The sequence below is a fragment of the Geotrypetes seraphini genome, chromosome 5 (genome assembly GCF_902459505.1).
Source record: "Geotrypetes seraphini chromosome 5, aGeoSer1.1, whole genome shotgun sequence".
NCBI classification, from domain to species: domain Eukaryota; kingdom Metazoa; phylum Chordata; class Amphibia; order Gymnophiona; family Dermophiidae; genus Geotrypetes; species Geotrypetes seraphini.
Window position 1 is genome coordinate 243337341 of NC_047088.1, and position 72089 is coordinate 243409429.

The 72089-nt window shown below is 43.4% G+C and overlaps 1 protein-coding gene across 1 annotated transcript; it reads right to left on the minus strand.

The window, feature by feature from the left end:
• Positions 1–31982: 31982 nt before the first annotated feature.
• On the minus strand, positions 31983–38096 carry EN1 (engrailed homeobox 1). Its single transcript, XM_033946423.1, has 2 exons — positions 37149–38096; positions 31983–32813 (listed from the first exon to the last, which is right to left on the minus strand). Exons 1-2 carry the CDS (start codon positions 37627–37629, stop codon positions 32497–32499), a joined length of 798 nt encoding a protein of 265 aa, XP_033802314.1. The 5' UTR covers positions 37630–38096; the 3' UTR covers positions 31983–32496.
• Between the last annotated feature and the right edge of the window lie 33993 nt (positions 38097–72089).

Sequence of the window (72089 nt, forward strand, 5' to 3'; positions counted from 1 at the left end):
GTTGTGTAACTAGAAAAAGACAGTATACAAGTCCCAGTCCCTTTCCCTGATGTCATAATGCCTCATTCCACCAATAAAAGCCAACCTCATCAGTGATGTCACAATGGCTTCATTTCTCTATACTTGTCTCACTTCTGACTTTGTATTGGAGGAGAGGGTGATGCAGTGGTTAGAGCTACAGCCTCAGTACCCTGAAGTTGTGGGTTCAAACCCTGCGCTGCTTCTTAATCCACCATTGCCCCAGGAACATTAGATAGATTGTAAGCCCATAGGGACAGACAGGGAAAATGCTTGAAGTACCAGTATGTAAACCACTTGGAGTGTGATTGTAAAACTACAAAAAGGTGGTATACAAATCCCTTTCCCCTTCCCCTAAACATTTTCTCCATAGATACAAAATGGATCCCAGCTATAATAGACCCTAAAAAAGAGGAGCTTTGCTAGAATAAAAAAGCCCAAGAGCTAGTCTCGACGGGCGACTTTAACGCGGAGCTGGGTGGCCTGCGGAGTCGCTCGGGGACTAGACAAGTTAAGGGGTGGGGTTAGGTTGGGCGAGGGCAGTGGGACTCTCATCGGGGGAGGTCTTTCCTGCCGAGGGATCGACCTCCTATTGGTCTGTTGTGGCCGGAGTGGATTGTGGGTGGGAGGAATTAAAAGAGGGGCTCTCGGAGGACCCTAACGGTTTTCGGTCCTCCGAGGCAGCCTTCCCGCCCGCCCACCCGTTAGGTTAGGGGGAGATGTGGTTGATAGAGTGGCGGTATCCCGAGCTACTGGCTACTGGGCTCATCAAGGGATGAGCGGTGGGCCGGCTGGGAGCTGTGCCTGGTGGGTCGGATGACCCTGGATAATGGGGCATGTGTGGGACATGCCACCCCTCGGACCCTTGCTTGGACGGCGGGGTCGGGGGCCAGTTACATCTGTTAAGATAGCTCGGGATCAAGGTCACAATGGTGATACCGTTGTTCTGGGTAATCAGATAATATGTTATTTATGGCTGTTAGTTAATATGTATTTAATATGTTAAATGTTATATAAATATGTTTACTGTTCAATAAACAGGGCTGCGGCCAAGTTTTACCAACTCAAGAGTATGTGTCTCCTTGGAAGGGTTAGCGGTATGGCGGGTGTGAGGTAGATTGTTATGGGGACGGGAGTCATTCCAAGTTCCGCTGTTAAGAGCCCTTGCACTGACTTCAGTCGTAAAATTTTCAAATGATGAGAAAATACAAGTTAATTTAAAACATATTACATTACATTAATGACTTCTATTCCGCCTGTACCTTGCAGTTCTAAGCAGATTACATCAAAAAGATAACTGGACATTTCCAGGAAGAGGAATATAATTAAAGACGTTGGGTCTAAATCAATTTTGAAGGGAGGATACTAAGAGGGGGAGAGAGGGGGAAAAAAATGGGGGTTAGGAAATTAGGATGAATTTCTTGAATAGTATGGTTTTGATTTCTTTTCGGAAAGCTTTGAGGTCAGTTGAAGGTTGGTGATGGAGGGGTCCAATTTAGCTCCATGTGTTGCTAGTACTCTGGTACTAAGACTTTAGCATCAGCAGTAACATAGGCAGGCTGCACCCCCTACGTACGCCCAGCAGGGGGTATTACGAATAAATCATAGAGAGATTTCTGGGAACAAACGACCACAACTTTATTAATGAAATAATACCCTAGGAAGCACCAGAGCCTTAAGCCCTCTCCAAGGACTTGCTCCCCCGCCTTGAACTCCAGCGATGGAGCATGTCCTTCAGTCCCTTCCGTGACCTGCCACCTTCCTTTCTGGCAAGGCCACCGCATCAATCCATTCCAGACATGCCCACACTTCATTAGTCTGCCCGCCATGCAAGCCAGCGAGGCGGACAATGTCTTGGCACTGGTCAGATGCTGGGAACAGTGATCCGGTTGTCTGGGAGGCAGCAGTTGACCTGGGAGGGGCCTCCTATACTGCTGCGTTGTATTGTAACACCAGGAAGCATCATGGGAGAACGGTCATGGCTTGAACCGCCTTGATTTGCTCTAGTTGCATCAGACTGATTATCCGCTCCTCGGACTCCCCCCCCCCCCTTTTGACTTGTTCAAATGTGAAACCGTCAGCCACAGTGGGATGCTCCATTGATCTGGGTGGGATCGAGATCTTTGTCGCGTGTCCCGCGATCTGGAAGTGTGGTTCTTTGAGGGACCTTTGTGTTTTCGCCATCTGTTCCATGATCTGGACCTGCTGCGCATAGATCCACAGCTGGATTCACTCCGTCTGCTGCATGATGCATGAATATGGTGGTTTGTGGAGCTAAGGTTCTGATTGATGGGGACAAGCGACATCTGGGTATCGTTGATTCTCTGATCTGGAGGAGAACTGACAATGGGATGTTCTGTATCAGGTTGTGCTCTTTGCAGAGGAGTATTAGAACCAAGATCTGGCTGGGGGTCAGCTCTGAGCACAGTTGTGATGTGCAGTTCCACTGAGGACACACTGCTTCCCACCTCCCATACTGGGCTAGTTTGCACACTGTCATTTGGTCACTCTTCTGCTGTAGTAAAGGGTGCATTAGATGGCAAATATGCATGTGGGGGGGGGGGGACTCTTGTGTGGGCATGCAAGAAGGACCTTGGCAATGGGAGATCCGCAAATTCTATTTACCTTTCAGGCTGTTGTCTGGGTCATAGAAACATAGAAATAGACGGCAGATAAGGGCCACGGCCCATCTAGTCTGCCCACCCCAATGACCCTCTCCTACCTTTCTCTGTGAATAGATCCCACTTGTCTATCCCATTTGGCCTTAAAATCAGGCACGCTGCTGGCCTCAATAACCTGAAGTGGAAGACTATTCCAGCGATCAGCCACCCTCTCAGTGAAAAAGAATTTCCTGGTGTCCCCGTGCAGTTTCCCGCCCCTGATTTTCCACGGATGCCCCCTTGTTGCTGCGGGACCCTTGAAAAAGAAGATATCTTTTTCCACCTCGATGCGGCCCGTGAGATACTTGAATGTCTCGATCATGTCACCCCTCTCTCTGCGTTCTCGAGTGAGTACAGCTGCAACTTATCCAGCCGTTCCTCGTACAGGAGATCCTTGAGTCCCGAGACCATCCGGGTGGCATTCTCTGGACCGACTCCAGTCTCAGCACATCCTTACAGTAATGCGGCCTCCAGAATTGCACACAGTATTCCAGGTGGGGCCTCACCATGGATCTATACAATGGCATAATGACTTCAAGCTTACGGCTGATGAAACTCCTGCGTATGTATGCAACCTATGATTTGCCTTGCCTTAGATGAAGCTTGCTCCACTTGATTGGCAGTCTTCATGTTCTCACTGACGATCACCCCTAAGTCTTGTTCTGCTTCAGTTCTTGTTAGGATCTCGCCATTAAGGGTGTAAGTCTTGCATGGATTTTGGCTGCCCAGGTGCATGACTTTGCATTTTTTGGCATTGAAGCTGAGTTGCCAGGACCTAGACCAGCATTCCAGTAGGAGTAGGTCGTGCATCATGTTGTCAGACATTAAATTTATGTCTGTTGTGCTTTTGCCCACTACATTGCTTAGTTTGGCGTCATCTGCGAATAATGTTATTTTACCTCGCAGCCCTTCTGCCAAATCTCTTATAAAGATGTTGAATAGGATCGGGCCCAGGACCGAGCCATGCGGCACTCCACTGATTACCTCCGTCATTTCGGAGGGGGTGCCGTTCACCACTACCCTCTGAAGCCTACCTCCAAGCCAGTTCCCAACCCATTTCGTCAATGTGTCGCCCAATCCTATAGAACTCATCTTGCTCAGCAACCTGCGGTGTGGTACGCAGATAATCGCTGAGCAGCATTTTGGTGCAAGGCTGAAGAACCTTGCATTGTACCCTGATGTTGACCAGTCACCTTGCTTCTTCTAGGCATGGTACTCCTGTGTGCATGTGGAATGTTACAAGTTGCTCCTGATGCAGCAATGGGACTTCAACTGGTCTGCACTGGTTCTCAGCCTGCTGCTCTAAACCTTAGGCTACTCTTCTGTTGCAAACCTGCAAGGCAAGGGGAAAAACTGGAAGCACCTTGCTGGAGTCAGGAGGACCTCATCAGAGAAAGCAGCCACTTAACTGGAGGCCTTTGAGGCCGATCTGCTGGCCCGCGATCCAGCAGCACTCCACTCCGCTGATGGATGGAGGGAGCACAGGAACGGTGGTACAGGGCATAAGGTTGAACCGTTTGGTTTGTTGGTTTGTTTGGAGATCTTCTTTGCGGAAGGAAGAAGGTAGAGAGACCTGCGGGGCCAACTCAAACTGTGCCAAAAGCTGATAGAGATGCCACGAGTAGCATGAGCAGGTTTTTCCATGTGGCAGTCTGGACACCGGGAGCAGAAGAGAAAGCGTTTGAATTTTGCTGGCTAGAGAGTTGCACCGCCCCCCTCTCCTGTCACACCCAATGAGAGGCGGACAACCCCACCAACGTCAGAGGATGACGTCGGAGGGAGCAGGGGAGAGTCGGGAGGTGGGGCGGGGCGGGCTCCCTCCAGGCAGCCGCCATGTTACCTGTGGCATGTTTGGAGGGCTTTCACTGCCGGTACTAACCTGAAATGGGGGTAAGTTGTGAGATGGAAATTTAGGTCAGGCACCTTGTTACTAAATTTTGCACCTGACCTTCTTACAGAGCAGAGAGTGAGTAATTATGCAGTATCATGAAGGTGCTAATTCTGATTGATTAAGTACAATTCTCTTTTTTTAATGTTCCTGGGGATTTAACAATCCTCTTTCCTAGGATACCTTCATTATATACTACCTTAACATATAGGCCAATCTTGGTTATGTTTTGTCATCATAGGCAACAGAAAAGCCAATGCTATTCATTCCCAACCACCGCCACTTCCTCCATTGTGAGGGACATTTTTTAAAATCTTTACGACTATCGGGCTCATAATAAAAAAAACATAGAAGTCCAAAAAGCATCCTAAATCGACACTTGGACATCCTAATCGCCAGGATGTCCAACTGCCGATAATTGAAACCATCTTTCTGGACGTTTAGCAAGGTGTCCTAAAACCTCTGCATCCAGAGCACGAGATGGGCTTGGTGGAGGCTTGCTTAAAAAAAAAAAAAAGAGAGGGTTCTTGTTGAGGAAGGGTTCTTGGAGTGGGTTCGCTCTGGGAAATTCTTAGAGGGAGGGTTCTTGTTGAGGGAGGGTTCTTCGAGTGGGCAGACTTGTTGGGACGACAGCCCTTTTCTGCCGTCATCTCTATGTTTCTCTATGTTACTATGGGCGGGCTTTGGGTTTTCCCAAGGGCGGGTTAGGCATGGACGTCATGCAGTGATAATCAAACATTTTACAAGACATCCAGGATGGAACTTAGACATTTGGAACCAGACTTGTTTTAGAAGCTTCTAATTGCCACAAAGGTGCCTAAACTGGCCATCAAGGTAAGACACCCCCACACTCCCCCAGTGCTCACTGACCCCCTTCTACCACACAAAAATGAGAACAAAAAGGTACATACCTGTCTCTACAACAGCAGCATTTGGTATGGGGAAACCTAGTAGGCACATAGGTGTCTTAAGTAGCCTAGTGAACCATAGAGAGGAGGGCCCAGGCACATAAGCCACTCTAACCACAACATTTATGGTGGAAAATGTACACCCACCAACCCCCCCCAACCCTACTGTACTGACGTCTAGTTGCCACCTGCAGCCATAAGGGCTATTGGGGTTGTAGACAGGTGGGTTTTGGGGGGCTCGCCATAACCTATAAGGGAGTTCTGGTAAGATGTTTATCTGGCACCCTTTATCTGGAGTTCACAGCAGTGTCCCACTGCTTTGTCGGGATGTCTATGTGGCCAGTACATAACTATGTTGGCCTCACCCATGTCCAAATGGTCAGGATTAAGACGTTTTCAACATGGATGGTTTTCTGATCAGAAATGGGGTATAAAGTTAGAGGTCCCAGTGGCCAAGACATCTAAGTAGATGATTTTCAAAAATATCTCTCTCTATATTTGGATGTCCAGCAAAATTTGTCATTCGAAAATGGCCATGTTTGTGCCTCCAACTCTGGACGGTCAGCTGGAAATATCCAGGTTGGACTTAGATGGGGGTTTTTTGAAAATGCCCTTCCACATGTGTCCTTCTGTTCAGCGCAAGTAAGTTGAGAAGGGAAAGAAAGCTGGAAAAGAAGAATTTGTATCAGAGGAGATAGAATTGTGTAGACTGCCTACTTGGTCCAACTGATTTTACCATTTTAAGCTTTTCAAGTGAGCCAGGCATACTGAGTAGGGATTCCACCACCAGAGCATCCTCCCTCGACTCTGCTCCCCTGCAGACAGAGGAGGAAACATCCGTCTGGCTGCATCCCTGCCCCTCCCCCTCCACCCACACATACACATGCAAGGGATGAAGTTGGATTTGTCAAGTCAGTTGGCATTCTAGGATTGTGTGTGTTCAAGATAAGGGGTGAGTTGTGTGTGTGTGTTCAGAGATCACAGTGGCACCCCTTGTTGCCCTGCTCAGCCTCTTGTAAATAATTCTGATACTGTAAAACCTTGGTTTGCGAGCATAATTCGTTCTGAAAACATGCTTATAATCCAAAACACTCATATATCAAAGCGAATTTCCCCATAAAAAATAATGGAAACTCAGATGATTCGTTCCACAGCCCAAAAACTTTAATACAAAATACTGTATGTACTTGTATTTCAAGATCTCGCTCGTATAGAACAGTCACTATACTCCTGCAGCGTCAGAGAGAGAAGAACCATTGGCTCAGTTGTGATGATGTGACGCGTGTATACTGCATGTACTCGCATTGCAAGACCTCACTCGTTTAGAACAGTCACTAAACTCCTGCAGCGTCAGAGAGAGAAGAACCATCGGCTCAGTTGTGATGATGTGATGCGTGTATACTGTATGTACTTGTATTTCAAGATCTCGCTCGTATAGAACAGTCACTACACTCCTGCAGCGTCAGAGAGAGAAGAACCATCGGCTCAGTTGTGATGATGTGATACGTGTATACTGTATGTACTTGTATTTCAAGATCTCGCTCGTATAGAACAGTCACTACACTCCTGCAGCGTCAGAGAGAGAAGAACCATCGGCTCAGCTGTGATGATGTGACGTGTGTATACTGTATGTACTCGTATTGCAAGACCTCGCTCATTTAGAACAGTCACTAAACTCTTGCAGCGTCAGAGAGAGAAGAACCATCGGCTCAGTTGTGATGATGTGACACGTGTATACTGTATGTACTTGTATTTCAAGATCTCGCTCGTATAGAACAATCACTACACTCCTGCAGCGTCAGAGAGCGAAGAACCATCGGCTCAGTTGTGATGATGTGACGCGTGTATACTGTATGTACTTGTATTTCAAGATCTCGCTCGTATAGAACAGTCACTACATTCCTGCAGCATCAGAGAGAGAGAACCATCGGCTCAGTTGTGATGTGACGCGTGTATACTGTATGTATACGTATTGCAAGACCTCGCTCGTTTAGAACAGTCACTACACTCCTGCAGCGTCAGAGAGAGAAGAACCATCGGCTCAGTTGTGATGATGTGACACATGTATACTGTATGTACTTGTATTTCAAGATCTCGCTCGTATAGAACAGTCACTACATTCCTGCAGCATCAGAGAGAGAGAACCATCGGCTCAGTTGTGATGTGACGCGTGTATACTGTATGTACTCGTATTGCAAGACCTCGCTCGTTTAGAACAGTCACTACACTCCTGCAGCGTCAGAGAGAGAAGAACCATCGGCTCAGTTGTGATGATGTGACGCGTGTATACTGTATGTACTCGTATTGCAAGACCTCGCTCGTTTAGAACAGTCACTACACTCCCGCAGCATCAGAGAGAAAAGAACCATCGGCTCAGTTGTGATGATGTGACGCGTGTATACCGTATGTACTCATATTGCAAGACTTTGCTTATTTAGAACAATCACTACACTCCTGCAGCGTCAGAGAGAGAGAACCATCGGCTCAGTTGTGATGTGACGCGTGTACACCGTATGTACTCATATTGCAAGACTTTGCTTATTTAGAACAATCACTACACTCCTGCAGCGTCAGAGAGAGAAGAACCATCGGCTCAGTTGTGATGATGTGACGCGTGTATACTGTATGTACTTGTATTGCAAGACCTTGCTTGTTTATCAAGTTAAAATTTAATAAAAATGTTTTGCTTGTCTAACAAAACACTTGCATACCAAGTTACTTGCAAACCAAGGTTTCACTGAGGGGCAGCAGAATGAACACACTTGTAGATTAGAAATAGGAGTTTGAACCAGTTTAAACATCCTGAACACGCACTGCCCTTACAAGTACAGAAGTTCCCCCCACCCCCAGTTCCACGATTCAAAAAGTCATGCAACTATTGGGGAGGTAGTAAAAGCTTCATTCTTAGGTGGATTTCCCAATGTAACTCTATGCTAAAATTGTTAGCATCCCATTTGACACTGAGGCCTTGGTTTATCGCTGCACCCTTCCTTTTAAACCATCACATTGCCAAAGAAATGTGGAGGACTGCTTTATTGATTGAATTCCGTTTGTTATTATTTCCTTTTTTTTTTTTTTAGTTCAATAATTTTATTGAATATTATAAGAATTATAAACAGAAAGCAGTTCAAACACATAGAATCATAATAAAAATCATGTATCAAATATTCGTATCTACAATCGTTTGAATAGAACTAGATTAATGAAAAGGATCGAGTATCTGGAACTGCTTAGAAAAGGAACAGAAAAAGACAGAGAAGCAGGAGGGATAAGAGAAAGAGAGAGAAAGATAAAGGAAGAGAGAGAGAAAGAGAAATAGAGAGAGATAGAGAGAGAGGCAGAAGTGTCTATAAAGCAGAACGAACATATGAATCTAAGAATGACCAAGGTGATTTGTTTCGTGTCAAGTTTGTAGAGGATCGAGAAAACAATTTCTTCTCATATGCATAAGATTCAAATTTGTGGTACATACTTAAAGAGTTCCACCAGAAGGTGTAGTCTAGTAATGAGGATGATTTCCAGTTTTTCAGAATATGCATTAGAGCTATCACAAACATGGTGTCAATGAGTTTAGGGGGGCAATTTGATTGTGCAAAACATGGGTGTTGAGAACTTGTTATTATTTCCATATACAAAAAAAAGGGGGGGTTTATAATATGGAAATGAATAGCAAGGGGTGGTGAAATGAGATACCAAAAAAAAAAAAAAAGTACCAGTTTGCCTTGTTTGTACTCCAGATTTGCCAGCCCTGATAAACAGAAGCAACTCTGCTTGCGTTGGCTTGAAATGCTCCTCCACTTTGAAGAATTATTTCAATGCTTGAGGGCTGCCGTACGAAGCTGTCCATATTAGGGCTTCCAGCCAGCTCCAGGTTCGCCTGACAAGGTTGATCCAATCTTGTGTTTACCCTACAGTAGCACTGATTTCCCAACTGCATTCCCAAAGAAAATCAATACTTCAGATCCATGCCTACTGTGGGGGGAAAAACTCAGGACTGAATCAGCCTTGTTAGGTTAATCTGGAGTCAGCTGGCAAATCTGGACTGTCCTGGGAGAGTTTGCTACGGCAGTGGTTCTCAACCCAGTCCTCGCCACATCCCCCAGCCAGTCAATTTTTCAGGCTACCCACAATGAATACGCATGAGATAGATTTGCTTGCACTGCCTCCTTGGTATGCAAATGTATCTCGTGTATATTCATTGTGAATAGCATGAAAACCTAACTGACTTGTGCCGTAAGAACTAGGGGCTAGATTCACTAAGCTTACCGAGCGTGTGCCGACCAGTTTGCGACCCCGACCCAATTCACTAACCTTCTGCCCGATCCGCACCCGATCCGATCCGCATATGCAAATGAGGGGAAATGGCATTCAAAGTAGGAAGGCAGCGATTCACTAAACACACCGATTGGCCTGGCCGATCCAAACGTGAGCGACTGTTGAGGCCCAGTCGCTCACATCTTTGCCGACTGTCCTGCTCTCTGCCGCCCTGAAATCCCATCTCCCTTGTGCAAAAAGCACAAGAAGGCAAGCTCTTTGGGAAAAGAGGAGAGGAAAATTCTGGCTCAGAGGATCGTAGGGCTACTGCAGAAGATGCCGAGGGTTGTGTACGTGTGCATGTGCTTTAAAAAGGCTCGGGGAAAGCAAAACACACATGGATTTTTTAAAATCCAGATTGCACAAGGAATCACGAGCAGTGGCGGTCCAATGATTCTTAACCAAACCAATGCAGAGACTCTCCTGCTCTCTGCCGCCCTTCCCTGCAGTGTGAGCCCGTGCTTTTAACGAGTCGTACTTAAGTCAGGTGTCTGTAACTCAGGGGCTGCCTGTAGTCTCCAAATTTGTCTGTGAGTTGGTATGAGATGATTATGCTGCAATGAAGAAAGGGATCTGGCTGGTGCTTATTCTATTAAATAGCAAGAGGCATAAAGAGGTTGTACAGATTGGTACATTTTATAAGTCGGTAATAATACTTTATAATTGATGCAGTGTGAAAGTGGAAGCCAGTGTTCAGATTGTAGTGACAGTGTAACACTATCAATTTTATGGGAGTGAGGAGGAGTTCAGCTGAATTCTGAACTAGCTGTAGTCTGCGAAGATCGTCAGATCTGGAACCATAAAGAGAATTACAATAATCCAGATGTGTAATAGCTGAGGAGTGGGTGAGAATTCTAAGCGCGGAAATTGTAAATAAATGTCGCACTGGGTCTAGCAGCCTGTGTTTGAAAAAACACATTTTTAATCATAATTTATTTATTTATTTGGTTTTATATCCCATCCTCCCAGGGAAGCTCTGAATGGGTTATAAGTTTACATTCATATTAAAGGGCTCCTTTTATCAAGCTGCGCTTGCGGGGTTAGCGCGCATGACTTTTCATCATGCGCTATCCCCCCGCGCTTGCCAAAAAACTACCGCCTGCTCAAGGGAGGCGGTAGCGGCGAGTGCAGCCGGCGGTTTAATGCGCACTATTACGCGCGTTAAACCCACTAGCGCGGCTTGATAGAAGGAGCCCAAAGTGTTTCTATACAAAAACATGGCAAAACACAATACAACATAACATGGTATGGTGAGACATAGCGTGACGAGCATTGTATGACAAAACATAGCATGATAAACATTGTATTACAAGTGTGGTTAACATTTTACTTAGGCGTGCTAGCCGATTTAGCGTGTGCTAAATGCTAATACGTCCATAGAATATAATGGGCGCGTTAGCATTTAGCGCTTGTAAAATCGCCTAGCTCGCCTTAGTAAAGCATGTGCTAAATTGATTAGCGTGCTCTAAATCAGCATGTGCTAAATCGGTTAGCGCACCTTAGTAAAAGAGGGGGATAGTATTATACATACACTTATAACATGGCATACATAGTATGGCAAACCTAGTATTATATACAGTATAGTTGTATGAGAGCAAAAAGACATTGAGCTCCTTTTACTAAAGTGCGCTAGGATTGAATATTTTTAGTCAGTTAAAAGATAACCAGTTTGCAATTCGTACACGTTTGGCTTTCAAGTTACTCATTTCTGTAGAGTCATCTTTTGTACGAGTGGTGAGAACCATCTGCATTGGATTAATGTTATCAAAGGGTTTTGAAACATGTTAAACAGGGTAGGGGCCAGAACAGATCCCTGTGGATGAACTTGGCCAAGGGGAATGACAAATGCCTGTATCTTGGCTTAGTATACAGACTTCCAAGACAACAGGAAGACATGGCTATAGAATTAATCGAAGACACAGAGAACATCACTTTGCGTGGAGACACAGTATTGTTAGGGGACTTCAATATGCCTGATGCAGATTGGAACAAACTTTCCGCTACGACCAGTGGCAGCAGAAGGCTTTTAACCTCCATAAAGGGAGCACGACTCAAACAAATGGTATTAGAGCCCACTAGGGATCAGGCGATACTGGACCTGATACTCACCAACGGAGAAAGTGTCACAGAGGTTTCGGTAGGCGATACGTTGGCCTCCAGTGATAACAACATGGTATAGTTCAACCTCAGGAAAAGTTTCACTAGATCAAACACATCAACAAAGGTCCTCAACTTTAAGGGCACTAGCTTCAAAAGCATGGGAGATTTCGTCCATCGGGCGCTGCAAAACCAAGTCGAAACAGATAATGTAGAGGTAATGTGGACAACTCTGAAATCAACCCTATGCGAAGCAACCAACCGCTATATAAAATCAGTAAGTAAATGGCGAAGAAACAATAAACCTCAGTGGTTCTCTGTGGAGATCTCAGTCCTCAAAAAAAAAGAAGAAAAGAGCATTTATCTCCTGCAAACAATCTGGAAAATGGGAGACTAAGGAAGACTATCTGGCCAAGTCTAAGGCTGTCAAAACAACAGTCAAAGAGGCCAAACTCCGAATGGAAGAGAATCTAGCAAAGAACATTAAGAAAGGTGATAAATCCTTCTTCAGGTATATTAGTGACAGAAAAAAAACACAGATGGGATAGTACGCCTTAGGAAACCAGACAGGAATTATGTAGAATGAGACTCCGATAAAGCCAAACTATTAAATGAATACTTCTGCTCAGTCTTCACCTGCGAGGCGCCGGGATCCGGCCCACAGTTGCACACAAGGGTAAGCTCGGAAGACCCGTTTCGAAATTTCGAGTTTATGCCCAGCAGTGTCTACTATGAGCTATCAAGACTCAAAGTGAACAAAGCCATAGGACCAGATAAACTCACCCCAGGGTGCTTAGGGAGTTGAGTGATTTCCTGGCGGAACCATTATCCGCGCTCTTCAATCTTTCCCTGAGTACAGGAAGAGTCCCGTTGGACTGGAAAATGGCTAACGTCATTCCACTCCACAAAAAGGGATGCAGGATAGAGGCTGAGAATTACAGACTGGTGAGTCTCACATCGATAGTGAGTAAAGTCATGGAAACGCTAATCAAACACAAATTGGATACGATCCTGAACGAGGAGAATCTAAGAGATACCTACCAACATGGAATTACAAAGGGAAGGTCCTGCCAATCCAATCTAATCAGCTTCTTTGACTGGGTAAGAGACTTGGCAGAGACGAGCAGCGAAGCTGGTGGAGGGTGTGGAGAGCCTGGACTGCGGGGAGCGACTTTGGAGACTGGGGTTGTTCTCCCTTGGGAGGGGGGGACTGTGGGGGGATCTGATCGGGACTTCGAGATGCTGAGGGGATTCGACAGAGTGGAGCAGGAGAGACCGTTGTTTGCAGTGTCCGGTGTGGCGCGGACGGGAGGGCGTGGACTGGGGCTGGGGGGGGACGGGTCCAGGACAAATGTCAGGAAGCGAGTGGTGGACACCTGGGGTGCTCTCCCGGAGGAGGTGGTTGCAGAATCCACCGTTCTAGGATTTAAGGGTAAACTAGATGCACATCTCCTTAAGAGTGGCATAGAGTGATACGGGTAAGGGTAAATTAGATGCACATCTCCCTTGAGAAGCATACGGTTATATGGGGACTAAAACTATGCCAGGGTACACCTGGCGGGGGGGCCTCCGCGTGTGCGGATCACCGGACTTGATGACCCAGGGTCTGATCCGGAGATGGCAATTCTTATGTTCTTATGTAACAAGAAAGCTGGATATGGGGGAGTCTCTGGACGTCGTGTATTTGGACTTCAGTAAAGCATTTGATAGCGTCCCACACTGCAGGTTATTGAGCAAGATGAGTTCGATGGGATTAGGTGAAACATTAACTGCTTGGGTTAGGGACTGGCTTGGAGATAGACTTCAGAGGGTGGTGGTGAACGGTACCCTCTCTGAAACGTCGGAGGTGATCAGTGGAGTGCTGCAGGGCTCAGTCTTGGGCCCGATCCTATTTAAAATCTTCGTAAGAGACTTGGCTGAGGGGCTTCGAGGTAAAATTACATTATTCGCCGATCATGCCAAACTATGCAACATAGTAGGCAAAAGCACAGTGCCCGACAGTATGACGCAGGACCTACTTTTACTGGAACATTGGTCAAAAACTTGGCAACTAAGTTTCAATGTCAAAAAATATAAGGTCATGCACCTTGGCAGCAGAAACCCATGCAGAACTTACACCCTAAACGGTGAGACCTTAGCAAGGACTGCAGCAGAACGAGACTAGGGAGTGATCATTAGTGAAGACATGAAGGCTGCCAATCAAGTGGAGAAAGCTTCATCCAAGGCTAGACAAATCATGGGTTGTATCCGTAGAAGTTTCATCAGCCGAAAGCCCGAAGTCATAATGCCGTTGTACAGATCCATAATGAGACCTCATCTGGAATATTGTGTACAATTCTGAAGGCCACATTACCAAAAAGATGTGCTGAGAGTTGAGTCGGTTCAGCGAATGGCCACCAGGATGGTCTCAGGACTCAAGGATCTTCCGTATGAGGAACAACTGGGTAAGTTGCAGCTATACTCATTCGAGGAACGCAGAGAGAGGGGCGACATGATTGAGACGTTCAAATATATCATGGGCCGTATTGAGGTGGAAGAAGATATCTTTTCTCTTATAGGACCCAAGGCAACAAAATCAGGGGTGGGAAATTTCATGGCGACACCAGGAAGTACTTCTTCACCGAAAGAGTGGTTGATCACAGATTTTAAGATAAAATGGGATAGGCATGTGGGATCTCTTCATGGAGGAAGTTAGGGGGTGGGTCATTAGAGTGGGCAGACTTGATGGGCCATGGCCCTTTTCTGCCATCATTTTCTATGTTTCTAACTCCATGAAGTAACCCTAGTGAAGACTGAATAAGTTATAGCTGTAGAGCGGAGTCATTTAGAATATTGTGTGCAATTTTGGAAATCGCATCTTCAAAAAGATATAAAGAGGATGGAGTCAGTCCAGAGGGCTGTTACAAATTGGTTAGTGGCCTTTATCATAAATCTTATGAAGATAATAATAATAATAATAACAGTTTATATATTGCAGGACTGTGAAGTTCTATGCAGTTTACAATGATTAAAAAGATGCTACAAATTGAGTGGAACATACATAGTTAGAGATTAGTGACTAACAGTTTAGGAATCAGATTTAAGGGAGAAATTGTGATGGGAGCGATTCTCCAGATTCGTTACCTAGGTACTTCAAGAACAGGTATATTTTTAGGTGTTTCCTAAATTCGCCATAGTTATTCACGTGTATAATTAGTTTTTCCAGATCTTTGCCCCATACTGCTTGATAAGATAGAAGATGTTGATGGTGTTTCTTAAATTTACATCCTCTAGCCGATAGCATAGGAAAGCCTAGTCGTCCAGCCCAGAGGCAGCTTAAGTCATCTTGGGGGTGGGTTAGGGACCCATAGAGAAGAGGACCCATGCCCATAAGCCCCTGTAATCACTGCATTGATACTTAAACATGTGCACTCCCCTATACACCCCCAAAACCCTTTTTGACTGGCATATAAGTGGCTCCTGCAGCCATAAGGGCTATTGGGGTGGTAGATAAGTGGGTCTAGGGGATTCTGGAGGTGGTTTGGGGGGACTCACCGTCACCTATAAGGGAGCTGTAGTGAGGAGAAGCCTTGGCACCCTTTTTGTGAAGTTAACAGCAGTGTCCTGTAAGGCACCCCACTATTTAGGTGGTATGTCTGGGTGTTGAATCCATCACTTTGCAGACATCTCCCACGTCCAACAGGGCTTGTTCTAGGCGTTTTGGACTTGGACGGAAAGTTGGACGGAAATGTGGTATAAAGATGGACGATTTAGCGGCTTGGACAATCAGATCAGCAGGATGTATAATTAGACGGTTTTCGAAAGTAAAAAAAAGTTAGACGTCTCTTTCGAAAATGTGTCTTGGGCTCTTTTTAACTTTGGACGATTTGCGAGATGGACGTAAACAGACTTAGACGTCCCTTTCGATTATGCTCCTCCACGTGCTTCATGTTGCAGTGGGTGGTCATCTTAGCTAGTATGTGTTCGCAAGTTACAGTCCTTAATTTTCACCCGGTGGTTAGAATTAGAGTATAATCCTGGGATCATCTGACCTGGCATCCTAGCAAGGAGGTCCTTGCTGGATTCCATAACCCCCAACTGGGAATGGTGGGATAGCAAGCAGCAGCCATGAGGCAAATGGCAAGCTACCCAGCTGACATAACATAACATAAGAATTTATTTCTAGACCACCATTACCGTAAAGTTCAAAATGACCATGTGATGCCCTTCTATCACGAGTTGCACTGGCTTCCGGTGGATGCTCGCATTTTGTTTAAGTTGGGTTGTCTTTGTTATAAAGTCGTGTATGGTATTGCTCCGATTTATATAACTGACAGATTCTTTATAGCATCTTATAAACATAGAAGAGGATCCCATGCTTTGTTTCTTTTTCCATCTGTTCAGGGTTGTGAAAGCACGAAATCTTTGGATCATACATTAGCATTCCAGGCTACTTCCTACGATAAAGAATTTCGACCTTTGTTGAGTAGCGCTTGTTCTTACAAGCATTTTAGAACTCAAATGAAAACTTACCTCTTTTTCAAAGTACCTGGTGAATTAATTTATATGTTTTTTATGTCATTTTATTATTAATCTTTTGTTAACTGCGTTGAACGTATGGTTATGTGGTTTATAAGACTAGCTGTGATACATAAATCAACGTGAAGAATATGTTAGTATTAAGAGCTAAGAAATTTAATAAACAAGAAAGTCTTAAGTTGTTTCCTGTGATGAAGGTAAGAAATGGATGATGATGAAAGCCGCTTGAAATCCTTGTCCCATAAAGCAATTTGAAAAATGAGGGTTTTATCATGATATCTTTTGTACCTACGGCCCTTAGATGGAAGAAAACCAAAAAAGGCTTTGGCAATACACGAGCATTGAGTAAAGAATAACAAAACAACTCCTTTAGGTAGGACGGAACCAAACCCATTCATACCTTATAATAGAGACACCCCAATTTAAAAAGAATTTGTGCCTCCACAGGTAACCAATGCGATTCACAATAACAATATGTGATGTGGTCATTATTTTTATGAGTAAATATGTACCTGGAGACACACAAAAAAAATTGACTTTGTCAGAATTAAGCTTTAAACTATATTCTTTCATCCAATCTTCCATCACACTAAATATTTCTTCTATAATATGAGTTATGTTTGAGATGATGGCTGCATAAGGTATGATAATTGTGATATCATCCGCATAGCTAAAAAGTTTTAATCTGAGATTTTCCAGCCTTGTTCCAAGGGAAGAAAGATAGACATTAAAGAGAAGCGGAGAAAGCGGTGACCCCTAGGGTTCTGATAAATTGATTACTAATTCTTTAAGATAGCTTGGATATTGATGGAATATTTACTGACATGGAGCTGTGGCCTGTTAATCTTCAGTTAGTGTGTATATGATATGTCAGTTATTTGTTATATGAAGTTGTCATCCCAACCAACTTCCTACATTCAGAGTTTTATTTTATTTTGCAAAGTGCCAATTTGCGGAATCGTAATACTATGTTTTGATATTGTTTCAGATCATTGATTGAACCATGTTAGTGAAAAGTGTGGAATTTTCAAGTGTGGAACTCCGAGCATTCATGAAGTTCCTATTCCTGTAGAAGAAAACCACAAAGGAAATCCATGAACGACAAATTGAGTGACAAATGCCCATTGTAATCCACTGTGAAGAAGTGGAGATTTCAAGTCCAAAGATGCAGCAAGGTCTCGGAGGCCTCAGATGGTGTCAACTCCTGAAACTGTTTACCATATCCATGAGCTGATGTTGGCAGATCGGTAAATATCATCTAAAGCAATTGCTGAGACGTTACAGATATCCAGGGAACATGTTGAGTGTAAAATCCACGAGCATCTGTGTAGATGTCAACCAAGTGGGTGCCCAAATGTTTGAATGCTGATGAGAAATGACCTCAAGTGGATACTTCCAAGTTGATTTTGCAGCATTTTCAGAGAGCTGGTGCCAACTTTTTGGAACGACTAATTACTGTTGATGAAACATGGTTACACCACTATGATCCTGAGACAAATCAATGGCGACACTCAGGTTCTTCAAGGCCAAGGAAATTCAAGACCCAAAAGTCATCAGGAAAGGTCATGGCCACGGTGTTTTGGAATCAAGAAGGTGACTATCTTCCATGGGGCCAAACAGTGAATGCAGAATACTACTGTAACTTATGACAAATAAAGGAGGCATTGAAAGAAAACAGGAGAGGGAAGCTGGGGAAAGGAGTTTTCTTTTTGCAAGACAAAGCACATGCTCGCAAGGCTGGATGTTTTGATGCAGTTGGGATTTCAGTGCATAGACCATCCACCCTACATCTTGCTCTATCTGACTAATTTCTGTTTCCAAACCTTTTTGAGTAATTTGAAGGTGATTGTAGCAGCGGACCAGTGACCAGACATCAGACTATTTTTTTGGAAGGGTTACAGAAACGTCAGACATGATGTGCCAAGTGTGTTGAACTTAGGGGTGAATATGTGGAATAACTTGTAAGTTTTATGGCTCCATATCATTCCCTTCTTGGTTGGGCTGAGAACTTTCCAGCACCCCTATTCTGTAAATTGATACATTTATGGGGAATTGGTATTAATTGTAAATGGAATTAGCATTACCTGATTGTTGAAAGCTATAGGGCTATTTTCTTTGTCATGTGCCATCGACTCATGCTCGTGTCTTAGCAACTTGATGAATTGCAGATCTAAAAAGAAATTGGTTTTGTGCTTGTCCGGAAAGGTCCTCCAGCGTCATCCCCATGGTTGTTTTCAACGTGTCCAGCCATCTGATTGCAGGTTGCCCACTTCGCCTGGCTCCTTCGACCTTCCCGTAGGGTTAGGGGACAATAATGTTATAGGTGGTATGAGGGGGCAGTTGACACCTGGAGGAGAAGCCAATGCCACTCTCCACCCTGAGGTTGTGAGTTTGATTCCCACTGCAGCTCCTTGTTACTCTGGGCAAGTCACTTAATACTAGAGAATGACACGGGGACCGTTTACCGCAGTAAACCGTGGTCACTGCAGTAAATATGCAGTAATGGGGACATTTGCAACTGGTTTACCGCAGGAATGAGTTCAAGACCTTTCACCGCCCCATGGAAGAGGTGAAAAGTCTTGCTCCTGTGGTAAAAAAAATTGCACCCATGTCAGACCCAGCTCCTTTTGGGCATATTTTACCTTCATGATCCAGCCATGCCACGATGAAGACAGAAGGAACCCAAAACCAAAGCCTGAGACCAATGTGATTTGAAGAATAAAATTACCAGAAAACAAAAGTAGAAAAAAAGTTTTGTGATTAGAATATTTCAGATTTGAAATATGTATCCTGCTAGAGCTGATATTCAACATAACTGTGAACTGCAAAGCCCAGGCTGTGCTTCTTTAGCTTCCAGCTGGCTTAGGGCTCTCTCTCTGACCAGGGGGCAGTTGCCCTAGTTTCTTTCCCCTAACACTATTCCTGCTATGTGTGACTGAAGTATTCTGTTAGCTTGATTTTTCTAAGTAGCATTCTGTAGTAATTTGGTTTGTTCAGTTTTCACAATAGTGGAGGGGATATTTGATAAGGGAGGGGGGAGACAGGGGTTTGGTTGATCCTTGCTCTGTATTATTTGTGTTTATAAAATGACAATTGTACAGAATAGTCTCTTTTTATACTTTAATAAAATAAGTTCAGTATAAAATCATAAGTATTCGAGGCTTGAGTGGGTGGGATCTGACAGTTTATAGGGTGGGGACAGGGACCGAGCTTGCGGGGCGTGGACGGGGCAGGGATGGGGACGAGCTCAGGGGGACAGGGTGGGAACGGTAATAAATTTTTTCCCCGTGTTATTCTCTACTTAAAACTTCATTGCCCCGGGGACAGAATATGTACCTGTCTAAAATATGTAAACTATTTTGATTGTGTAACCACACAGAGAAAGCAGTATATCAAGTCAGTCGCGTAGTAAGGGTGAGTGGCATCCAGGTCTGTGGCGTCCCTCTCCGCCCCCCTTCCCTTTCCCCATACCGTTTTAAACTTCTCCAGCGTGAGCGGCATGCTGCCCACGTAGGTGTCGGCTCCCTTTGCCGTCACTTCCTAGGTGCGGGTCCCGGAAGTGACATCAGAGAGAGCGCTAAAAAGGTGCAGATGAAGGAAATGGGCGTGCACAGCAAGGAGAGGAATGGGCAGGGGAGTAAGCGAGCGAGCGGGGGGACGGAGAAGAGGAGGGGTGCCGCCATACCCTTAGGAAGACTGCACCTGGGGCGAACCACACCCCCCTTACTATGTCACTATATCAGGTCCCATCCCCTTTAGAGCTCGCTCCATATTAAAGGGCTGATGCAGTAACAGGCACTTGGTTTCGCACACATGTGCAAAGCCCCAGGTCGACAGTGCACGGCACATTTAAATCCATGTGAATGAAGCTATTCGCTGTATTGTGCAGATACAGAGAAGTCTGCGGAACCCAAGTTTGAGCGTATCCAGGGTAGGTGTTAAATATGTTGGAGCCAAGGGCGGAAATTGGAAGAGAGACCAAGGCCTACCAGCAGGATGTGTTGCTTCCAGTTTTGGGCAGGCTTGGAACCCTTTCTGGTGTGGGGGGGGGACCAGAGCAAATGCGCTATTTACACCCCCCTAACACCAGGCCTGAATGCAACACCGGAGCTTTAATTCAATTCTAAGAGGGAGTTAAAAGCTAACTCATTCTTTTGTAGTCAGTATTAATGAGGATTTCAGGTTTATTTCTTCCCGTTACTGTGAGCATAAGAACCAGCAGCTTTTTCCTGACTTGCCTGAGAAGCATGATTAAAAAAAAAAGAGAGAGAGAGAGATGGCGGAAGGGAGATGTGCTGAAGAAAGAGTCAGGTGCTGGACTGTTGACAAGTGGGTATCAGCACTCAGATAACATGTGTATACATCCATGCACATGCCGAAATGCATTCTGGGCCTGATTCTTTATACAGCGCCCCAAAAAATCAGCACCATCTAGAACAGCACTTAAGTCTGATTCTATAAAAAGCTTATAGAATCACACTGTATATATGGCACCTAGGTTAATATTAATATTAGACCCCAGTATGTATCAAGTTAGGATAAAACCTTGTATCTTGTAACCCTTCTGAGCTCTTTGGGGGAAAAATGGGATAGAAAATGAATTCAATAAATAAATAGATCGGCGGCGCCTAGTAACATCTAAAATTTACACAGAACTTAGGGGTCCTTTTACTAAGGCGCGCTAGTGCGTCTTAGCGTGCGCTAAACGCTAACATGTGGCAACACGTCCATAGGCTATAATGGACATGTTAGCATTTAGCGTGCACTAATTTTTAGCGCACGCTAAGGCGCACTGGCGTGCCTTAGTAAAAGGACCCCTTAATTTTTTTAAATTAAGCTTAACAGGCCTTTTAATTGAAAATGCCATTACAACTCAATTTTTTAAAAAAACATTGAAATACCATTAAAGTTCCACGTAAATTTCAGCTAGGCGTCGCTAGACACTTGGCGGCGTCTAAACCTAGGTGCCTAGCCATGCTTAGCAATACCTAACTAAAAAGTAGACGTAGCTAGGGGCAGTCAGTGAAATGCTGTTTGGTTGGGGGGGGGCCCAGGAGCTCTGTCCTAGCCCTAGCGGAATCCTGCGGCACAGCCCGTTACCAGTTCCTGACTCCACCCCCTGCCCCTGGAAGTAGAACGATGGGATCTGGGGCACGCCTGCTTGTTGACGCTGCGTGGCGGCTGCCCCGAAGATTTAAAGTACAATGCCGGGAAATGGACAGGCGAGCAGACACCAACCAGCAACCAACCGCCAATTATGGGGAAGGCCATGGCCTCCCCGTTCCAACACCTATGCCCAGGGGCATAGTATTGGCATGGTTGGAGTTAGGCATCACTAGGCACCAATATTGTAGGACAGAAAACCCTGAAGACGTCTACGAGGGGCCGCTGAAAAGTGCTCAGTCCAAGCAACAAAGTTAGGGCAGTCTCCCTCAAGGGCTGTACACTTAGTCCAGCGATTTTCCACTTTTTTCGCTCTGTATTTTTCCGATGGAATGAAACATATTAACATAGTAGATGACGGCAGATAAAGACCCGAATGGTCCATCCAGTCTGCCCAACCCGACCCAATCCAAATTTTTTCCTCTTAGCTATTTCAGGGCAAGAATCCAAAGCTCTACCCAGCACTGTGCCCAGGTTCCATCTGCCAAAATCTCCGTCAAAACATACTCCTGCCCATCTTCACCCTCCCAGCCATTGAAGCCCTCCCCAGACCCTCCTCCCCCAAAAGGCCATATACAGACACAGACTGTGCAAGTCTGCCCAGTCCTGGCCTTAGTTCAATACTTAATATTATTTTCTGATTCTAGATCCTCTGTGTTCATCCCACGCTTAATCACTGGACTATACATATGGCCCTCGATGGAGACTGCCCCAGCTTTGTTGATTGGGCTGAGAGTTTTTCAGCGGCCCCTCATACATTGTAGGCATTTAGCGACGCATAGCTCAAATTTAGATACCTCTAAGCGCCATTCTATAAATGGCGCCTAGATTTGATTGATGTTTCCAAGTTTATTAATATATTTGATAAATCGCTTATTAGAATTACTAAGCGATGTACAAAGTCAAACTATAATATAGTAAAAAGAGACAAACAATTTAACAATACATTTTCATAAAATACAAACATGAGTCGGGAGGAAAAGAGTAAAAGTTACAATTTTCAATTTATGGTAGAAAAATGGAAAAAACAAGAGGGTAGGGGTAGTTAAACCACAGCATGATTTAAAATCTCACAAAAAAAAAAAATTTAAATATTAAAAGCATCTTTAAATTTTAAAAGTTTAAGATTTTAAAAGTTTTTTGAAAATTGTGACGTCTTTTTCGTTTCTAATATATTGTGGAAGGGCGTTCCACCATTGGGGTCCCATCACAGAGAATATGTCAGATCTTCTTGTTCCAATAATTTTTAGAGAGGGGACTGTAAGGAGATTATGACCAGATGAACGGAGTGAGCGTTGATTATTGTGTGGTATTAATAATCTAGATATAAATTGAGGTTCGTTGAAGGCTAGAGTTTTAAAGATAAGCAGCATTACTTTAAAAGTGATTCTATGATCTATTGGAAGCCAATGGGCATCTATTAACAGAGGTGAAACATGGTCGTATTTCCTAGCGTTGTATATTAATTTAATAGCAGTGTTCTGTATCAGCTGAAGTCTCCTTTTTTCTTTCTGTGTAATGTGTGGTAGAAGCCATTTTTTCTAGGCACTATTTATAGAATCTGGTCCTTACCACCAATGCATGTCATAACTTTTCAGTGCACCCATTTAGGCCAAGGAAAACCAGGCCTAAATACCTGCACCTAAGTTGTGCGCAGACTGGATGCATTCTGCATCCGTACGCTTAACTTTTAAGAGTGCCCATAATCTACCCATGCTTCTCCCCTGGCCGTGTCCCCTTTTTCAGATTCGCGCACTTTTGCTTACATGCACCACTTTATGGAATGCATCTACCAAGTCGTACGCATAACTTCTAATTAGTGTCAATTAGCATTAATTATGAGGCATTAATTGTCAATTAATTAGCACCAGTCTTGTTAAATGATTAAGTTGTGTGCGCAAATTAGCTCTGTGCACTGATTTGTGTGCACAACGTATGGCGCTATATACAAAATTTGGGGGGCTGTGGATTGTCTTTTATGCACAGTATAACATTCCATACCAACAGCAAGGCAGCAAAAATCACAAGGTTCTGAGAGTGGTAACTCAACAGCGAAAAACACTGAGAATATAAATACAACTTGAAAAGTCTTCTAATAATAATAAATTCATGTGATAGGGTGCCCTCAGTGTGTAGGATCAACGATGGGAGAAATTCTCCACAAGGTAGAGGTAACCATACCCCCAACGGCACACCATCATTGGGCACCGCTTGTGTGCCTTAAATCAAAAGGTGTATCAAAAACAGTGAATACCTAAATAGACACCAGTGTAATCGCTGATGGAAACCACTCTGGGAACCCCCCAGCCAACTCCCCAAACAATAATAGTAGACTTAGCTTTTAAATTGTCTTCATGAGTCAAACAGCAAGGAAGGGAGGACGGTGGAAATTATCCCCCTGATACAAGGGAGCGATACCAGGTTCGACATTCCAGCATATGCATGGATGTATGACCTTGCACTCTGATGAGTACTGACACAATATTTTGTACAGAAGACCTAGAGGCCACTTGTGATATCACCTAAAATGTTATCACCCTGAGTGGTCCAAATAGACACTATAACATAACATATAATATATAGTGTTTTAGCCCATTACATTAACGGGTGCTAGAGTAGATGTCTGTCTGGGTTTTTTTTTAATTTGTCTCTCTCCTTGGACGCTGTCTGTCTGTCATTCTTTCTATCTGTGTCTCTCCCTGGCCCCCTGTCTATCTATCTTTATTTCTAACTCTATCCTCTTCCCTCAATCCTGCATGTGCCCTTTTTTCTTTCTCCTCTCCACTTCCTTCCAACGTCTGCTCCCCCTGTCCCCCACATTTCCATTCAGTGTCTGTCTCCCTCTCTCTACCCCTTCCATCTACTGTTCACCCTCTGTCTTGCCCCTTCCATTCACTGCTCTCTTTTCTCTTTCCATCCAGTGTCCGCCCTCTCTCTCTCTCTGTTCCATATGGCATCTCCTCCTTCCTTTCCCCCTTTCTTTTCCCTTGGTCTGGCAAACCTTCCCTCCATGCCCTGCCATGTCTTCTTCCCTCCAAGCCATTCTCTCCCCCTCTGCTCCCTTTCCTCCTTGAACTTCATCGGGCAGCAGCAGCATTCACAATTCATTGCTTTTGCCGGCTTCAGGTCTTCCTCTTTGGCGGATCCTTAGGCAGGACCCGCCAGAGAGGAAGGCCTGAAGCCGGCAACAGCAGCGAATTATAAACGCTGCTGCTGCCTGAAGCACCCGAGGCAGACGCTTCTCTACCCTCCCAGCCCAACCCTCGGTGACTCTATTATGTCTCCATCCCATGCGACATGACCTTAACAAACCTCCCTCCAGCGTTGGCAGCCGCAGCATGCTAAACAGGCTGTTTCGCAGCTTTCTCCTGCAGTTGAGTCCCTCTGTCGCGTCACTAATGACGTCACCAGCAGGAGACTCACCGGCAGGAGAAAGCCGCGAAGCAGCCTGTTTAGCGTGCTGCGGCTGCCAACACTGGAGGGAGGTTTGTGCCAGTATGTGGCTGTGAGTTCGGGCGATTTCGGGCCTCCTACGACCCCCGTCTTTGTAGAGCAGGGAATCCAGCGCTGGCGGCGAGTCCTGCCGGCGAGTGTAGGTAGGTGTAAGGCTGGGGACTCGCGCATGCGCACTCCTGCGGCCACAGACCTATGGATCATGGAAGCACGCAGATAGGATTTTATTATATAGGATACCACTCAATATAGGAGGTGCATCAACAGTGTTCTATTCCATAGAATAACTGCTGTCTATTCAGGAAAAAGGCCTCAGAATTGGAGCCTACGCATAGTCTTATCAAAGACTGAACAATCAGCGTATTTTTTTCTGCTCCATGCTCCAATCATTGGCCAAAAAAACTGAAATTTATATTACTTCTTAGTACTTTAATTATTCTTACTTTTTTCTTTTTTATATTTTTTTATATATATTTTTAAATATTTTATATAGCTTAAACCATACTTTAAAATACCATCTATCATTTAAGGTCACCAAAGATGCATTGCTCCCTTAGTTTGAAAAATAATTGACAGTTAATCACTTATCTCAGTCAAATTGTTCAGTATTTTTCCATTGTTTGTTTGTTATATGCTGTTGCTTTATAATGCCTGTATAATGCCGACGCGGCCAGCGTTTCGCGGTTTTATTTTTTATCCACTGCTTCAGCGCCAATATCAAAGCATCAAGACATTTTCCTGCTACCGACTGCCACACACTCAAAGCCGTCACCAGCGTTAACATGCAGTATGACATCAGGTTTGCGCATACATTATTGTGCACTGAATCAAATTGTTTCTGTAGGTGTATTAATTCATGTTGAAAAACCGCTACTGCAGACCACATTAAAATGCTTTATATGCATTTGAATGAGATCATGAATTGCCCTACAACTATGCTAAAAAAAAAAATTTTTTAATAAGTTTCTCATGCGCATTTAGCACGGGAAACTTTTCACCAAGTCTGGAGCAGTGTAGAAGGCTTGAGAGGAGAGGTGTTTAGTGGTACCCCTTCTCTCCCTCCAACCCAATCATCCTGCTCTGGACTGCTTCCTGAATAGATCCCAGACTCCATCTCTTTCACCAACCTGACCCCCCCTCCCTTCCTCTAATATATATTTAAAAAATATCCTGGTGGTCTAATGGCACCCCTACAGACCCATAGTTTTAATCCCCCCTGACCCTCCGTTCTGAGGCCCTGCTCAATGCATCCCAGGATGCACCACCCGGGGGTGGAGCACCAGCATATTGAAGATGATGGCATCCAGAAGCACAAGTGGGTGGGCATTGTTCCTGCCTCATATGAGATATGGGGATGGGCTTTCACTAGACCATAAGGACTGGGGGGTTTCTCGACCACCAGGGCATTTTTGTGCACCTAGGCAGGAGAGGATGGGAGGGGGGTTGGGGGGTCACTTGATCACCATGGCATTTTTTTAATGTTTGGAGATAGGGGTCAGGTATGTAGGGTGAGTGGTGCTAGACACTAGGGATATATTCGAGAGGGAGCAGGAAGAGGGGTCAGTTTTTGGGGTATGAGACCCATGCATGCCTTGTTAACTTTCATGTCAGTGCCTGACCCAATCACTGCTCACTGATAGGAAAGTTGGCATTTAGGACTGAGCACCAGCTTACTACTGTGATTTAAATGCAGCATTACTTTGAGCATGCCGAGGCAATTTTCCCATGCTAGTTTCATGGTAGAGTGAAGAATACCATGAAGCTTTGAGCATTGCATGTGATTTGCTCACAGCATTGGGGAGCAAAATTTTTGCATCAGACTTGTTTTAGGAGGCCATGAACTGAACTTTACCGCCTGACTATAACCTAAGGTAACTGTATTGACCCCTCTGAGAAGATAGAGAAAAATATTCAAATACGTCCAAGAAAAGTGTAACTGGCTAATGTCGTGTGAAATTTGTAGGGCTGGCTGGATTATTCTTTAGTCTCCACATTTACCTGCTATTAAGTGGGGCCAAATTAGATTTTTTTTTTCACCCATATGCACGAAAAATGTTGGAGTTATCATTAGACAATGCTGCCTTGGGTGAGGTGGGGGGGCTAGGAAAGGGATTTTACTATCCCACGTTAACAAGGAAGGAATGCTCAAGAGCTATTTTAAAATTACAACGTTCCAAAGGAGAGAAATGTTTCTTCATTTCAAATGGACTAACGTCGCAACCACACTACTTTACTTAAAAGGAAGGACCACTAGAATGTAAGCATGCCCTTTAAATGCATCCAAACCAATTTTCCCCTGCTTTGAGATTTTTCTGCCTTCGATTATAAAAAAAAAAAAGAATGCTCAGTTAAATATATTTTATCAACAAATCATTGTTTGCAAAGCATTTCATTATGCTGGGTTACACAGACCACAGTTTAGTGTGAGATGTGCAGGTTTTAGAGCATTGTTCTCAAACCTGCGGCCCGGGGGCCACATGTAGCCCACCAGGTACTACTTTGAGGCCCTCGGTATGTTTATCCTAATCACAAAAGTAAAATAAAAGAATTTCTTGATATGTCTCTTTAGCTATAAATGACAATATTATTATTAAGACTTAGCCAAAAGGAAAGATTTATAAACTATAAAGAGTTTTTACCTCATGCAAAATTGTCATTTCTTTAATAAGACATTAACTAATTTTTCTGAGGCCCTCCAAATACCTACAAATCCAAAATGTGGCCCTGCAAAGGGTTTGAGCTGGAGACCACTATTTTTGCCCATAGCTAAATAATTATCAGCATCTTCCAGTAACTTTTTTAATCATACCCCCCCCACGTACCTTTAAAAATCCCTCCCTCCCTTCTCGTGCTAGATTTTTAAGAAAAAATGGGATAAGCATGTGGGATCACTTCAAGGAAGAACATAGGGGGGAGGGTCATTAGAGTGGACAGACTTGTTGGGTCAGTGGCCCGTTTCTGCCGTCATATTCTATGTTTCTATGTTTAGTAGTACTTATTGGGGTGGTCATCCAGTGAGTTCTTTACTCCAGGAAATATTAGATAGGGTTTAAATCGTTAGATCTTGTGAAATACTATAATTGTAAGTTCTATTGCTCTGAGAGGTTTTCCACGCCTCCAAAAACAGGGTCCCAGAAAGTCATGTATTGGTTATATTGGTTCCTAGAACTGGTTCTTTTTTTTCTCTCTCTCTCTCTCTCTCAGCATCTGTATGTCTCTCAGTTTGCTGGCAATTTCCAGTTCTTAAGCTAAAGCAATGTTGACTGCTTGCAGCAGCTATACTAGGATTGACAGCAAGGTTTAAGTTTTAACTAGAAGTTGGGGTTTACAAACGTCACTTATCCTGTCTTTAATCGGCGTGTCTCCTGTCTAGTCGTCCTTTCTGCGTTCACTGATTGTTTGGGTTGCTTTCTCATTCACTGTATGATTATATGAATTGTATGATTTTTTTTTTTTTTAATATGGTACTAACCTCTATGCTGAATTAGTGTAGGTCATAATGAACCTTCACAGGGGACCTTGGCATTTACTTTTCCCCAGCTCCTGTCAAACTTTGGAATCTCAAAGTGGGGGGTGGTATCCCACTCCCCTCCCCTTCCTGCTCCTAACAATACCTGTAACTAGGTAACTCTGATGACCAACCATAGAAATACTACTACCAGGGCATACCGAAATAACTGAAAAGTTTGAATGGGCCAGTGATCTTTATCTGTGATGTTGACCATGCTACTAGGAATTAGGCTATTTAGTTTCCTAGACTTAATATTTTTTCAAAACTTGAATTTTACAAAATGTTACCAGTCTATCTCAGGGCAGTTTTATTTGACTTCCTACTTGCCAATTCTTTTGGTTCATCTCTCCCTTCCTGACGGTTAAACCCCTTGAGCTGGAGGCTTGGCCATGTCAACACTAGTTATGTAAGTGGTTAATTTTCATACATGCAACTGAATCTGCATAACTTTGTGAAAACATTGCTTAAAGACCTGTACCCAGCCCACAGGGATTGCATTAGGGTTAGAACTAGATGCTGGGCACTATAAAACTTGCCTTATTCACAGTGCTTGGAGTTTGTACAAATGGTTTGTTTTGTTTTGGGGTTGTTGTTGTTGTTTTTTGTATTTCTGCCTTACATGGATTAGTTTGGTTTATATAGTGACAGGAAAGTAAACATGTGTGAGTAAGTGGATTGGTTTGATTGTATATCTTGGCCGACTATAGTCACTTGAAAGGAGGGGGGTCTGTTTTCTATTCTTGTACACTTGAAATTCCTGCTTGATTACATGAAATGTTTGAGCTGAATAAATGGAGGCAGAGATAAACTGAGAGGTATTTTTGCATATTGTTATTTTTGCATATTGTTAATGTAAGGAAATTCTTCTTTACAGAGAAGGTGGTGGATGCCTGGAATGCGCTACCGAGGGAGGTGGTAGAGAGGAAAACAGTGACAGAGTTCAAAAAAGCGTGGGATAAACACAGAGGATCTCAAATCAGAAAATAATGGTATATATTGAAGAACTAAGGCCAGTACTGGGCAGACTTGCACAATCTGTGTCCATTTATGGCCATTTGGTTGAGGATGGGCTAGGATGGTTTAGATGGGCTGGAGTGAGCTTTGACGGAGACTTCAGTAGACGGAACCTACCGGGCAGAGCTTTGGATTCTGGCCCAGAAAGAACTAAGAAGAAGGAAAATTTAAATTGAATCAGTAATTTAAAGAGAGGGTAAGGTTGGGCAGACTGGATGGACCATTTAGGTCTTTATCTGCTGTCATTTACTATGTAACTAAGATCTTTCAATTATTTTGCATTAGATACACTGTCTATTTCATCTGGCTCATGTGTGAAATTAGAAATTGATTGTTTTAAAAAAAAAAAATCAAGGCCAGTATTTCTGATTTAGGTTTTTAATAGATTATTATTATTATTCGCTGGAGGGAATGCTATTGGTAGGAGTTGGTACTCTGATGCAATCAGAGAAAATGTTTGAACTCTAGATGGCGCTATACATTCCTCTCAAGTCTTTTCTTTCCACTCAACTGCAGTAAAAGGGATCCATCTGTAATCATGTAATAGCAATTCATAAAAGGTAGACTTATTCTTAATAACGCAATAGGATACATTAAAAGGCAGATAAAATAAAACTTTAAAACTCAGAAAGCCTAATGCGCAGAAGCTAGGAAAAGTAAACAGTGCAAATTCATGGGGTGAATCATATTTTTATACAGCACTGTGCCATAAAATGTGTCTTTTCCCAGTCCTATTGACCAGTAACCAGGCAGTTTTCATACAATTCAGCAAAATTTATTCTTGCCTACAAGCCACTGCAGTCCGCCCATCCTCAGATTAAGAGAACTGTAATGTTGGAATGCAACTCCAAGAGGTATTACATGGGAGAGCACTGCTTTAAATTCAAAAACTGTGGCTGCGCAGTGTTACCTCAATTTTAATTGGAGTAATCCAGAAGCAAAGAAGTGCCCAGTGCTGAACTGTGCAATTACCAAAGAACTGTCAAAACACATTAGCCCCAGGACCTGCAAATCTGACATGGTACGTTTGGGTGTTGCATGAGCTGTTGCTTCGAAACCTGGGCTACTTCGATGTTCCCTGTGGGCACTGGGGTGCCATCTTAAGAGCTAAAACCTTTCCCCAGTGACTGTATGAAGGTATACAAGTCAGTTTATTCTCTTCTACGGTAGCCTGAGCATGGAAAAGTAAAAAAGTAAGCAAAAATTTTAAATTTTCTTTGCCCCCTCCCTTTGTAAGCTCTCCTGAAGACCGGCTGACGTTGTTTAACTAGATTCTCCACTCCAAACCTGGATGGCTGTAGGTATTCTTAAGAATCATGATTTCAAAGTGCATTTAGAATCCAGTTTGATTATAAGGCCTAGTGAAAGCGCATTGTTTAATGTCTTAATATTAGACTGGTTGCCAGCTCTCCATATGGAGAAAAAAAAAAAAAAAGTCCCTGTCATCCAAAGAATTCCAAAGCCCAATGCGAGTCCTGCCGATTCTGCTCTCTCAAAACGTTTTTCCTGCACACACCCAAACTGAAAGCATTGCACAAGAAATAAAATTGTTTCAGCGTAAGGAACCGATTACATCTTCGGTCAATATTCTATAGTCCTCCCCGCCGCTCACTCCAATATCGATGGCCCTCTGTTTTTATACGGCCTGACCAGATGTTTTAGAATTCATAATTTGCCTGTGATATACTTTTGCGAGCTGTCCCTGATTTTGTACACCAATAGCCCCAATTTCACGGACAAAACACGCAATAAGGAAAGAAAATTCAACGAGACAGATTGCATGCGAGTCATACTTTAGCCCCAAAAACACAATAAATAAAATGCCTGCACAAAGATATGGCACATTACAATGCCTTTTTTTTTTTTTTTAATGAGGCCTATAGGTAGCAGATGTAATTATAGAATGACTATTAAGTATTTTAGACTGAAATCAATGAATGAAAACTAATACTGCAAAGCTTCTAGAGACACAGCCCTGCCTCCTGTGGTTGAGTTTCCTTAAAATGAAATGGTCGGTTCCCGAAATTCCCACTTCTGTGCCCTGATTTTATAATCTCAGATGATATTCTGAACTATTTGCCGTACAATTGCATGTTTACATATTTATTTTAAAAAAGATCCAGCAATCCTAGGTAAGCCAGATAGATGTTCTTCATGAAAACATTGAGGCGCTGCCACAGGAGAGCCTAACGTAAGCGTTTTGGTTCGTCTCTCCCACAATCATGGCAGCCTTTCAACAGAAAGGCTACAGCGTTCTCGATGGAGCATCCGCGTTCTCTCCCCTAGCCTGGCCCTCCAAAGTCCAAAAACGTGAGTGAATGTAGAGGTGGAGAGGGTTGAAAGCAAGAAGGCCGTGGCCTTTGCCAAAAAAAAAAAAAAAAAAATAGCCTTCAAGTTATGGTTTTAGTAGCCCAAGGAAAACAACTACAACCAGTCTGTATCCTGAACACAGTTTACACTTTATTTCAGACTACAGATCTCTGAACATAATAAAATCTTTGGCTTGGAGCGACGGGTTCAGTATCGCAGTCTGGAAAAAGATTCTGAACAAGTCAGATGAGAGAGAGAGAGAGAAAAAAAAAAAGAGAGAGGACAGAAAGTTCACACAAACAATCAAGAGACATTTACTAAAACAAATGATCAACAACATTCAAATTTTTTTTAAAAAAAGATAAAATTTCCAGCAAATGGAGATCGCTAGACACATCTCTTACCTGAAATTAAATATATACAAGGTCATATGATGTTTGGCTATATAGAAGATATTTGTAAGAGTTCATAATTGTCTTAAAAGTCCATATAGCATGGATAAACATAGATCTTAATTAAATAGCACCTCTGTCCCTTTATATATAGTTTTGTTCCTTTCTTTCATTATTCCTCATTTTCTTCTTCTTTCCCGGTGAATCGATCGTATGCGAGTGGGGCGTAATAAGTCGGGCATGAAATGTATCACTCGCTCTCCTCTTTGTCCTGTACGGTTGTGGTGGAATGGTTGTAGAGTCCCTGGGCCATAAGATGGAGGGCTAAGCCGTTCTTGATGCCCGTTGCTTTCTTAATCTTGGCTCTCTTGTTCTGGAACCAGATTTTGATTTGAGATTCGTTCAGACTGAGTTCCTGGGCCAGAGTCTGCCTCCTCTGCTCCGTGATGTAGCGGTTGGCCTGAAATTCAGCTTTAAGTCTCTGCAGTTGCTCGGCCGTGAACGCTGTCCTGGGCCTCTTGTCCTCTTTCTCGTTTTTCTTCTTTTTAAGTTTCCTGGTGCGTGGACCTGGGCAAGCAGAAGCAAAGATGACAAAATATCAGCCACTGGAAACACAGAGCGGTTAATCATATCAAAGGATTTTTTTTTTTTTTTTTAATGATTATTCACAGTATGCAAAGCCGCCATCCTAAAAATCCTTTCATGTTATAGGGGCTGCAGTATTGCTGGAAAGAGATGGATTCCATAATTTAATTTTCTTCGCACTTTAATTAACATCGAAATGAGAAAAGAAGGACAGATTTAGAAACGCACCCCTCCCAATACCACTACTATGGGGTCCAGTGACATTTCTCTGGGCCTTGCTTACTGCAGTCAAAGTTATTTCTTTTATTACTCTGTTAACAGCAATTCAGCTTAACAAACTAAAAAAATAAATTAAAAAAAAGATTCTTATGAAAAAAAAAAAAAAATTTAAGATAGGCAAAGTTATATTTAATCTTCATACTGACTCAGAGGAAACCCATCTCTTTGTACAAAGAAGCATTCCATTACTTTTTTTTTTTTTTTTGCTTCAGTATTAAAGTTAAGATTATTTAAACTAGCTGCAAATACAGATGATTAATTCATGCATTTGATTTTGCAACTGAAAAAATATATCCTTCAGTTATTTTAGCCTTAAAAGATATCTGCGACTGTAAACTTCAACAAAAATTCACCTTAAAAGCAAAAAAAAACAACAACACAAAACAACAAACTGTATAAAATATACGTGGATAACTCCAGCTTAATTATAACTAAAGTTAAACAATCCAATTCTGTTTCTAGGGATTTAATTTGAAATTATGCACAACATGAGAAAAGTTTGTTTACAGATTTTTTGTTGCAGTAAAACTGCACAAAAGCTAACAACAATTATATCATCCTAAAACTCCAGCCTGAAATTCGAATTCTGTAATCTGGTAGGGCGGGATACTTATCATTAAAAAAAACAACAAAAAACCCAGAACTAGGACGAAATAAAATGTTAACTATATTCAGTCTGCTATGAAATAGACAGAGACAGAAATGTGTGTGTGGGGGGGGAGGAAATCTGTGGAAACGCTGATGGGTCTCCCTTCTAAATCCATGGGCAAAGTCAAATGAATGAGACGGAAAAATGCCTTTCTATTGTCAGCCCATAAAAAAGTCATGAATCGCTTTATTTTTAATCAATTCACCAAATGCAATAATATTGAGGTATGCACACAGTGTTGTAGTCCAATATTGGGGTAGGGGGGAATCTTTAAAAAAAAAAAAAAAGAAATACAAAAGCATACACACAGGAAAGATATGAACAGCTGTTGTTTGGATGTGCAGTTTTACTTAAGAGAAAGAGACTAACAAATCTACAAACTTTCTGATTTAAAAATAAAATAAAGGATTCATTTGAGGGGGAAACCTCCCCGAAAATCAGAAATCAGAAAATGCAATACTATCAATAGACCTCTGTCAGGCAATTATTTGTACATATACAGGTAAAAATAAAAATAAATGAAATATCGACAAGTGTTTGCTTTCTATATGGTGTGACTTAAATACGTTTTCCCCCTACCCTTATTTTGTAATAGGAGGAGATAAGCGATCATTTGATTTGCTCAATGATCTGTTCTACTGGAAATTAAAAATTATGGTAAGCAACGCATGTCGGTTGTATTTATTACGAGGAGGTGCAGAAAAGTTCTCAGCCCAACCAAGAAGAGAATGAAGTGGGTATTGAAACAATGTCAAAAAAAAATCATAGAATTTCGTTTCTGCAAATTGGCACTTAACGAACTTTAAAAAACCAACACTCTTCAGCACTCAGAATTTAGGAATTGTTGGGCTAAGAACCTTTCAGCACCCCCTGTGTACAGACAGTTTCGCTATTTTCATCAGTGTCGAATTTATATAGGCTTACGATACTACATTTAAAGAATACTAAAACTGTTAAAAAAGAAATCCAAGAGCTCCTCAGATTTTCAGACATTATCGTTGTATTGTTGGAATATGTAGCAGGTCGCAAGAAAGCTTAAAATTAAACTGTTTAGCATTTCTTTAAAGCTTGACCATAAATAATCAGACTCGGTCCCGTTTGCAGTTAGGCCTTTAAAGCGTATGAAACATCAAACTTTGCTGCCCCACTTCATTTTCAAGACACAGTAAATCTTAGCTACAAAAATACATCCGTTCACTTAAATAAATTAACAGAACCTAGAAGCAAATTATGCTACCTTAGAATTCAGGTGGTTTTTTTTTAATATTTGCATCTGAAATCAGTAAACAGAGTTGAGGCTTCTTGACATGCCACTATGATATAAATCTGCAATATTTGGCAATATCAAAATAAAGGAAAAACGGCAAAAAAATGTGATATAAATAAAGGCAAATTTATTGAGTATTTTAGTTGTCTTCCAGGCTGCTAGACCTAGCAAAACATTGGGAGCACAGATGGGGTCTGGATGAAGGTTTCCTGCCACACAGGCCTCCCTGCAAATCTTAGGCCTGAATATTTTCTGATTGCAAATGGGTGATTCGTCAGTTCCTGCTACAATGCTTTGTGCATCCCTGGTTAATCGTTTCTCTTAAGCTTGAACATAAAAATGGTTTATTTAAAATAAAAAAATTTTTTAAAAAAATCTTCAAACGATATAAAGTCATTAACTGAAATCTGGTAGGGGAGGACGAAGTCTACGTTTCTTCATCGAGTCTAAAAACTAGAGATTTTAGTAAAAAAAAAGGATTCCCGTTCCCCCATTCATAATCCTACAGTTTCTGGCGGAGGCTATGCAGACACCGTGACCAGAGAAACACTTAACCGGACTTTTCACTTGGCGATCACGGCTAGCGTTGTTTCCCTTTGGTTTCTGTCGGGTCTGTTTTTTAAACAAAAGTAGTGCCCCACAAAAACCGGAATGTCAATTTAAACTTTGCCTGTGCGACGAGAAAAGACGGAGAACCGGGCTACGGGGCAGCTACATATAACCATTTCCCCCCCCCCCCCCTGTTCGGCCGAAATCTAGAAAGCGACTTTTGTGAAATGGTTTGCCTGACAGCTCAATCAGACAATCAATCAGTTTAGTCAATCAAAGTAGCTTTTCTTAGATTCGAGTAGCTTAAGTGTCAATAGCAGTGATATCTGGATGGCCGGGACTGATAGCAGCAAATTGATCGTTTTCACTTTTTAAAAAAAAGATAATAGCGACCCGTCAAGTGGCAGCTCCGTCTCTTCCGTCAATGTGTGTTTGTGTGTGTGTTTGTTTGTGTGCATGCATGTGCAACTCGTCCACGTCATATAACTGTGTCCGATCACACTGTTTCTCCCAAGCATCAAATCAAGAAGTCCACACTGCAGCTACTTTTAGCATCCCTCACTACAGCACTAAAAAAATTTTAAAAAACACTGTGAATTTAAATTGCTATACACAAATGTTTCCCTTGAGAATGTCATGCTTGGGGGGGGGAGTGAAAACCCTTTCACTGATAGTCTGATAGCACTATGTGAGTTTTCTAGAACTGCTGTCAATGTTCCTTTGTTTGAGTCAACTGATCGTTTTTGCTTGCTCAACCGAAAGCATGTCCGGATATGCGTGTGGGGTAAAAAATCGTTTGAGGGGGGGGGGAGGGAAACAAAACTGCGACAAAAGTTTATGAATGTGAGGAACGGGGTTCTTTTGACCCACTTTAAGGCAACGCATACTTAAGCCGAAATTTCTGCGAACAAATTTTGCACGGCCTTTCGCATTAGGTGTGTGTGTGGGGGGGGGGGGAGGGAATAGTAATACGACAGGGTTTACGATGGGTTTTGGGCCTATCTATGTTCCGGGGTCTTCTTATGAACGATTACGCTATGTTTTGTCTGCTTTCTTCAATGCCTTCGATGGCGTTTGAATCGTCTCGACCAATAAATCCAGAAGTTGCGCCACAGCTAGTTTGTGATTTTGCAAACATCACAAATCCAGCTTCTCGGACCCCCCCCCCCCCTCTCCCTGGAACATATAAAATCAGGTAGGACCTTTGATGAATTGGGAGGAAGAGGGCGACGAGGAATGAGTACTGGGAACAGAGAGTGGTTAAAGCTACAGCCTCAACACCCTGGGGTTGTGGGTTCAAACCCATGCTGCGCCTTGTGACCCTGGGCCAGTCACTTAACCCCCCACCCCGTCCCAGGTACATTAGATAGATTGTGAGCCCACCGGGACAGACAGGGAAAAATGCTCGAGTACCTGGATAAAGTCATCTAATCCCGGGAATAAGAATTGTGAAGCGTGCAATCCCAGATTGAAGCCTTGTCCCATTCTCTGCAAACCTAGGAAGTATGAAAATGGCCTGGAAACATGTTAAACGTCTAATTGGGAACAGATGGAAGCGGGTGCATGCACTTACCAGAAGATGGTCTGTCTGAATACCTAGTGCAGTAAACCCAGGCAGGCCATACCAGAGGATTATCGGACTTGCCAGCAGATCCTCCATTATTGGGGCCCACGAGCAGGATGGCCGAGTTGGGGCTCTCTCCGTATTTGGCCGCCGCCGCCGCGCTCCCTTCCGAGGCCTTGGAGGCGGGGGGCGCGGCGGTGGAGCTGTCACTGTTACTGTCCGAGTCCGGGCAGAGGGAGGCGGGCTCGGCCGGCCTGCGGATCCGCGGGTTCACGTTCTCCCTACCTGAGGTCTGGCCCCTCTCCCGGGAGCCCTGCTGCAGCAGCAGCTCCTTCTTGCAGCCAAAGTCCGGTCTCAGGATGTTGTCGATGAAGAAGTTGGTGGTTCGGTGGGGCGGCGCCGGCGGGGAGGGCGCCGGGGCGGGGGTGCCGGCTACCCGCTCCCCGCCGCTGGAGTCCCGGGGAGCCCGCTCCGCCGCCGGCTCTTCCATGATCGCGCTCCCCCCACCGCCTCCCGGTGGGGTGCCGGGCGGGGAGCGATGCCGCTGCCTTCGGCCACTGGTCGAAGAATCTCCAAGAGAGCCAGGCTTAGTTGAGAGAACTTGGCTTAAGAAGGGAGGACTGGAGCAAAAAAAAAAAAAAAGAACCTCACATGCGCGGGTTCGAACCCGAAGAATCAGCAAAAGCCAAGAATCAACAGCTAAGTCAACCTATACAATAACAGTAATATTAAATAGCCGGACTTTTTTTTTTTTTTTTTAATTATTTTACAGAGAATGAAGCCGCCCCTGGGCCACCCGGCAGAGCCGATCCCCCGCTCCCTTCAGCCGTCATCGGGATCGGTGTCCGGTTCCAGCGGCCGGCCTCTCCTCCCACTCTCTGACACCTCGGGCTCCGCCAACTCTCCCCGCGCCTCTCACCATCCCGCACACTTTTTTCACTCCCAACCGGAAGCACGTGAGCCTGCCGCACGTGTGGCCGGCCAATGGCCGGCCGGGGGAGCGCTCCGGCGTCCGTGACGTCGACCAATGGGAAGCCCGGGATCCCAGGACCGATTAAAGAACGCAGGGCTGCTATAAAAATATGAGGGAGCCCAGGTTTGCTGTGGTCCCTGTGTGCGCGACGTTTAAGGCGGTTCAGGACTAGAGCAGCGGACGTGTTGCAAATTAGAAAGGGGGAGGGGAGGCTGGCAGATTAAAATAATAAAACCAGACACCTTATGGGCTCAAATGAATTAGGAAGAGCTTTTCACTTTTCTTTCTAGAGTTGCAACAGACACTTGCTTATGCGTGTAGGTATCAACCCCTCAAATGTCTTGGGTTGCATTACGCACTTTTATCTTCCAAAGGTGGAATTGTGAGTAACTTAAGTCACTGTCGCAAGATGTTTCTTGCTTTAAGGTTCTGTTCTTGGGGCTTAGTTTTGGACCGCTTTGGAGATGATTTTCCAAGCACACGTTGAGCAGATAATGCAGTGGCCATGACAACCAAAGTCGTGGATGAATATTAATTTGCTGGAAATAAATGAACACATCAAGATTTTCATGGGTTTCTAAACTGCAGAGGGGTCGAAGAAATTATACTTTCTAGTGCTCCTTCGTGTTGTAAAAGTTGGTGAAGTCGCTCAAAATGCTAGATTCCTATGCAGGGATTAAAATAAGATGCTTTTTCTATAATGTATTAAAGGTAAACTATATTTGATAGCATTTTCTGTTTTATTTTTTTTTTTAGTCTGAGTTTATGTCTAAAATATAGCGGATCATAAAGAATCACAAAACATGTTGCATGTAAACAGTTAGTCATGTATTACAAATTCTACTCCCCCCCCCCAAAAAAAAAAAAAAAAAAAACAACCCCATACATATATAGACATACATCGTGTTGCTGTCTTGGTATTTGAACAAAACTCTCTTAATTTGAATATTTTGATTTTGTAATGTTGAATAACTGTTTTCCTTTCCAAATCTCTAGGTTAAGGGTTTCCATTTGGCTTTATATTTGGAATAAGTCTCCAAGGTTTGCAGGATAAAACACCACCACTTTATCCAGGTGAACAAATAAAACTGATTAAAAATAATTATAATAAAAAAAGGGGGAGTTGGACCTGCTGATTTGCCTGTAGGACGCTCATTTCTGTTGTCATTTTAATTGAATGTCTAACGAACCCAAAATACTAAAATGCTAAACGTTCAATATGGAATGTAGTTATTGGCGGAACTTGACTTGGTCGTGAAATATTCCCTGCTCCCTGTCTTGTTTGCAGTGCTAAATCTCTATTATTTGACGCTAATAAACACGATGCCCTTAACCTAATAATTTGTGTTTCGAAGAAAAGGAGCGGGCTATGAACGGTTCTTCAGAAAGCGGACAGCCTCAAACAGAACAAGGGAAAGAAAAGTTAGTGGATATGATTGAGGATCCAATTACTTTTGAGATGGAGAGGAAGCCAGAATTTGCTAGGCTTAATTAGAGTCCTCTATTTAAGTGTCTGGGGCTGTACGCACGTAAGTGAATTTTACATTTTATCTATATATTGCTTTTATTTACTTACCAAGGCCAAAGGAACATATATACTGAGAAACAGAGAGTGGATCCATGCAGGTTTACCTGCTCTGCTGAAATAATAAGTCGGCACAACACAAATAACCTTAAAAATCAATATAATCACCAGCAATTAAATTAATGTTCGGCCCAGTGCATTCAGAATACCATATCGTTTGCATGCACTGAAACCAGGTTTTTATTTATATTTAAGTTAGCAAAATTGAAATCTTTATCCCAAAAGCGAGTTGTGGGTACTTAATTAAATTCTAATTAGGACACTATCAATATCCCTTTTAGCCACGTAGCTTTTGTGAGCCGCAGCCTCTTTCAGGCTGTAAATGGGGGCTGGTTGCCTTATCTCTCCTGCAAGAGACGCCTTGAGAAGGGCTGCGGAAGATAATTTATAGGTTTTAATTACTCTTCATTCCGCCTGATCAGCTTGGCGTTCATCACAGGAGGGTGAATAAAACCTGGTCAAAAGCACTGTCAGTATTTGCTGGCACCGCACTTAATCAAAGTAAGCAGGGCCATATTACACCGCGCGAGCTCCTGCACGTAATTTCCAAGCTGCTGATAAAGCTGGTTGAATAATGCTGCAGCCTTTGGAGACACCATTTACAGAAATGGCTTTATTGACGGCTTAACGTCGGTAATTCATTTTACCTTTCATGTATTGGAGCTCGGATTTGTTACAGTAATAGGATGATAAATGCGCTGGCGGCCTATAGCTTTTATTATTGAATACAATACACACACCCATCCCTAAATGTTCCAAAATTGTTTTTTGGGGGGGAAAAAATCGAAATAGTAATTTAATTTGGTCACTTGAGAACATTAATTAATATATACATATATTTCCATATATCAGAATTGTACAGACTATATTCTTAGATAAGCCAAATGGAATGGGCTACTTTTATTGTGGGAGTGGGGGGCCATACAGAGGCAAAGGCGCACTTATGTGGGGGAGGGGAGGGAGGGGCAGAACGGGTGGTAAATCTGTGTAAAGAAATATTACCTTTGGCATTTACATCATAGTTTTGTTGAAGCTACTGAAAACTGAAGTTGTAAACCAACAACTCCTCTTACTGAATTACTTTATATGGCTTTTGGGGGTTTACCATTTTCTACAAGACTCGATTAATAAAACTATTTTTCTAATACGTGCTTGATCGGCCTTTCCTAACACTGGAACATAAGGGTCAGCGAGGAAATGGATGAAAGCATAGGTGTAGCCTTCCTCCAAGGGTGTGGGGGGGAGGGGAGAATCCTTTTTCCATATATATTTTTCAAGTCAAGCAAATGCATATGAAATTCTTTGAAAATACCCTTAGTCATGCCACACACCAAAGAGCAGGATATTTACAGAGGGGATTATTTAGTCTAAGAATATGAACTATGTTTCAGTGTTTCTGTTTTCCCCAGATGACGTCTCACTTACGAATGTGCAAATTAGTAGTAAGCACGGTAGCTATTGTTCATTTACCAAAATGAAGAAGAATACAGTGGACCTGAATTTTAAACTGGTGTGGTCTATATCCAGGCGTTTGTTGCATATTGTCACTGATTTCATTCTCTGTCCTATAGGAAGTGAGTGTTGAAAATAACAGAGATGGATGGATGGATGTGTAATAAACGTGTATATGTGCCTGTTACCACATATGAATGGAATACAGAATGTATGGCATTGTTTATTGAAACATATGTTCCTAAAATCTTTTTCTTCCTAATTTTCAGCATTTCTACCGGCCAGATGGAAATTATATGCTGCTGCTACTATATATCATTTCTAGAAAGGCGTACTCAGCACTGTACACAGATGATCCCCGCTCAGAAGAGCTTACGATGGCTATGGCTTCTCGTTTGTCATCTTCTTTGATCATGATGTCAGGATTATTTCTGAGGCTGTGGACGGCTTCCTGTTACACGACTAGATTATGGGGCAAATGATACTGTTTGCTAATTATCTCAGATTAAGTATGGTGTCAAAAAAAGCACTCTGTTTAGAGATCAAGTCTGAAGATCAAAAAGAACCCACTAACAGGGGAAAAACCGTAGAAACCTAAAGCTAATCCCCCCTGCCCCAAAGGTATGAAGGGTGAGGGGGAGAGACAGTTCAACCACCATTTGGGGGTGTCCATGTTGAATTTCTATTGTTGGGGTCGTAAGTTAAGTGGCAATGGGGAGTCAGTATCTTCTTCCATATGTATCTTCCTCCATATGGCAATGGGGAGTCAGTATCTTCCTCCATATGGCAATGGGGAGTCAGTATCTTCCTCCATATGGGCTCGGGTGGAAAAATTAAGATGGGACCCCCCTATAACAAGATAGTGGGGGCAAGGAGGATGGGAGAAGAAGGATGCACATTTCTCAAAGCTGGTGTTTATATTTTAATAAATTCAGCAAAAAAAAATTTTTTTTCAACCTTTGTTGTGGAAAAATTGCTGTGTTCTCGGCTTTAGGTAGGGAACAAAAGTATATAAATGTGTTTAATATACACTGTGATAATCCCATTTCTAAGTCTAGATCAGATCACATTGGGGCTTTTCCTGAAAGACATAAATGAGTTGTTCTAATACAATAGATTTCCTGCTTCCTACAGGGACTGGCTGACCAGAGGTTTTGTTAAAACTGAATGCTAAGAGATTTCTCCTACGAGTGCGGCATTATTATTATGAGCTGTAAGGTCAAACTATACATTCTGGGTCCCCGAAGCCTATAGACCCTGAGAGCTGTGCGGGATATACCACGTCATTGTACCTGACACTCCTTTCAATGGGCTAATTCAATTATCGCTTGGGGAGTCAGCCTTAATTTCTGGTGGCAGTGTAATTCGTTTGTAAACAGGTACCAGAAGACGGTCTGGTAAGAAATCACCTCTAAAGGTTTTGTTTTCCTTTATGATAAGTAAATTGCAATCGATAAGATTGTTATTTTTGTCAAGAGAAATGCTTCCACGTTTTATTCCCGTCTGACCTTCCTATACATTTTCTGAAAGAAAAAAAAAAATAAATCGAATTGATATACAGTTTGAGATTTTTGGATTTTGTGTTCAGCATTTCGAAACGTCCGGATAGACATTACGAAGATTATTGACTTTGTCTTTGGGGATTTTCACGTGAAATATAGTTCCTGAAGCAGCTTTTTTTTACTCGTGTCTTCTATATTCACGTATCTGGCCTTCGTATTAATTCTCTAATTGGAAAGATTGAAACAAAGCAAATATAAAGCATGTTTTAAAATGTATGCTCGATGTCCTTAAGTTGATGTTTATTTTCCTCATGACAAAGTCTTTTAACGTGTAGAATATCTTTCTTGTCTGCTTTACTCCCACTCCTAGGCTTTCTAGGGCTGACTTGAAAGCCACATACTCTGTCTACCATGGAGCACTTAACTGGACCTATTTGCTTTCTGTGTTGTACACCTGGCTCGGGGAAGAGCTACTGGAAGTTCTTCGCTCATTTATAGATAAATTCGGAAAAGCAGAATCCACACCAGCAGTGAAGCATCTGCAGGAAGCCCTGTGTGGCTTTGAAGCGTCCACTACAGAGTCTATGTAGAAATGTTCTCACAATAAGGCATTTAGAGAAAGCAGGGAGTTACAAATAATAAATTGTTCAGATCATTCCATCACCATTTCAGCCTGATTCCATGCAAAATTTGGTACCAACGCTGAGCTCTTTTAATACTCTCTTTGTGGTCTCGGGGGCCAGTTGAACAATAAGATATCTTACAAGAAAAATGTCCATAAGAGCTATATGAAAATGAACAGCTTCAAATGTGATGCAGTAATTTATAATACATGTCTGTACAGCAATAGGTGTAAATATTGTAAGTAATGCTATGCTTGTTTCAAAAAATATGACCCAAAATTCCAGCACCAAAAATTGGAAATGCTTGGAAAGAAATCCCAAGAAAACTAAATAAACCGATTTGAAAAATGAATACCATTTAACCAAATGGTGTGGCGTATTGTTCAATCTCCAATTAGTTCACTGGAGAAGCAGTGCGATTCCTTTTTTTGTAAAAATAAATCTCGATATTTTGCCACTTTTTGCAGCAAATCAAGACCACGATGAGAACTGCTTTGACATCAGAATTATTATTATTATTTAAAATCCAGATATAGTCTCGACAAGTGAAGGCCATGCTCTATCATTTATTTATTGGGATTTATTAACTGCCTTTATGATAGAGATTCACTCAAGACGGACTTTATCACATTTAGACAATCCGGGATTTTGGTATCCCACAGTCTCAGAATAAACTTGATACTAATGTGTTTCCTCTGGTCGGAAAGTTAATAGAAGGCTAATTTTAAATATTTATCAGAATCACATTGCATTAAAAAAAATGTTATAGGTGATTATTATCTTCCTGTCAGACAATACACTAGTGCAATCTGAAATCTTCAAATATTTACCGTTAGCTATACAGATTGATTGAACATTGAAAATATATTTATACCATAGATTTCGCTACCAACATTATTTGTGTCGCAGTTTGTGATTTGTTTGGGCTGTGTTTTCAATTTAATAATTACACAGTCTATTGGACCAAAGAGCAAGTATCATTTCGGTTCGTTCAAAACGAAAAAAAAAAATTCATAACAAACAGTACTTTCACACTCTGGGTTTCATAACTCCCTCACTGAAAACCTTTCAATAGCTGTCAATCAAGTTCTCTGTAGTTGACAATTCTGTGCAATTAAATGCTAGACTAATTTTCTTTTAATCACTGTTACACTTATATACCCAAACACAGTATTTTGATGTAAGACGTATTGCAGAAATATCACCTAAAACTGTGTCGGTGGGGGGGGGGGAAAAAAAGCAAGAAATCTGTCTTTCAGACAGAAACCCTGCAATGTTACTGCAGCCCAGCGGCAACCTCGGGAACTGTGTCATTTTTAGGGACAAAGGCGCAGAAAATCGAGTCACATTTACTTTTACTGGATGGATGTCCCTTTAAAAAATTGCTATGCAAACGAGCCCACTACATTATCTTTGCTAATAAAAAAAAGCTAAACTACAATATTCAAAATATGCGTCAATAGTGTAGAAAGAGGTTTTAATTATCAGTGCAGTTTGCCTGTTTATTTTGGGGAGGGGGAGGGGCAAAGAATCTGGAAGTCATATTGGCAACTTTAGCACCAGCAACATGGGGGGGGGGGGGTAGCGCAGACCACATGCCCGCTCCAAACAACGCCTTTGGGTTTATTTAAAATCCGTGTTTCCAGACTGCTATGTGTACTTAGGAAATCTCCGCCTCCCTAATTTTCTAGAAATAATTGAAATGAAAAGAAGGTGTTGTAGGTTGTTTCGTTTTCACACGTTTGAACCGGTGATGCTTCTGTAAGGTTTGTTTCCAAAAGGTGGATGCCTGTCCTGGTTTCTATGTTCCCTCTTTAGTTTTTTAGTGCAGTCCTTACAAAAAAGAAAGGCAGACGCAACGGAGTTCATTCTTCGCACAGAAGTCCTTCAAACTTTAAAGCTTTGCAATTTTTAACGTCAATGAGTTGTTGTAGTCTATCAAATATCCCGTAGGAAGCTGTCAAGATGCTTTAGCAGCATTTATCTACATTTTAAAGTCCTTTCGTTTAATTATGCATGTAATATTGAGGTGCTGAATATGATGCTTTGGAAACATAAAAGCGACAATCACTAAAAAAAATTTTTTTTTTAGAAAAGATTGAAATCGTGAGAACCACCGCGAATATTAATGATCCTTCCTGAAGCTTGGGTGCCACGAATGAGAAAGCGCCACCTAGTGTTGCTACGGCGCCGTTAAAAGACACCGAAAATTAATCCAGTTGGAGAAATTTGCCCTGAAAGAGTGCACACTCCCCTTTTGCTACGAGTTAGCACACTCCAATAAAGTAAAGCTGGTAACACACTCCAATATCTCGTACATCATCAAACTGTTGCCAAAACTGCTAGTTTGTTTAGAACTGAGAGCTTCACTTTGACTCTTAATAAGGACAAGGATGTAGTCAAACCTTTGTTCTGTGGTCCCAGAAATACACAATTTTGGTCAGGAAACTGACTGCAGTGTTAATCCACTGTGGGATGTGGAAATAAGGGCCAACAACCAAGTTGTAGGTGGGATCTTTTTATTGGACTCATTATATGTTTTCAAGTTTTCTAATGCTATCCTCTCTTTCTTTCAGATCAGTGAAGCTATGTTAGTTCATTAAAAATGTAATTGTTGACACATTTCCACTCTTCCCCCCCCCCCCCCCCCATCAACATGGTAATATTGGAATTTGTAGAACCGCGTTCGGAGTAATATTATTTCAAAGCTGTAATGGGGTTAGCGAAAACGCTGAAATTTCAAGAATATTTTCCTTCTTGTCTAGTGAAAAGATTTTTACTCCTAATGCTAAAGAGGAGAGTAATCCAAGGGGTGAGGCAAATAACCAGTTTTCAAACGAAAGGGGTTAACGAGGCTTCACTCTTCCACCTGGTCATACAAAATACTGCAGTCTTGAAACTCAAACCCAACATATGATATTAGCCCATAGTACTGAATTGGGAGCCAAGGACAAGCCTCGACGACGAGAAGAAAGCACCCTCATGAAGGAGTCATGAGGATAAGTCAAGTAGACAGCCAAGGGTGTCTTTGATGGCCTATCTACTAATAAAGTGACTTTTTGAACCATCCACCCTTGGCTGTCTACTCTACTTGACATGTTATCCTCACGACTTCTTCGTTGTGTATTAGACTATAGTAAACATGTAACTGGACAGCACATTACCTTGGAAACTTTTCATTAATTTATCAAATAACTCTCAGATCATATTACTGTAATAGAAACTGTTCTCACCGACTGATTCAATTTAAGGTAACTGAGAAAACAGAATAAAGTCCAACGGGAACATGAGAGTGGGAAGCTTTGTTTTGTTTCACTAATAACACCTTTGGAAAGTTTATGAGCTCTCTAGGCTGTGGAAGTAGCTCTGTCCGTTCTAATACTGCTCATGACTTTAGCCAATGGACTCACACTAGCAACTAGACCATCTGGATGCATAAATACTATGAGCAAAGATTGAACAGCAAGTCTGCGGGAAGGGGTAAAACACGGACCTGACGGACCTCAAGGATCTAATCCCGCACGTCCTTAAAAATCTGAGGTCCGTGTCACTTGTAGTTAGTTTCTGGCTCTGACAGACCTCGATGACAATTTAGCGCTGACGGATCCATTTCAGCATAGGGAGGGAAAAGTATTAGGATCAATCAGCGCTAAAATGTCACCGAGGTCTGTCAGAGCCAGAGACTAAAACCATTCCCCTTAATGAAATTTTGCAGAAAATCTCTCCTGCAAAAGATACCAGTGGCGGGGACCCAGCCCAACCATCCAGGCTCTATAAACATTCAATTATTGCCAGCAAAACAGCCACGCCACTTTTAGTCTCTGGCTCTGACAGACCTCGGTGACATTATAGCGCTGACGGATCCTTAATACTTTTCCCTCCCTAAGCTGAGATGGATCCGTCAGCGCTAAATTGTCATCGAGGTCTGTCAGAGCCAGAAACTAACTACAAGTGTCACGGACCTCAGATTTTTAAGGACGTGCGGGTTTAGATCCGTGAGGTCCGTGTTTTACCCCTTCCCGTCTGGGCCTGGAGCTCCTCGTTCTGTGCAATGTGACAAAAAGGAAAAAGAACGTGGAGGGACATTATGAAAGGGCCATTCGTGTAATGGTGGCTTCTTCCATTGGATATCTGCCACTGAGTAATGTCCGCGATTATGATTGATAGTGAGACATACGTTGAAATTCCAGCTGTCTCTCGTGCCCCTCCCCCCCCCCCCGATCAGTACCCATTTGGTTCAATCCTTTCTATCTATTCACTAAATAGTAATGTAATTGGGATAAGCTTAATTGTAATAGGTAATTGGGCTTTTCTTCATTTCTTAAACTTTTTTTTTTTTTTTTGCAAAAGAAAGACTACTTGGAAATCATAATACTTTGTAAAAAGATTAAAGTATGCGGGTTTCACCTGCACAACTAGATTAAGGAAAAGGCGGGAAAACTGAAGGACTTCATGCACTAGAGGGGTAACCGAGGAGTAAAGTGAGGGGCGGTAAGCAAGAGAGAGAGAACCCCGGAGGTCCAGGAACTGTTACAACTTCCTCTTCCTCCCTTAGCCAAAAAAAAGTATGATGTCTCCTGCAAGTCCTACGGGAAATTTATTTTTTAAAGTGCATTTTACAATAATTCAGGAATAGAGCTGTCGGGATTTCCAATTACATCCTTGCCATTGTTTTCACCCTGACAAAAAGAGGGGAATTTGATTAAGCACTGGGTAGAAATGGCTGTTATCCATATTACTCAGGAAAAAAAAAAAAAACGTTAAGGAAAAATAACTCTTGTGAAGAGGATCAAAGTCTGATCACTGGACCTAATGTGATTGAGTTGAATGTGACACATTTCTCCAGAGTAATAAAGAAAAGTGAGAAGCAACTCTTAAAAACTAAACATTTTTTTAAATAACAGTGGGATCTGGATAGGCCCTGCTGTCCACCTAAATACTCAAACCCCACTCTTTTCCTTCATAACCCAACCCCCTTAGCTTTACCAAAAACCACACTACAGTCTCCTGTTTGGTATAATTAGCTGCAGCTCAGTTTATTAACCATAAACATAAACATATCAACTTCATTACATTCTTAACATCATAGAAATAACTCCTCCTGAGCTACCAAATAAATTAGATTTATTCCCTCGACCCTGCCACCACAGCAAAGGTCAGAGGGGTGGCATGTCCCTCATGCCCCATTTTCTGGGTCACCTGACCCACTGGGCATGGCTCCCTGCCGTCCCAATGCTCATCACCTGATGAGCCCCATGACCCAGTACCTCAGGAGATCCCCCCCCCCGAGCTAACAATATCTGCCCCCCCCACAACGGGTAGGCGGATGGGAAAAGCCGCCCTGGAGGACCTCAGAAGGAGCCGAGTCCTCCAGGGTCCTGACTTTAAGACCTCGCCCCCGCGCCGCTCCACCAATCAATTTAAATTCTTTAACCTGACAGGTCCTTCACCCAATTCTTCCCTGCTTGCTTCCATCCCCCTCCCTCCATTACTTCACCCACCCCCCAGCCGATGGGCGACACGAGGGCTCTACCAGCCCCGTGTTACATTCCGTTCATCGACACAGGGGTCTCGGGCTCCCATTTATTTAAAGTTAGTCATCTATCTATCCAACGCGAATATATCAGGCACATGCATGTAAGCTACAGGTATCCCTTACCACAAAGGCACTAAGGGCTCCTTTTATGAAGCCGCGTTTAACGCACGTTATAGCGTGCGCTAAACTGCCGGCCACGCTAGCCGCTACCGCCTCCTCTTGAGCAGGCGGTGGTTTTTCAGCTAGCGCAGGGGTTAGCGCGTGATAAAAAGTCACGTGCAATAAAGCCGCTAATGCGGCTTCGTAAAAGGAGCCCTAAAAGTATAAGAAAAGTTTTCTATTATGAAAAGCTTTGCAACATCTTTCCATATAATTCAGATCATTACCCGTAAATCTGAAGATCACAAAACCTACGTACGCACAAAAATTCCTCAGGTCTTCTGCTAATAATTCATAATACTGTTTTCCGCGAATACAAGGGGGGGGGGGGACAGTCTGAAAGCAAGAACTTTAATGCTAAATAGATTTTTTTCCCCTCACATTAAAAGTCTGATTGGGTGGGCTTGTAAAGGATTGTTTTTTGTATTGTTTGTTCTATTGAAAATTTGTATGGAAACCTTTTTTTCCTTGATATCTTTATGATATTGTAAATTTATTAAATTCAAATTTAAAAAAAAAAAAAAAGTCTGATTGGGACACCTTCTCCTGTACAAAAATGTTTAAAAAAAAAACATTTGAATGAGGGTTTAGATTCCTATCAAAATGAAATCAGACATCCGGGTCAGGAGAAACAGCTCCAGAACCTTCTAATTATTTATCTTTGATGTAACTAAATGAACTAAAATTATTTGAAAGACCAAGAAGGGCCCACAAATCCTTAGGACACCAAGCTATGCAGTCCGGTATCTCCCAAATTGTCCTATGCTGAGGACTGGGACACTACTCAGACTGGAAAGGGGTCACGAGTGGTGTCCCACAGGGGTCAGTGCTAAGGCCGTTGCTGTTCAATATATTCAATAATGACCTGGAAACGGAGACGAAATGCGAAGTTATAAAATTCGCAGACGACACAAAACTCTCCAGTAGGGTCAGAACTGTTGAGGAATGCAAAGAACTACAAAGTGACCTGAACAAGCTGGGTGAGTGGGCAAAAAGATGGCAGATGAGCTTCAATGTAGAGAAATGTAAAGTCTTGCACATAGGGAAAGGGAACCCGATATACAGCTATACAATGGGAGGGAGGGTACTGGGGGAAGGCAACCTAGAAAAGGACTTGGGGGTATTGGTGGATACTACGATGAAGCCAGTGGCACAATGTGCAGCGGCCTCAAAAAAGGCGAACAGAATGTTGGGCATTATCAAAAAAGGTATCACTACCAGAACGAAAGAAGTTATCCTGCCGCTGTATCGAGCGATGGTGCGCCCGCATCTGGAGTACTGCGTCCAATACTGGTCACCGCACCTTAAGAAGAATGTGGCGATGCTCGAGAGCAGTGGTCTCAAACTCGCGGCCCGGGAGCCACATGCGGCCCGCCAGGTACTATTTTGAGGCCCTCTGTATGTTTATCATAATCACAAAAGTAAAATAAAACAGTTTCTTGATCATGTGTCTCTTTAGCTATAAATTACAACATTATTATTAAGACTTAGACAAAAGGAAAAATTTATAAACTATAAAGAGTTTAACCTCATGCAAAATTGTCATTTATTTAATAAGACGTTAACTATTTTTTCTGCGGCCCTTCAAGTACCTACAAATCCAACATGTGGCCCTGCAAAGGGTTTGAGTTTGAGACCATTGCTCAAGAGGGTCCAGAGAAGAGCAACAAAGATGATTAAGGGCATGGAAAACCTTGCATATACCGAAAGGCTAGAGAAACTGGGGCTCTTTACCCTGGAAAAGCGGAGACTTAGAGGGGACATGATAGAGACTTTTAAAATCATGAAAGGTCATGGAGAAGGTGGAGAGGGACAGATTCTTCAGGCTAGCGGGGACATCAAAAACAAGAGGGCATTCAGAAAAACTGAAAGGAGACAGATTCAAGACGAATGCTAGGAAGTTCTTCTTCACTCAGAGGGTGGTGGACACCTGGAATGCACTTCCAAGAAAGGTGATAGGACAGAGTACAATGTTGGGTTTCAAAAAGGGCTTGGATGACTTCTTGAAGGAGAAAGGGATTACAGGGTATAGATAGAGGGTTACTATACAGGGTACTTCAGGATTAGGGCACAAACAATGTAGGTGGTGGGAACTTAAAGGTTAAGGACCTGGGGGGGGCCGCCGCGAGAGCGGACTGCTGGGCACGATGGACCCCTGGTCTGACCCGGCAGAGGCAATGCTTATGTTCTTATGAATAAACTCTCTTAATCCCTTCATAAGGAAAAGCAAACAAAACAGGCATTCAGAATGGAGAACATGGTTGTTTGATCATTTCTTTCGGCATGCCCTTCACTGGGCCAAGCATTTCATTTTATTAATTAAAGATCTAAAAATGGGCCACCGAAAAGTTCTCAGCCCAACCAAGAAAAGAATGATGTGGAGTCATGAAACTTACAAGTTATTCCACACTTGCCTTGACACTTTTTGTCTCAGTATTATGAAATGAAACGAAAAGGGTGGCATAACATAAGTTTCATGGCTCCACATAATTCCCTTCATGGTTGGGCTGAGAACCTTTGAGCAGCCCCTCCTACAGGACGTTTAAGACATTTTTTATTGTTGCTTACCTAGAAATCCAATCAGTCATAGGTGCCGTGGGGGGCACAGGAGTCATGGCCTCCCCCAAAATTTGATCCTTGGTGGTCCAGGGGAGCAGCGGGCAGGAGCGAGCTTTCCGTGCTCCTGCCCACTGCTAACCTGGTCAGTGGCAGCTAATTTCTTCTGCTGCTGAGCGGCAACCAGCAAGTTTGCATTTTGGCACTGCCTGCTTGGCGCTCAGTGGCTTCTTTGACGCAAATTCTCATGATTCATGGGAGCCAGTCAAAGAAGCCGCCGAGCACTGAGCAGGCAGCTCCAAAGCGCGCTCCTGCTGGTGGCCACTCAGCGACAGAAGAAATCAACTGCCACCGACCGGGAGGAGCTAGGAGGATGGGACAGGGACATTGCAGAGCCTGGGAGGTAGGGGGGGGCTGGGTTCAGAGTCTGACAGGGGTGGGAGGAAGGAAGGGGGCTGGGTGAATATCCTGACAGGGGTTGGTTGGGAAGTGAGCTGGGTGCAGAGTCTGACAGAGATAGGCTGGGTGCAGGGGGTAAGGAGTTAGGAAAGCAGGGAGGACAGATGCTCAGGGGGTTGGGAAAGACAGATACTGCATGTACTGTGAGAGGACAAATGCACGGGCTGGGGGGGAGGTTTAGGAAAGGAGAAAAAAGATGCTGCACAGGTAAAGTAGTGGGAAGAGAGAGAAATAAATGCTGCCGGTGGGGAAGGGAAAAGGAACGGAGAATTGTTGGACATAGGTGTGTAGTGTGAGAGGGAAAGAGAGATGATGTATATGGGGAAAGGAAGAAAGAGGGAGAATTGTTGGACATGATAATGGTGGAGAGGAGGGATGGAGAAATATTACACTGGGAGGGAGGAAAGATGACCCAAAGAAGGGAGAGATGTCAGACCACTGGAATGGGAAGGAGAGAGAGAGATGCCAGACTACAGAATGGAAGGGAAGGAGGGGAGAGAGAGATACCAGACCGCAGAAAGGAAAGGAGAGAGATGTTAGACCTTGGGAAGAGGGAGGGAAGGATAGAGAGATGCCAGACCATGGGAGAGGAGAGAGATTCCAGGCTATGGGAAGGAGAGGAGAAAGATGCCAGACCATATGAGGGGGGAAGGGGGAAGACAGAGACGTCTGACCATGGGAGAGGGATGAGATGGTGCATAGGGATGGAGGCATCGGTGCCGCCTCTCTCTGACATCACTTTCCCGCCTAGGAGGTGATGTCAGAGGGATAGCCGGCACGACGCGGGCAGCAAGTTCATGATGTTGCTCGCGCCTGGATAATTAAAAAGGTATGGGGAAGGGAAGGAGCAGGGGGGTGGAGAAGAGGGTGGGGGAGGGTGCTATGCCACTGACTCTGTTTTCCTTCCTCCCAGCACATTGCAGTCCTTGTTTTCAACCAGCCATGCTGCATCTCTTGTCCACTATCTCTGCAGGAGCAGCCACTGGACACCTAGCAGCAACCGACCTTCTCTCCGCTCCTCCTCCTCCTCCCCTACACACAGAACCCCAAGCTCAGCCTGTCTCCCACAAACAAATGTGTATAACTCCTGCATGGATAACATGCCTTACCCACATCCCCAAGCACACCCTACCCTTCATACAACACTCCGTCTTCCACACATATCCATCCCACTCATGTATACACATTGGCCTATTTATTTTTATTTAGAACAATTTATGACTTCCACATATCGGCAGTCCTAAGGGTACAACAAGACACAGTGAGAGCTATTACCAATGGCGCTGGATTTACCTTCCAGATGCTATTAGGTGTGGATGTGAGTGGGGAGAACACCCCCTCCCCCTTTCTGATGATGTCAGAATTGGGTGGAGAGAAGTAGGCGGAGGGATGGCAAGGATTGGTCCATCCATCAATATATGCTGCAGTGAAAGGGTCCTGTCTTCATCTTGGCAATCCTCTCCTTACCCCCTCCTGCCTCTCTTCTCACCCTATAGCCCCTTTCTTTTTTTTTATATACCATTTTCCTCATTTTTTTGCAGCATATTCCCTCGTTTGTGCTTCCCACCTTTCAGCAGTCCCTTCTCGGATGCCTTCCCTCTTGTAACCACTTCACTTTCAATACCTTCTGTTCTGCTCTGCTTTCCCTCCGTATCCTGTCCTCCCCCTCCTCCCCCCCACCACGCTACGCATGCTTTCAAATCACGATTTGAAAATTGTCCTCACTACTTCTAGGTGAACATTTGCTCTGATGGAAGGCCAAACTTGCCTGCAAAGGTATCTGCATGCCATTTCTAAATATCTACGAGCCTCAGATAACTTCTGGTGGCTGCAGAAGACCTAGGTATTCGATTCTAGTGACTAGGTAAGCCCTGACACTGTATATCCTGGTCTAAATCAGCATTTATAAAAATGCTAACCGCCACCATTGACAGTACAGTACAAAATAGTTAAATAGGATTCAATATCTACAGGGAGAGGCATAAAAAAATGTAACACCCTAGAGTTTGGAATTTCAATGTGAAATTTTTCATCTTTGTTATGTTTATCTTTTTTATGTTTATGTTTATGTGCTGAGTAGAATGAGTAGATTATTACACTGGCCAGCACTCATTTTGGTGCCTAAAATGGTAGACCTGTATCTGGCTATATTTGACCTGCTGATTCCAAAAATGGCACCATATACCATGTACCCTGTGCCATATACCACTCTTCACTGCTCGCCCCGTTAATAAATCAGGATATTTTAATGTAGTGTTTAATATCTTTTAAGCATGAAGGAAACATATTAAAAATTAAAAGAAAAGCATATAGCCCTGTACTTATTTCATATCAAAAGCACAAGTTTATGATACAAACTTTCCAGTCATTTGACACACAAGAAGCTCCTTTTGTAAGACTTCTGAGAGAGGGATCTGCCAGGACAATCCCGCAGAAGATTCCAATAGTCTGCCATCAAGCATGCATCCCATCTTCCTTGGTATCTGGCTTCCATTGTTTTTATGTCTTGGTGAAATCTGTCACCTTGCTCTTTGTTTAAGTCACCAAGGTTCTCCGGAAAGTGATCTAAGTCACTGTTCTTCAACCGCCGGTCCGCGGACATGGGAAGGAGGCACTGAGGGCACTAAAGACATGGGAAGGATGCACTGGGGGCATTAAAGACATGGGAAGGATGCACTGGGAGCACTAAAGACAGGAAGGGGCACTAAGGACATGGGAATGAGGCACTGAGGGCACTAAAGACATGGGAAGGAGGCACTGGGGGCACTAAAGACATGGGAAGGAAGCACTGGGGGCACTAAGTACATGGGAATGAGGCACTGGGGGCACTAAGGACATGGGAAGGAGGCACTGGGGGCACTAAAGACATGGGAAGGAGGCACTGGGGGCACTAAAGACAGGAAGGGGCACTAAGGACATGGGAAGGAGGCACTGGGGATACTAAAGACATGGGAAGCAGGCACTGGGGGCACTAAAGACAGGAAGGGGCACTAAGGACATGGGAATGAAGCACTGGGGGCACTAAGTACATGGGAATGAGGCACTGGGGGCATTAAAGACATGGGAAGGGAGCACTGGGGGCACTAAAGACAGGAAGGGGCACTAAGGACATGGGAAGGAGGCACCGGGGGCACTAAGGACATAGGAAGGAATGAGGGAGGGAATAGAAAGGGAGAATTCTTGGACCTGAGTGCAGAAAGAAAGATATGAAAGAAAGGATACACAGACAGAAGGAAACACAACCAGAGACTCATGAAATCACCAGACAGCAAAGGTAGGAAAAATGATTTTATTTTCAATTTAGTGATCAAAACGTGTCAATTTTGAGAATTTATATCTGCTGTCTATATTTTGCACTATATTTGTCTATATAGTTACTGAGGTGACTGAGCTCGCGGAGATGGGGCGGAAACGGGGTAGTCCTAGTAGTTTGCCGGTCCACAAAATAATTCTTTTATTTCTGCCGGTCCACGGGTGTAAAAATGTTGAAAAACACTGATTGAAGTGACTGCACGGATAATGGACTTTAACACTCACGTTTCAGCCAAGCCTGTTGAAATGAAACAGCATATCCCCTACTAATTGTGGGTAGTTGTCCACCTTCTTGTCGCCAAAGAAAGTTTTTTACAGCAAGAACAAATGAAGATCAGGCGCATGATTCGATTTCTTTTATTGATTTCTTGAAATGTGGGTCATTTATAAGTTGTCTGATATGTGGGCCATCAAAAATTCCTGCCTTCAGTTTTTCTTTGATAAGTCCAGGTAACATATGTGCTATGTATTCAATGCACTCACTGTCTTTGGTCAAAACCTTTACAGGCCTGGCTTTGGTTTCTTTGTTTTTTTGTTTTTTGTTATATTTATTTATATCCCACCCTTATCCAAGTCGGGTTACATAATTGCATACAAAATCAACATAACAGCGGGACCTGGATAGGTCCGCTCCCTGTATATACCTTTTAACCTACACCCCACCACCTTTTCCTCCCACAAAACACAACACTACATATGGTGAAAAGTAGCCGCAGCCCTGTTTATTGATAATAACAGATTGATAAATATAACATATAAACAGCATATTACATTATAACACAAAATTCCTGAGCTACTGTAAACCAAGTTATGGCCCCCAACCCCGCCATGTAAGCAAGGATCTGAGGGGTGGCATGTCCCCCACATGCCTCATTATCCCGGGCCACCTGACCCACCAGGCATGGCTCCCAGCCGTCCCACCGCTCATCCCCTGATGAGCCCAGCCAGTAGCTCGGGATACCGCCAAATCTACCCCATTCCACCCTAACATCCAGAAAGCCAAAGGGCGGGCGGGCGGGAAAGCTGCTTCGGAGGACTAGGTACGCCCTTAGTCCTCCCAAGCTCCGGCTTATAAACCCTCCCCCCTCCTGACGCCCTCCACGGCTGTGACTACCAATGGCAGGTCTTCTCGACGGTGGGAAAGACCCGCCGGCCAATCCCCTGCCTCCTACTTCCCCCACCGTCCCCGTGTCTCCGATGGGCTACCACCCGGGCCTCCCAGCCCCGTGTTAGGTTCGCCCGTCGAGATGAGCTCTCGGGCTACCAAATAAATGAACAAACAATACAAGACACTATTAACAACACAAGCAAAAATACAAACAATAAAATACATAGGTGACCAGCACCTTACTGTCATCATCTCTTCCTTATTAACACCAAAGTCTCATACCCTATATTTCATCTGGCAAAAAAAATGCCATTTAAGCAACCTTTTAAAATTCTATATATTCTGTTGCCAACGAATGTACTCAGGGAGACCTGTTACATTTCCTAGGCCCTATATGTAGTGGTGGCAGTATGATTCTATCTCATGCTACCATAGGTTCATTGATTCCCTCGGAGGCCAATCTTTTTTTTGCCCAATGTTCATGTTTGGCTCTACTATCCCAAAGGCATTAACAATGGGATCTGGAAAGACCCTGCTGCCGCCCATATACTCACAACCCCTTCCTAACCAAGACCTTCCCCCCTTTGTTCAATAAAAACACTACAGTCTGTGATGGCAAAATTAGCCGCAGCTCAGTTTATTAATCAAAACACTTTAACAAATCATAACTTCAAATAAAATGAAACAAAGAGCTCCTCCCGAGCTACCCAATAAAATAGTTCGGTGCCCTCGACCCCATCACCACAGCAAGGGTCAGAGGGGTGGCATGTCCCTCATGCCCCTTTATCCAGGTCACTGGCCCACTGGGCACGGCACCCCGCTGGCCCACCGCTCATCACCTGATGAGCCCAAATGACCCTGAAGCTTAGGAGATCCACCACCCCAAGCTACCATCTACTGCCCCCCCCCCCCATAACAAATGGGCGGGTGGGTGGGAAAAGCCGCCCTGGAGGACCCTGAAGAGAATTAGTCCTCTCACTTCTCCTCCTTAATAGTCTCGGCCCCGCACGTTACCCGCCTTCCCACCAATCAGATTTATACTATTTTGCCTGACAGGCCCTCTAGCCTATCCTGTCCTTCCTTACCTATTCCTCTTCCCCCCTACCACCCCGGCCAATGGGCGACATGAGGGCCTACCAGCCCCGTGTTATATTCCACCCATCGACACGGGGGTCTCAGGCTCCCATATCAAAGAAACTACAGCTGATGCAGTCTATCCAATGTAATTTTCTGAATCAGTGCCCCAAATATCCCTAGGAGCAGATCAAAAAAGCCAAGGCACCAAGAAGAAAATGTTTTTTGTTGGCTTGTGTTATCTTTAAACATGGTAAGATTACAGACTTTGGCCTAGATTCACGAAGGCCACAGATCGGATGCGATCCATGGCCGGGGGGGGGGGGGGGGGCTAATTCACAAAGCGCCCTCATGCAAATGAGGGTGATCGGTATCATGTCCCAACCAACCGCACGAATCGCTCTCCAGTGATTCCGACGCAGTCGCAGACCATCTTCTTTGCTTAGCGCGCCTTTATAAAAGAGGACCTAAGCCTCTTTTCTCCATAAGAGAACATTTCTAATACACAAAGCCTTTCCTGGCTCATCCCCTGTACCGCAGGAAAGGTACAGGAATTTTATTCAAATAAAATGAAAATCAATAAAAACAATAAAAAGTTGGTATCCAAAAATTAGTCCTTGATATTAGATAGTCCGGACCCGACACGGTCCGTGTTTCGAAAAACACTTCTTCCTCAGGGGGCTTGCAAGGAGATATAAAGGTGCATGACGTGAGTTATTGGGTGTAATGGGTTGTGCTACACCAATAGTGATAATGTGTTATATGTGACACCAATGGTGTGAAAAAGAAACGAGGAAGAAGTGTTTTACGAAACACGGACCACGTCAGGTCCAGACTATCTAATCTCAAGGACTAAGGGCTCCTTTTATCAAGGTGTGGTAGGGGTTTAACGCGCGGAATACCGCCTGCCGTGCTAGTCGCTAACGCTTCCATTGATGAGGCGTTAGTTTTTTGGCTTGCCGCAGGGGTTAGCGCGTGATGGAATGTCCGACGCACTAACCCCGCTAGCACACCTTGATAAAAGGAGCCCTAATTTTTAGATACCAACTTTTTATTGATTTTCATTTTATTTGAATAAAATTCCTGTACCATGGACATTTCCTGCAGTTCTTTGGGGGGGGGGGGGGGTTTGTGTTGCAATTTTACTGCCGTTCTGTTGGTTTTATCATCCCCTGTACCAACATGTGGATTGGAGAATTTTTAGTGCATAACAATGTTCTGGCATAGGGTACCAGATTTTATTTGTATGGTGAGCCCTCCAAACCCATCCAAAACTTAGGCCCTGTTTACTAAGGTGCGCTAACCGATTAGCGTGGGCTAATTGATTTAGCATGTGCTAAACGCTAATGCGTGCATGTTAGTCTATGGACACTTAGTGATTAGCACGCACTAATTCAATTAGCGCACACTAAGTTAGCTTACCTTAGTAAAACAGGGGGTTACTGCACCCACCTGTACACCACAACTATAGCCATAATGGCTGGAGGTGTCAGCTTAATGTAGGTATAGTAGGTTTTGGATATGGTGATACTGTTTCTAGAACTTTTCAAGTGACATTCACTGCAGTAACCCTTGGAGTGCTCCTCTGCTCTCTTGGCTCAAAAGCCTGTGTTACCATCTGAAGCTGCTTGGGCTGAGAACTTTTCAGTACACCTTCCTAATAACGGCTAGAATGTTCTGTTTTTTTAACATCTTTGGTTGATGGGAGGGAGTCAGTGACCACTGGAGGAGTAAAGGGGGTGGGGGGTCATGCCTTAATCCCTCCAGTAACCATCTGGTCAGTTTGGGTACTTTTTTAGAATTTAGACACTTTTAGAACAGGTCTAGCTCCAAACATCTTTTTAAAAAAGCCCAGGACCTTTTGTTAAAGGTTTGATTATGCCTGATGAGCATTTAAATCCTAAGCCCGCCCTAAGCCTACCGAGAACATGCCCCCTTAAGATTTAGATGCACTGGAGATAAAACAACCAGAAAGACATCTAGAAAGTCTGTTTTGAGAATACTCACTTGGACGTTTTTGACTACTCTTCTCCCTCCGTATTCGCTGTGATAGTGGATTAACAGAACCGCAAATACAGAAAAACCACAAATATCTTTTTCATATGTTATTCGCTGTTTTCTGTTAAAAACCATCATGAATATGGTGAAACCGTAAATAATATGGTGGGAAACCTGGTCTGTTCCTGAAGGAGAGGCAAAACACGGTGAAGAAAGTGCTGGGAATTGGCGATTTTCTCTGTAAATGCTTGCAATCAGCGATTTCTCTATGCAAGCTGATATAATTGGGGGGTGAGGAGCCAGCAAGCTAAAAACCGTGAATAATTGAAATCATGAATGCTGAAACCGCGAATACGGAGGGAGAAGTGTACTAAGACATCCAAGTGCTGGTTTATGCTGTCTTTTGGACATCTGGTTTTTTTTTTTAAATGATCCCCATAGACAGTTAAAAGGACAGAAAGAGAAAGAGGGAAACAGAGTATCTTAGGGCTCTGTATTGGGCCCAGTATTGTTTGACTTACTCATTAACAATCTGGGAAGCAAGCACTGAGTAGTGATGAAATTTGCAGGTAAGCACAGATTTTCAATCTGCAAAAGATCTTGCCAGACTGGAGAACTGGGTGTCTAAATAGGCAGATGGAATTTAATGTGGGCATGTATAAAGCAATACACATAAGAAAAATATAGTCACATAAGAATGGATTTCATATTAGGAGTCTCCACCCAAGAAGAAAATCTCTGCGCCATTGTGGAGAATACTTTGCAATCATCAAGTCAGTGTGCAGTGGAAGTCGAAAAGGCAAATAGAATGTTAGCGATTATTTGAAAACAAATGGAGAATAAAAATATCATTATGTCTCTGTATAGAGCTCTGTCACTGCACCTTGAGCACTGCATTTAGGGGTCCTTCTACTAAGGCGCGCTAACTGATTTAGCACACGCTAAATGATTTAGTGTGCACTAAAGATTAGCGCATGCTAAATATCAAGGTGCCCATTATATTCTATGGGTGCCTTAGCATTTAGCGTGTGCTAAATCGATTAGCGCGCTAAATCGGATAGCAGTTAGCGTACGATAAATCAGTTAGCGCACCTTAGTAAAAGGACCCCTTAGTTCTTGTCAACCCATCTCAAAAAAAGATTTAGCAGAACTAGAAAAGCTAGAGAGAAAAGTAACAAAAATGATCAATGGGGTGGAATAACTGACTTTTGGGGAAAAAAAAAAAGTTTAAACAGGTTAGGACTCTTCAGTTTTGAGAAGAGGCTAAAGAGAACTAATGATAGAGATTTATAAAATTGTGATATGGGTGGATCAGGTAAGGAATTGCCATTTATTCTTTCACTAATAGTACATTTGAAAAATAAACTAAGAAAATATTTTCTCACGCCACACAAAATTAAGGGCTCCTTTTACTAAGCTCGATAGCGTTTTTAGCGCACGCAGAAAATTAGCGCGTGCTAAACCCGTGCTACGTGGCTAGAACTAATGCCAGCTCAATGCTGGCGTTAGTGTCTAGCACGCATGGCAATTCTCCACGCACTAAGCGTGCGCTGAAACCGCTATCACAGCTTAGTAAAAGGAGCCCTAAGTCCCTCTTTTACTAGGCACTCCGTTGCCCGGAGCACTAAACACTCCGCCGCTGCTCTGACCCTCATAGGAATTCTATGAGCATCGGAGCATTTAGCGCTAGAGAAACCTCTAAAGAGGGGTAAGCCAGGTTTAAAAGGGGGCTTGACAAGTTCCTGGAGGAAAAGTCAAGAAACAATTATTACCTAGACAGACTTGGGGGAAAAGATATTATTTTTCCCTCAGAAGCAGCAACGGGAAATAGATCCACTCATTAGAATCTGCCAGTTAACTTGTCTAGTGACCCGGATTGACAACTCTTATAGATGAGATGAAGCTTTAGTTTAACCCGGTATGATACATTTTTTTGTTTCACTCTCTCTCTCATAATTTCTGCATCTAAAGAATATAGCGAGCCTGGTTTGGGATTGATTATTATCATATAGTTTAACGGTCTGTTTCCCCTCAGCATTTGCCTTCACAGTTTCAAATACAAGTTCCAAGTGACATCTTGTGGTATTTCTGGAAAATACAGTTGCTTTAAAGAGAAGTTTGATCTGGTGCCATTTTGTTAGGGTTATTTATTTATTTAATTTGAGGTATCTTTTTACTAGATAGAATATATAGTATGTATATTTTTCTTTGTATTTTTACTCTATATTTTATTGTACTGCAGTAAATTGGTTTTATTTGCCATAACTAGGGTTACCATATAGCTCCAGAAAATGGAAGACAGATTGAGAGACATCTGGATTTTAAGTCCATTGCTTTCAATATCCTGTGTTAATGAGTTTCAAGTTTCAAGTTTAATAGATTTCTTGATTGATCGCTTAGTCAAATTTCAAAGCGATGAACAATTTAAAATACATTCATTAAAAAGTACAGAATGAACAATACAATACAAACTTTAAATAATAACATTGGGTTAAAAACTAAGACATCATTTAAGGAACATAGGGAAGGAAGGGATTGCGAAATACAACTAGGAATAGTAAAGCAATACAAAGGAAAAGTACAATAGGAAGACGAATTAAAACATAGTTTAATAATATGTAATCTATGGCCTAGGGGTTACTAAAAGCATCTTTAAAAAGAAAGGTTTTTAAGTTACTTTTAAATTTTCCTAGGTCCTGCTCCATTCGTAAATAAATTGGGAGGGAATTCCAAGTCTGGGGGGCGGTCACAGAAAAGATGAACTGCCGTCTAGTATTAATGATCTTAAGCGAGGGAATGGTTAAAAGATGTTGTTCATTGGATCTTAATGTTCTTAATGAGCTGATGATATTTAAAACATTCAAGCTTCCCTCATATCTGGCCACATCCCCCAGACCTCTTCCTCTCACATTTTATCTCATTCATAGGGTCCACTGTCCAAATAGGGGAGAGGCAACCTCTATCTATTTGAATCATTTTCCATTGTTCAGTCTAAACATTCGCAAAATACTCATGGCTTCTTCAATTTTCCATCAATAAAAGGATGTCTTTTACAAAAAATACCATCACTGTTTGCTCTTGTACCAGGCGGCTCTTTGGGATGAAGAATTGAGTTTTATTATCATTTCAGAAAGCAAATGAAGACTTATCTGTTTGGTAATTAATTAAATCTGATTCTTTAGTATGGTTCTTAAATTTTTGTAAACCGCATTGAACTTTCTGGTTATGAAGTATAGAAATGGATTATTAGATTAGATTAGTCCTCTATGGAACCCAAGCACCAAGTTCCATAAGTAAAAGCAAGCCACTGCTGTGCACACAAAAAAAAAAAGAGCAAAAAATACTTAACTTAAATGTGAAGTCTAAATATTCCTCAATAATTGACACTTTGCTTCTTCAGCCACACACCACTAAAAGCCTTGACTTGGGCCACTTGTTTCGCACTGCTAAAAGCTGCTGCATTAGAAGGTAGGAACAGTGGCCCATCGTTTTTGCCCCCCCCCCATCTATACGATAAACATGATTTTTAGTAACAAGCCACACGTCACACATGAGTACCTAGGAAAAGGCAGCACCTTACATATGCAGTGAGCAGTATAACAGCAATACACGCATTGTAAAACTAAACAAGCCAGACTTGTACAAATCAATCCTACACCGTCAATCCTAACAGAAAACCATGTCTTTCAAACACACAGAACGCAGAAAACACCTTCACCTAGTATGGAATATGTCATCACAAACTAACCTCTCCCCCTTTTACAAAACCGTAGTGTGGATTTTAGCCACGGTGGTAACAGCTCTGACACTCATAGACTTCTGAGCATCAGAGTTGCTACCACCACGGCTGGCGCTTAAAAGCACTCCACAGTTTTGTAAAATGGGGGATAAGATAGAAATACATAGACAAAGGTTAAATTGAACCAGCAAGAAGCTGGACTCTGCATACAATGCAACACCACAGAAACAGTGACACATGTCTCCTAAAACAATAAATAAATATAAATTTTTTTTCTACCTTTGTCTTCTCTGGTTTCTGCTTTCCTCATCTTCTTGTTACTCTCTTCCTTCCATCCACTATCTGCCATCTCTCTGCCCCTATATGGCATCTTCTCTCCTTCTATGCCCCTTTCAGAAACTGTATGCCTCCCCCTTCCATCTCTCCTTTCACCCAGATTGGTGAAACTGTATGCCTCCCCCTTCCATCTCTCTCTTCTCCTTCCCTCTCCCACACCTCCCTTCTGCAATCCTTTTCTTCCCTCATTTTCCTTTTCAATTTGTTTTCTGCATCCATCTAGATTACGTTCTTACTACCCTCTCACCAATTTCCTTTTTTACTGTCTACTACAGCTCACCACCTCTTTCCCTCACCCCCTCCAGTATTTCCCTAACTCAATCCTTTTCCCCCATCATGTGCCCTCCTTTTATTTATCCCCTCCTTCCATCATGTGCCCTCTTTCTCTACCCCTTCCATCTAGTACCTTCTCCTCTCTCTGTCCACTTCCATCGTCTGCTCCCCTCTTTCTCTCCTCCCATTTCCTTCCTGCATTTGCTCCCTTATCTCTCCCATCTGCACTTCCATCCAGCATAGGCTCCCCCTCTACCTGCCACACTACCATCCAATGTTTGCCCTTTCTCTCTCCATCCACCCCTCTTCAAACAGCATCTGCCCCTTTCTTTCCCTTAAATCCAATTTCACAAAGTATCCTTCCCCCTTATGTCTCTCTCCCCTTTCCCTGTATATCAATTCCATCAGTACCACCCTTCCATTCCACCCTGCCCCCTTTCTCTCCCTGCACCACTCTTTCATTCCAGCAGTCCTGCTCCTTTCTCGCGATGACTGTAGCTGCCAGCTGCCAGTCCACTCCACTCTAATGTTCTAGATCTGGAGCAGAGTCAGCAGCTGCGTGCTGGAAGGTCCCGTGATGACTCCAGGCTTTGTTCCGGAAGAAGTAAGTTACGTCTGAGGGGGTTGACCCGGCAGACGCAGGGACCCGCGATGACTGCGTCTGTCGGGTCCACCCCCTCTGACATAACTTACTTCTTCCGGTGCAAAGCCGGCAGATGAGTCATCGGGGGACCTTCCTGCACCTCAGCGCAGCTGCTGACTCTGCTCTAGAGCAGTGTTTTTCAACCTTTTTACACCCGTGGACCAGAAGAAATAAAATAATTATTTTGTGGACTGGCAAACTACTAAGACTGAAAGTTAAAAAACACATTTCCGCCCTGTCTCCGCATGCTCAGTCCCCGCAAACCATCTGATCCCATCTGCATAAGTCTCAGTTATGATTTTATATTGAATATATTTTATTAAAGTATAAAAAGAAACAATATTCTGTACAATTGTAAATTTATAAATATAAATATACAGAGCAAGGACCAACAAAACCCCTATCTCCCCTCCCCTTCACATATATCCCCTCTACTATCAAGAAAACTGAACAAGCCAAATTATTATAGAATGCTACACAGAAATATCATGCTAACAGAATACTGCAGTCACACATGACAGGAATAGTGTTAGGGGAATGCCCCCTTGTCCGAGAGAGCCCTAAGCCAGCTGGAAGCTAAAGAAGCACTGCCTGGGCTTTGCAGTCCCCAGTTATGTCTTTAGTAGGATACATATATTTCAAATCTGATATAGTCTAATGACAAAATAGAAATAAAATGATTTTTGTCTACCTTTTGTTATCTCTGGTTTCTGCTTTTATCTTCTTTTCACTCTTACTTCCAGCGTCTGCCCTGTCTCTTCAATCCAGCATCTGCCCGTTCCATCCCCTTCCAGAAACTGTCTGTCTCCCCCTGCCTCTAGACCCCCCCCCCTTTGGTCTGGCATCTATCATATTCCCTCTGTTCCCTCATGGTCTGGCATCTTTCTCCTTTCATCTCTCTTTCCCTCCCCCCTGTGGTTTCTAGCATCTTTCTCTTCTCATTTCATCCACTCAGATCTGATATCTCTGTCTCCTTCCCCGTTCTCTAGCATCTCTCTCTCCTCTCTCTCTTCCCTTTCCTTCTCTAGTCTTCCTTCTTTATTTTCTGTGGCCGTCTAAATTAAATTCATTCTTACTATGCAGTCCTCAAATTCCCTCTTTTCACTATGTCTACCCACAGCATGCTACCCCTTTCCTTCAGCCCTCCACTATCTCACTAACTCTATCTTCTTCCCCTATCCAGCATATGTCCTTTTTCTTTATCCCTCCTTCCATCCAGTATGTGTTCTCTTTCTCCACTTCCATTCAGCATTAGCACTCTCTTTCCCCCCCACTTCCATCATCTGCCCTCTTCTCGCTCCCCCTTCTCTCCACTTCCATCATCTGCCCCTTCTCTCTCTTCCCCCCACTTCCATCATCTGCCCCTTCTCTCTCTTTCCCCCCACTTCCATCATCTGCCCTCTTCTCTCTCTCCTTTCTCTCCACTTCCATCATCTGCCCCTTCTCTCTCTCTCCCCACTTCCATCATCTGCCCTTTTCTCTCTCCCCACTTCCATCATCTGCCCCTTCTCTCCACTTCCATCATCTGCCCCTTCTCTCTCTTTCCCCCCACTTCCATCATCTGCCCCTTCTCTCACTTCCCCCCACTTCCATCATCTGCCTTCTTCTCTCCCCCCCTTCTCTCCACTTCCATCATCTGCCCCTTCTCTCTCTTTCCCCCCACTTCCATCATCTGCCCTCTTCTCTCTCTCCTTTCTCTCCACTTCCATCATCTGCCCCTTCTCTCTCTCTCCCCACTTCCATCATCTGCCCTTTTCTCTCTCCCCACTTCCATCATCTGCCCCTTCTCCCCACTTCCATCATCTGCCCCTTCTCTCTCTTTCCCCCCACTTCCATCATCTGCCCTCTTCTCTCTCCCCACTTCCATCATCTGTCCCCTTCTCTCAATCTCTCCATCCACCACAGGCCCATCTTTCTCTCTTCCTCACCTTTCTGATTTTGGCAACAAGATCGGCAAGGCCCCCCCCCTCCATGACAGCACTCAGCGGCTTTTGCGCCCCCCCCCCCCCGCGACAGCACTCAATTTCGGTCTCCTCCTGGCATCAACAGAACTTCAGATCAGCAACAGGTACTCAGTCAAAAGCTTCCCTCTGACTGAACCGCCTGGGCGGAAATAGGAAGCTGAATCAGGGGAAGCTTTTGACTGAGCACCTGTTGCCGATCTGAAGTTTTGTTGATGCCAGGAGAAGGAGGCCGAACTTGAGTGCTGTTGCGGGAGGGAGCACCGATGCCGCTGAGTGCCGTCACGGAGGGGGGGCGCTGATGCCGCTGAGTGCCATCGCCATTGCAGCCCAGGAATTTTCCAGACCTGGCCGGCTGTGCACCCCCCCCTAAGGCTACACCCGGGGCGGACTGTCCCCCCCCCTTGGTATGCCACTGGGTAGCAACATCTTACACACATATGCAGAGGGATTGGGAAGAATTCCAATAATCATGCTCTACATGCTTTCCCCACTTGGTTTTTCAAGGGGAACTCCCTCCCTGATCCTGCAGTTTACTGTTAAAAACTGCCTATAACTAGGGTTACCAGATGTCTGGATTTCCCTGGACATGTCCTCCTTTTGATGACATCATCTGCACGTGCGCATGACATCATCATGGTGCATCCATGCATGCGCCTGATGAGAGCAGGCAGCGGGGGGGCGGGACTTGGGTGAGATTGGGGGCGGGACTAGGGCATGACAGGGCAGGGATTGGTGGAACTGGGCGGGATTTTCCAAACGGAAAATCTGGTAACCCTACCTATAACCATGCAGTTGCTTTATAAAAAGTTACAAAGCCTGCTGAGTGGTTGATAATGGCCAGATACTACTGCAGTTGAAGGCTTAGTGTGCATTTAAGGCCACATGAAAATAAGAGGCCTGCTTAGAGTTTCTTGTTATAAAGCAAAGTGATGGGACAGAGGGTGAAGAAGTGTCAAGGTAAGTAACTACCACATGTGGAGCTTGTCATTAAGACTGCCAACTGGATCCAGATTTGCCCGAAAAGGTTGATCCAGTTCTGGGTTTATTCCCATTGAATGTAAGGACTTGTAGTTTTGATTTCTCCATTGTGAAATAAATAAGATATGAATTAACTTTTGGTGACAGTGTGATTTGAAATTACTTTTTCATGTATAATCCCTACTAAGAAATGGACTTTTTCAATGGCAGATGGACCAGCTGACTGTAAAATTAATTAAATTCTTAAACTTGAAACTTTTCCTATACATGGAAACTGGTTCCACTAGTGCAGAAAAAATATTTTCTAATGCTCTCATTGCATGCATTCATCTAAGCATAAATATTAATAGCAAGCAAACAGAGTTACATGATTTACAAGACTAACAAAATGCTTTCCTGACCAAGCAAATCAAATCACAGATCATTAAAGAGCTCCCAACTAGTGGCTTCAGAGGAGATGCAAAGGGAACCCGCCTTCGTCCTAGGTGCAGAAGCTGGTAGAGAGCAAAGAGAAACGGATATTTTAGTTTTAAAGAGCATAAAGGTACTATCTTCTCAGTTCTCAGCTGAGCTTGACAGAGTTAAAGAGTCTATTAACTGTTTGGAGAGGGAAATTGACACTTTTAGTTCTCAGCTAGCTGAAGCAGAACCAAGAACAAGTGATCAAGAAGATAAAGAGAAAAACTCATCTGGAAAAGTTGCTGAGCTTCAGAAACCAATGAATGATCTAGCCAGCAGATAAAGTAATAGGCACAGAGAATGTGGAATACTATCACTACCTACAGAAAACTCCAAAGGGGAAGTGGCGGAACTCCAGTGAGAATCAAGTAAGAGGTAGCACTAGATAGGTCAGGGGTGCCCACACTTTCTTGGCCTGCGAGCTACTTTTAAAATGACCAAGTCAAAATGATCTACCAACAATAAAATGTTAAAAAACACAAAGCACACTGTACGCAGAGAAAATGTTAATTATCATTTATATTCCGCAGGTTTTCAAAGAGGTCAAGGCAGATGACATTAAAATATGCAATGTCACCTCAGTAACAACTATACAAAAATAGACAAATATTCCTGCTTCCCTTTTACTAAACCGTGATAGCGGTTTTTAGCAGAGGGAGCTGTGCTGAATGCCTCGCGCTGCTCCCGACGCTCATAGGATCCCTGCGCTAAAAACTGCTATCGCAGTTTAGTAAAAGGGGGCCATAGTGCAAAATATAGACAGCAGATATAAATTTGGACGCATTTTGATCACTAAATTGAAAATAAAATCATTTTTCCTACCTTTGCTGTCTGGTGATTTCATGAGTCTCTGGTTGCACTTCCTTCTTCTGATTGTAAATCCAATATTTCTTTCTTTCTGCCTTTCTTTCTTTCTGCCTCCTGCATGCTTCCTCTCTTCCAGACCTCAATCCATTCCCCAAACAACCTCCAGACTAAAGAATGACACGGGGACCGTTTACCGCGGTAAACCGCGGGTCACCGCAGTAAATCCGCAGGAATGGATACATTTGCAACTGGTTTACTGCAGGGACAAGACCTTTCACCGCCCCACGGGAATGGGGACAAGACTTTTTACCGCCCCGTGGGAGTGGTGAAAAGTCTTGCTCCTGTGGTAAAAAAATATTTGCCCGTGTCAGACTCGGCATCTTCTCCCCAGCTCCTCTTGGGCCTATTTTACCTTCAAGAGCCAGCCATGCCATGATGAAGACAGAAGGAACCCAAAACCAAAGCTTGAGACCAATGTGATTTGAAGAATAAAATTACTAGACAACAAAATGTTAAAAAATCAATTTATTTTATATTTTCTGATTAGAATATTTCAGATTTGAAATATGTATCCTGCTAGAGCTGGTATTAGATATAACTGGGGACCGCAAAGTCCAGGCTGTGCTTCTTTAGCTTCCAGTTGGCTTAGGGCTCTCTTTCTCTGACCAGGGGGCAGTTGCCCTAGTTGCACTCCCTGAACATTATTCTTTCCATGTGTGACCAAAGTATTCTGTTAGCTTGATTTTTCTATGTAGCATTCTGTAGTAATCTAATCTAATCTAATCTAAACCTTAGGTTTGTATACCACATCATCTCTACATTCGTAAAGCTCAACACGGTTAACAAGAATTAGGGAAGAAAGGAACTCCAGTGGAGGGAAGAGGCAAAATGAAGAGAAAATTTAGAGGACTAGAATAACCAGAGAGGGAGGAGGAGTTACATTTTTGAGAATAACCAAGTTTTCAGATGTTTACAGAAGAGTTGGAGGGAGTTCAGATTCCTAAGAGGGGAGGTAAGGTTGTTCCAGAGCTGAGTGATTCTGAAAGGGAGGGAAGAACCTAGTTTTCCTACAAGGGAAACGTCTTTTAGAGAGGGAAAGGAAAGTTTCAGTTTTTGGGTGGATCTGGCGGAATTAGGGTTAGAGGAGTTCCAAGAAAGAGGAATGAAGGGAGGAAGGATACCGTGTAGGATCTTGAAAGTGAGGGAGGCACATTTGAAGTGGACTCTGGAGATTATCGGAAGCCAGTGGAGCTTGGACAAAAGCGGTGAGACGTGGTCGAATTTGCTTTTTGCGAAGATAAGCTTAGCAGTGGTATTCTGAATCCGCTGGAGTCTTTGAAGGTTTTTCTTTGTTAGGCTAAGGTAGATAGAGTTGCAGTAGTCAAGTCTGAAAAGGATGGTGGATTGGACAAGGATGGCAAAGTGTTTTTGATGGAAACAGGATCTCACTTTCCTCAGCATGTGAAGGCTGAAGAAACATTTTTTTACTAGGGAGTTGAGGTGATCGTTGAAGGAGAGTGTAGAGTCAATGATGACTCCCAGAACTTTACTAGAATATTCAAGATGTAGAGTGGGGCCAGAGAACAGTGGGATGGAGGTGGGCAATTGGTCCAATTTTGGGCCGAGCCAGAGAAGTTTTGTTTTAGATTCGTTTAGTTTCATCTGCACAGTGTGGGCCCAGGATTGAAGGTTCGATATACATGAGAATATGTTCGCCGAGAGGTTGGTGAGGTTCCGGTCAGTCTCGAGGACAAAGATGTGTTCAGCTTGTGTTCATAACTTCTAAACTCTCACTAGGCTCACTGATCAAACCAATATCCATAGGTTCACAGCTTTCCCACTGCTTCTCAATGGTGGGTTCAGACTCTCCTGAAACATCCACCATCTCACACTCTTCTCCCAGCTCAGACACATTCTGCCGGGGAGAGAAGTCATGCTGCTTTTCAGGCTCACATTCCCAGCCTCTCTGCTCCTCCCCCCCTCTCTGGGTCTCAGCTGCCTCGTTTTAACAGGCTCCAAGCTGCCCCTCCCTGCTCTGAAGAGGGGAAAGGGAGAAATCTCTCTCTGCAGCTGTGTCTGCTTATGTGACAGCTTCCTGCTAATACTCTGACTTTCTAGGAGCTGTAGTTTCCTGGCTCCTGAGTTCTTTTGTGAGACTTTTAGCAGGCTTGGTAGCATAACCTGCCGCTATCCTGGGCTCTCTCTAGCAGTCACTGTCTGCCGTATAGCGAAAGATTAGAGAAACTGGGCCTCTTCTCCCTCGAACAGAGGAGATTGAGAGGTGACATGATCGAAACATTCAAGATAATAATAATAATAATAATAACTTTATTCTTGTATACCGCATTACCATGGAAGTTCTATGCGGTTAACAGAAGAAGAGACTGTACATTTACAGCGATGTTACAATTTCGTTAATGTTACATTTACATTTTAGACGATACATATTCGGTCAAGTTACCTTTACATTTTTGACAATAAATATACGGTGAAGTTATTTTGGCAGCTAGGTTATATGTTCAGAGTGGTTGCATTTGCTATAAGTTAGATACAGCAGCGTTACAGATAGCAGTGTTACATGAGGCGGTAAGGGTCTAGGGGGGAGAGGTCAGAAGGGAAGGGAGGAGGAGGGAGGATAAATCAGAGGAATTTGTCAAAAAGGTAGGTTTTAGTTAACTTCCGGAATGTTTGATAGTGGGGGGAATTGGAGATGAGAGTAGAGAGGCATTTGTTCCATTTGCCCGCTTGGAATGCTAGAGATTGGTCAAAGAATTTTTTGTAGAGGCAGCCCTTCAGGGAGGGAAAGGAGAACAGGTAGGTGTTTCGTGTACTGATATTTAGTAGATAAGGACAGGTTCTTCACCTTCTACAAGCTAAGGAGAACGAGAGGGCACTCTTTAAAGTTGAAAGGGGATAGATTCCGTACTAACTTAAGGAAGTTCTTCTTCACCCAGAGAGTGGTAGAAAGCTAGAACGCTCTTCCGGAGGCTGTTATAGGGGAAAACACCCTCCAAGGATTCAAGACAAAGTTAGACAAGTTCCTGCTGAACAAGAACGTGCGCTGGTAGGGCTAGTCTCAGTTAGGGTGCTGGTCTTAGACAAGAGGGCCACTGCATGAGCAGACTGCTGGGCATGATGGACCAGCTGGTCTGACCCAGCAATGGCAATTCTTATGTTCTTATGTTCGTCTGCGTAAGTGTAGAGTGTTTCAAGGGGGGATAGATGGAGGAGTTTAAGGGAGGACATATAAATGTTGAAAAGGATAGGAGAGAGAGGTGAGCCTTGCGGGATTCCACAGATCGAGCTCTAGGGGGAGGAAGAAGTGCCCTTCATGTTGACTATGTAGGAGCGGGAGCGTAAGAACTTCGAGAACCAGTCAAGGACTGTGGAGTTTATGCCTATCTCGGTGAGTTG

Coding starts and splice junctions, on each gene's coding strand:
- EN1 (XM_033946423.1), bottom strand. CDS start 37,629: ATGGAAGAGCCGGCGGCGGAGCGGGCTCCCCGGGACTCCAGCGGCGGG. Junction 32,814..37,148: donor TTCAGACAGACCATCTTCTG/GTAAGTGCATGC, acceptor CTGCTTGCCCAG/GTCCACGCACCAGGAAACTT.